This window comes from Pleuronectes platessa, chromosome 19 (genome assembly GCF_947347685.1).
Source record: "Pleuronectes platessa chromosome 19, fPlePla1.1, whole genome shotgun sequence".
NCBI lineage: Eukaryota > Metazoa > Chordata > Actinopteri > Pleuronectiformes > Pleuronectidae > Pleuronectes > Pleuronectes platessa.
Genome location: NC_070644.1, coordinates 19,069,771 through 19,140,346, shown reverse-complemented (window position 1 = coordinate 19,140,346; position 70,576 = coordinate 19,069,771). Strand labels below are relative to the sequence as shown.

Sequence of the window (70,576 nt, the reverse complement as noted above, 5' to 3'; positions counted from 1 at the left end):
AAAATGTTTTGTTTGATAGACAACGTGGGAGGTAAAAGTGCACACACCCAAAATATGTAGTACATTTTGGGTGGAGCATGTTAATTTGGTAAATTATGAAGCTGCAACGGGAGTTTTTTAATGATCGGTTTGGTTTACAGGTTCAATAATTACGAGCTTGAATTGTTCACGTTGAGGTTTGTCTGAAGTGCGTCTCGTGGTTCTTTACCTGATGTCACTGTGCTGCCAAATCCCAGGAATTAACCTGTGAGTGCCATGCTATTTTGGGAAATGATGAACGTCACCATAGCCACATTAAAAAAACCAGTTTAGTTTAAAGACCTGCTGATCATCGTCAACTTCTATATCAAACCCAGTTGAAACTCCGGGTCCGTATCTTTTTTTAAATAGTTTTTTAAAACATTATTACCGCCGAGGACGTCGTGTTTTTGACATTGTTTGTTTGTTTGTAAGCATAATCACGCAAAAACTACTGTACGGGTTTCCACGATATTTATTTGGGTCGTGGAAGAACTTTTCATGTTTGTCATTTGGTGCAGATCCAAATAAAAAACTGGTAAATTTAAATGTAGTTTGAGAATTGTTGGGCCCTGGGGGAGGTATGCAGACTAGTTTTTTGATCTAATCATTTATAAATAAAGGAAATAGTTTGTCTAGGATAATACAAAGTCTGCAGTTTGTATGAATATTGAAATAATACACTGTTCCCCACAGTTCAGTGAGAACTTCTGACAGAAAATGTATTTGTACATGCTATACGCATCTGTTGGAATACATCTCTATCTAACATGGTGATAAAGAGGCTGGTCAGCCATTTGCAAACAAATGCCCTTTCCCACGAGCCCTTAATCAGAAGAATAGAAACTGAAATATCAATAATTTGCTGTGGAAAACATTTAGTATTGAATGTAGGGCTGGAGAAATACACAATATAAACCTGTGGAAGATCATGAAAACAACATGTTTTAATTTGACAAAATGGAGTTTTTACATCTTATGAGCCAAATGCAAATTGTGGGTAGAAACTAACTTTTGTTTTTAAAGTTTTAAAGTAAGTTTAAGGGACTTTAGTTAAATATGTCTTTATTTCTGAAGGTATTTTAGAACTATTTGTTTACTTGACTGAATCTACACTTCATCATTTAACTCCACACACACACAACACAGACAACACAGACAAACCTTTAAATTGCAGTTAACACGTTAGATAACAAACAACGACACGACACTGAGGTAAAACTACAACAACCCACAACTTACAGACATCATGGTGGACTCGCTGGAGAACTCGAGCGGGGGTAACGTGTCTCTCTTCAGTTACCCATCTCAGGAGCTCTCTGCCCGGGCAGCAGCTGCAGGTTCACAGCCCCAATGGCTCCGGAGCAGCACCGACAAACCGCGGAGAGAACAGACCGTACAGACACACACACAGCGAGGGATGCCGGGTAATGGAGTTCTTCTTGGGGGCTGAACGCAAACAGCCGCTGAGGTTTGAACTCAAATGGAGTTCTGTTCAAATAAACCGTAAAAAAAAACGGGTGTGTCCGTCAACAGCGACACACGTTTACACAACTGGTGTTTAGTTTGTGTTAGTTACACAAAGAGAAGGGGGCGGCGGCGGCCATGTTTCACTGAGCTACTGCGCATGCGTGAAGCAGATCCACCTTCCGCTGGGTTTGTTTACGGAAGCGAGGGAGGTCACGTGATCGACGGAGGAAGACGAAAGTGTTCGGAGCTCTGCGGCGGAAAAGACCGGATATGAATATATTATTTACAAAATAAAATACTAATTCATAGTTATATGTATTCTATATATCAGCGCTGTATGTTATTTTTCTCTCTCGCTATTTTTTTCTCATTTCTGAATTGTTTTCCAATCGGGCACTGATTCTGCATTACTCCGTATGTGATTTATATTTATATTTGAATTAAAATATACTTTCTGTAATCTTAATATTCTATTGTTTCATTAAATGTGCTCTGTTGTATTATATATTGTTTATACTGTAATCTGTATATTACTGTTTATATTGTAATCTTTAATTATTCCATATGCACAGGACATGGATTGAAATGCTGTTTTGTTTTTCTATGATCCTTGGTGTAAACATGTAGACAGAATATATAAGTACGCAACATAGTAAGTACTCAAAACAGAGTACACACAGTACAACATAGTATGCATTCGTAAATCCTATTTCATCGAATATCATCTTATCTTATTTAGGATGAAATATGAAAATCTAGGATTGAAGAATTAGGTTGATATATTGAATGAAAGATTAAATACAATCTGAACACATAGACTTAATGTTTGAATATTTGGAATGAAGGTTGAATATTTTGGATGAAACGTGTGACTATAGGGAAATAAAACACACTGGCGCCATCCAGTGTTGTTGATGTGTAATACTCTGTGTTTCACTTCAAGTCCATTTAATTTCAGACAAAATGCAGTCGTTTCTCTACATCTATGTGAGAATTTCAGTTAAAGAAAAACAACATAAAGTTTATGAATTAATTGACATTGATTTTAGTTATTGCAGTATGTTGCAATTTTTCGGACAACACCTGTTTTCACATCTTTTCATTTTGGTTTAATCCCAACAATGCTTAACACTGTTTTTTTTTTTGTTTATTTGTTTTGTTTGTTCCAATCTGAATCACACACCCTCGTGCTGGTGACACAATTAACAGGAAAAACCACTCACGTGACTCGCATGAATGCAAACACACAAAGAGCACGGACACACAAGTGCGTGAACACAAAAGCACTCGTCCTGTATCCCTTCACACACACATACAACACACAGTAAAGCTGCTGATGTTTGTTAAATCACAGTGTGACGTCACTGCCAGTCACTGGGTGTGTGAGGTCTTCACTGGCTTGTTAAACATACCACAGATTGGGTGACCTCCTCTAATGAGACTCTGTCCCTCCCCCTCTTGCTCTATACTTTCCTCACTCACAGTATTTCCCTCAGTCTGCTCCTGCTTCAGCGTTCACAAGCTCGAGTCCCATTCAAGGTAGATGTGCTTTTTATTAATGTTTCCTTTTCTATGCATGTTGTTATTTCCTTTTCTCATACAGTCTGATTGGGTTTTACTCTTTTTGATGAACTCTTTCTCTGTGCTCTCACTTTGGATCTGGACTAAATCACTTTGTTGTCTGCCAGTTGGTCGGCAAAGCGTTTAAGCTCCGGTCTAATGTTTATCTGACATCTTTTCCTCTAGATCCCAGAGGTCTTCCCCTTGTGAGGAGCACACGCGAGGCCAGCAAGTACAAAGATGTCTGTGCCACTGTCTGTGCTGATATGTCTGTCGACTGTCCAGCTCTGCATGGGCGATCAGCTTGTGGAGGAAGTCATCACCACAAGTAAGAAGTGATGAGGAAAGAAGAAATGTGACTGTCACTGTGTGAACGTTACAATGAGAATTCAGAAAGAGAGCAGACTGAACTACTTTATCAGACTCTTTAAGAAACTGTCTCATAACTGAAGCTACACACATAGTGAAAATATGCAGTAAATATCTTGACCAGTCAGTGGCATTTATTTAGAGATCCCTAAATACAAGTATCAAGTACTTAAAGTACTTTGGATTTGACACAGATGAGTCTAATATGTCACTTTACTTGGATACAGTAAATGTTTTAAGGCATGGTTTCTACAAAGAGTGTGTAAAGATGTATTACTTGTATAAATATAGGTATGTAGTTAAATATTTGAAAAGAACACATGTAAGAATAATTTGGACTATGATGGGATTTGATGGGAGGTGCAGGTTTTATAGATGGGATGTACAATACAACGTTATACAACAATGACAGCAGCGTATCTGTGTGAGAATGATGACTCACAATCTAGAAAACACCCAAACAAAACAAGTGCAACTCTGCAAATTCAACACTTGTAATAGAACGAAATCAAACACATGAACAGCAAGTTTGTACAAAACGTTTCAGAGGAACCGCAAATGAGTGAAACTCAAATTATAAAAAACATAACAACAAGGACGAAAGCATCTATTTTTAGTTGATTTGTTGTGAACATTTGTTTTTTTCAGGGTGTTTCTCCATATGACTTATAGGAATAAGTTGTGCCTTTGTGTTTACACAGTGACTTGTAGTCTGGTCGGGCACAGTGAGTCAGAGAGTTGAGCTCATGCTGAGCGTCACACAAAGTTGTCAGTGACTGAGTGCAGTTTGGTTTGGAGAGGAAACACAGTTCCATTCGGTTCCCATTCAAAAAAAATGGCAGCAGGGAAAACCTTTGGTGGCTTGTGTGGATTTATAAATGCTCAGTAATTTAAAATGTTCCACAATTACAGAAGCAAATTGCAGCTTTAATTCAAACATTTAGTTTTAGCAGATATATCCGATAACTGCTGGTGGCACTATATGAAAAGTTAGTAGGCTTTTCATTAGCCTCGAGATATTTATCTGTGGGAAAAAAAGTTGTTCACTGACTCGCTTCCCATTTCCATAGAGCCACTAAACTGCAGTAAACACACTCAAAAAATAAAACCCACAGCAGTTTGAGTTGAGCTGGAACGATTATCGCTAACTGCTGCTTTTATTTCCTAATGAAAGTCTCTTTTATTCCTCGGCCTGGTGAAGGAGGTCGGGGGTTTGGCAGAGAGGGGGGGGGGGGGGGGGGGGGGGGGGCACCATGGTTTGGCAGCGTTTGAAATAATCTGCTGAATCCAGGGGCTTTGGAGTTCTTTCAGTTTCCAATCTTTTGACTGATGCTCTGGACAGAAGCAGCTCGTTTTCAGGATGAAGGAGCTTGAAGAGAAACTCGAAATACAACACACTTAAAAGCTGAGAGTACAAAATGTATGGATGTGCTTTTATTTGCACATTTTTGTTGCTATGCATGAATGTGTGCATTTCAGTGTCGTGTTAATCTGGAGAAAACACACCTCATTAGCCTCTCATGTGTGTGTGTTTTTCTTCACAGAGAAAGTGCCTCTCCTGGGCGGCTGGTTCGAGAGGAATCCAGAATCGGCCGAGGTTCAGAAGGCAACTGAACAGGCTGTGAATATGTTCAACGCCCGATCCAAGAGCAAGCGTGTGTTCAAGCTGGTTTCCATCACTGCTGCTCAGACTCAGGTTAGTTCCCAGTTCAGAAGGTTAAATCCCAGTTCAGAAGGAGAGGGACTCACTTTGAATAACTGCTCTGTCCTCTTGTGGTGTCGTCAGGTGACCAACACGATCAACTTCAGGATCGACGCCGTCTTGAGGAAAACCAAATGTCTCAAGTCCGAAAATCCCGACTTGGAGAGTTGCAATTTCGATAAAAAGGTATTTTCTCTTCTGTGGATATTAAACTCAAGCAAAATTAAAATGTCTATAATAAGCGGTTTTCAAGAATACACGCAAAGATGGAAGACATGACAGCTCCCCTAACGTGAAGCCAGCTCCTCACTGCCCCCTGGTGGTTTCTGTCATTTTAGGTAGTTCCTATCACACTGATGTATGATCACAGGATCAATTCCCAAGTAAGTTCAGTTATGATTTATGACCTCAACACCGTGGCTCCGATCCACGGCCACTACTGGGCAGACTTGGGCTTCTGATATTATATGTACAAGATGGCGGCACCTATATCCAGGATATTATGGCTTCATACTTGCACACTGGGAGGTGGTGGGGACGTGTCGTCCATCTTTATGTTTTCTGTCTCATGCCCGATTGTAAGTTGGAGTTCAGAGATTTTTCCCATTTGCTAAATCGCAGTTATTGCCGTTTCCTCCCCCGCAGCATGTGAAGTGCGTCTTCGATGTGACCTTCAACCCACGCGACAACAAACACGAGCTGCAGAATCACAAGTGCAAGAAAGTCATCCTGGACAAAGTGGAACTTTTGGATTGACGGAACACTTTCACACTGTAGTTTAGCTCCAGAGCTTTGACCTCTGAACTCAACATAGTGCTGATGAGTTAAGAGCTGGATGTGTGGGTTGGACCATTTTTAATAAAGTTTGTTTTGAAAAGGTGACAAAGAGCTTGTGTGTTGTCTTTTTTGTTACCATAAGCAGAGATTTGTGGTTTGAGGTTTGTTGTCATGTTGCATGTCGTCTATTTTGTGTTGTTTTATACTTGTTTCTAGCTAGTTGTTGAGAAAAGACGAGATCCAGATCAAGAACCCATGAATTTTCACGTCAATATATATTTAAACTGAAGGAATTTCATTTAGCCTTATTAACAGTCATACGAGAAAACAGCAGTGTTGTGAGAGTTCTCTTCGTTTTCTTTCAAACATCCATCCATTGCCAAGAATGTTTAAAACACATGAATCTGAAAATCAACATGTGTGTGGAATGTATGACATTTTAATACATATCAGTGACTTTATCTATATATATAAATAAAATCCGAGACTTAATACAGAAATGTATGTTGGAGCAAAGTGTTTCTTACCAGGGAGTCGTTTTGGACTGAAAGCCCGAGCAGCACGGCTAAGACGGCCGAGAAGAGGTTCGTCTTCATCTTCATCTTCCTCACCCCGTGGACTGAGGAACCGGTGACCACTGAGGTGTCAGTCTTGGTTTTATACAACCAAAGAGGGAGGAACCTGTCGTATAAACAGAGTTACTGCAAAGAAAATACGTAGACGCTTAGACAAAGGTTTAAATGGAAGGATCAACTCTGGAGGAAACACCCTGAACCTCTTTCAGGAAACTAATGAAGCAGGTTTGATTCAACATTAATAACTTTAATATGGTTTCATACACATATAAGGTAAAAATGTGTAATTCATATATGTTATTGTGCAGAAACAGGTTCAGATAATGCTTATTATTAACTGAAGTCATTAGACTGATAATTATGAACTAAAGCTCTGTGAAAACACACAAACCAAACATGTAAACATCACAAAAACCACTGGTCCACACCCAAAGGTTTCAAATGTCTGTTACTGGAACATACAGCTACTACAATACCCAAGTCAAGAAAAGTTTACATATATATTTCATATATAAACTCAATGTGCTTCAAGCAAAAAGTACGAAATATATCAAATATGAGGATATTAAAAGACAAATAAAAGAAATAAGTGAAAAGAAATAAGAACCAGAAAGGGAATAAAAACCAGAAAGATTCAAATAACTAAGACAAGAAGCCTTGTAGTGAAAATGGAGAATGATAAATAAAATGTAACCACACACGACTCAAAACCTGAAAAGTCTGATTTAAAATGAGTTGTTAGTTCTGGTGACAGAGAAGTGGGCCCAGAATAAATGAAGCTATTAAAGGAGTCTTCAACAGTGAGGCCCTGACAATGAAGAGCACGATGCACCAGTTTGTGTGGAAACCTCAGTCCTCGTAAAACAACGTGTTATTCTTCATCACTTTAATGGAAAATGAGGGGATGCAGGGAAACTTGAGGCCGTGCGGTGGCCGACCAGTGTTTACACAGTCGGAACATCTCACTCTGCACTACACCATTATTTAACTATTAGGACGACTGTGTTTTCCACTTAGGATCCTGTTTCACACACACACACACACACACACAGAGCTTTATTGATGCCACTTGAATCCCTTTACGAGTCTTTTCCCTCTTGTATTTCAGCTTCAAGGTTTGGAAGATCGTTTTATTCCACTTGTTTAATAGATGAACACAGTACACACCGGTTAGACTCAGCACTGGAGCCACTTTACACTTTATTGTCATGGGCGAAGGGTGTGTAACGACTGGATTCAGCAGGAAAACAGGAAATAACATGTGTGGGTGAATTATGAGGTAAATAATAAATGTGTCTCATAAAATGTCCAGTTTTTACTTATTATCTTATTCCCCAAAGGACTAAGTGGCCATTCAGCTGGTCGTTATTTTCAAAATCTAATTCTACTTGAGTCGTTATCGATATATATTTACTTTATTCAGCAATTTAAACTTAATTAATGTTGGTAAATTAATTAATTGACTGAGACTGTTCACTCTCCACAGACAGAAAAACACCAAACTGCTGGTCATGCTGGTCCCACAACTTATATTTATTCTTGAAATCACAAAGTTTATTTACAATTATTTACAAAAGATTCTTACAGCTTTTTAAAAAAAAAAATCATGTATTTTTTCTTTTAGTATCAGCATTTGTGTTCTTTCCCAAATTATTCAGAATCTCATCCAGATTCGAGACTTTGACCTCGTTCTGGTTTAAATATCGATTTTTAAAAAGTTCTCATTAATAAAACATCTCTGGGTTGATTGATGGGTCGTCTGTCAGTGTCTCCGATCGTCAGCTGTCAGACGCTCGTCTCAATATGAGGCGACATCTTGCTGTTCATCGTATGGGACAAGAGCCTCTGCTGCTTTTTGAACCTGACACACACACAAACAAGAAAACACACGCACACACACACACACACACACACACACACACACACACACAAGAACACGCACACATGCACACACTGTGAGTTAAACAGCAAAATGTTGGCTCCACCATCTGGCCTGGAAATGCAACTGCAATGACTTTCTCTTCCAACACTTATGAATATGCAAATCTGTTAGACGCCCTCTCAGCCACCGTAGGTATATGGAGAGGAATGAAGTCGTGCATAAACAAAGATGGTGAAGAGCACGTTGAGTTTTAACTTGTCTTCATGAGGGGATGTGGTCTCACTCACTTGTTGCGGACCCTCTGGATCTCCCTGTTCTCCTCCTCTCTGAGCTCCACCAGAACCTGCTGCAGGATCGGAAGCTCCAGGTTCAGATACTGGGCGACCTGACGCAGAGACACAAACACAAGCAGGGTGATTTAATTTGTTGATGTTAAGATTATGGAACAGTGACGCTTTTCTATGATGTTCTTAAAAGCTTCTAGATTCTCTAGAGGTGAGACGGAAATAAAGCAAGTCTCCTTTTTCAACGATGAAGAAGAAGAAACACATATTTATCATGTTTATCTGAATTCTAATCATTTTAATTGCTACTTAACACATTCATGTAATTGTGGTACATCGGGAATCGAACCCACATCGTTGCTGACTTCCTGTTCGTCCACATCCATCATGAAGATCTTCATGATGTCATCGGAGGGCCCCTGCAGTATGCGCTCCCACAGGGGCTGGTCCCTGTTACTGAGCTTCCTCTTCTCTGGACAAAAGACACACACAGACACACAAACACACACACACACACACACACACACACACACACACACACACACACACACACAGTGACGTCAGAGGAGGATTCTGGTTCCACTTCCTGTGTCGGTCAGGTGTAAGAGGCAGACTGTACCTCCACTCTGGTGAACGCAGTACAGAGCAAACTCCTGAGGGTCGTTCTCTATCTGTGGGACGAAGACACAGTGTCGCACGTTACACACAGCACACGGTTCGATTCCGAAAGTGGTCCTCAATCAGTTAGAACTGGATTCACTGCGAAAACAAAGCTGTGACCCACGTAGTTGCATCCATTTTACCGATTGGTAACCGATCAATTAACTTCACCTTGAACTTGTTTAGAAGCTGCTCGATGACCTGGTCTGTGGTCATCGCGCTGGAGATGCGAACTTTAGTTGGTGTCCCGAAGGATGGAGTGAAGATGGCGGTCTGGAGAAAAGAGAGAGCAGTGATTGGAGGGTTTATCAGGAGAAGGAGGGAGGATGAAGGAAGTAGAGAACACAAAGGGAGAACCTCCACCTTATAGTTGTAGAAGTGTCCGTTGATGGAGAAGCGGTGCTGTCTCTCCTTCTCTCTCTGGGCGTCCGACTTCCCCCTGCCCCGCCTCCTCTTGACCAGCGAGGCGTCGCTCATGCAGCGGAACAGGTTGGACTCGGCCTCCAGCTCCGGGTTCTTCTGCCTCACGGGACGCAGGGTGGTGGTCTCGAAAACCACGGGGGGGCCTTCAAGGGGGGGGGGGGGCCACAGAAACACACGGATGCAAACGTCTCACCTTTATCCAAATAAGATAATCTATGCAATGTGCTTTAATGTCACGCAAAAGTGGGAAGATGACATTAGGGCACATTTCCCAGGAGGAAAATCAGAGGAACCTGGTTTAGGGCTGCTACTGACTGTCTCCTGTCCCGTCTCTGACATCTCGTCGATCTGGTGCAGGTCCACATATTCCCCCCAGCGCGTCATCCCCCTGCAGACAGAGAACAGGCCCAGTGGAAACAAAGGGGAGGATTACTGTGCACGCAACTGCACATCTGCACGACCTGCAACCCAGAAACTATAATACAATTCATAAAGGACATATACTGTATACCGTCTGTAGTAGGGACTGAAGGAACATAGTACAAGTATAAAAGTATAGTTTGAGGGAAACAGGGTGTGACTGGAGGAACGGATTCACTCAAAACCAAACAGATTCAGACTCATGAAGTGTTTCTTGCTAAGTTCAGACTTGTCTCTCAGAAACTTTCCTCTCCAGAACTGAGCAACCCTCTCGTGGCCACACAGAAACGTGCGAGTGCAGATTCCAGATTTACGGATCGTCAAATTAGGATCCAAACTTCTTCACACATTGTGGAAACATATCAGGGACGATATTCAAAAAGCTGACCTCTTGTTCTCGAGCGGGCTGACGGGGCTGACGGGGCTGACGGGGTCCGGGGGCATCAGAGGCGCGAAGGGAAGCATCTGCTTGTCGTCCTGTATCTTCAGCCTGATGGGTCTGCGCACCCCCCAGGAGATGTTCAGGAAGCCCTCCACCACCACCTCTCCATCAGGCCCCTGTGACACCAACCAATGAATACACACCTGTATGCATCTGAGGTCATGCAACACTAACACATGCACAGCGGCGTCAACAGCTTTAGAGCCTCACCTGAGAGTAGCTGAGGTGCAGCTGAGTGTGGTCCTTCAGGAAACAGTTGTAGGTTCTCAGCAGGGAGAGGAACTCTGCTCTGAAATCCACACACAAGACAAAACAACCGCACAAAACTCAACACAAACCTGTGACCTTTAGATATTCATCGCCCAGTAGGAATCCTATATTTACGTCTGCAGGAGAACTCGGCTGCAAAAAGCCAGCGTGGGAAGAATTTCCACTGAACTTATTTATCCGACAAAATTACTATTCATCATTAATTTTCATTGACTTTTTATAAAGACGGGTTGACCCACCTGGACAGTGTCCGGCTTTCTCCTGCCTGGACCAATGGGAGCAGACTCATCTCCGCTTGTGTCAACTGGGCTACAGAGGGAACAACAACATTCAACCTTTAAATTAATTTAGTAGAGAAGATATGATCCTGATCTCGGAGCTAGGAAACAAACAATAAGGTATGTGTTGTTGTTGTACCTAAATTAATGCATTTCTATATCAAACTACACTGCAGCTGCACAACCAGCATGTTGTCTGTTCTCCTCATATTAAACAATAGAGAGTCTTACCTTCTGTCACATGGCAGATCAGAGCTCTCCTCCCTGATTCTCTCTCTTTGTCTGAGCCTCTTTCTTCCGTCTGGGTTTTAAATATCTCTTTCCAGTCTCCCTCTATCCCTCTCTCTCTCTCTCTCTCTCCCTCTCTCTGAAGTTTTGTGTGTTATATTTATCCCGCGCTCTCCCTCGCTCCAGCCATGCCTCTTCTCTCTCTCTCTCTCTCTCTCTCTTTCTTTTCTTGTGCTCGCCTCCCAGAGATTTAATAACAGCTCTCCACCCAGTAACCAGTGATGACAGGACCCAACCATTTGTTTATTCTCCAGTCAGAGACACTGAAGCTCGTAAAAAGAAAAGAGAGATTGGAGGAATTTCCACGTGGCTAGTCTCCCTTTCTTTCTTTCTTTCTTTCTATCTTTTTCCTCATTCTTCTTATTCTTCTTATACAGAGCCGTTCTGAGAGGAGAAGCCTGTCCTCCGCTCGTTTCTCTTTCTCATTCTTTCCATCTCTGTCTCAGCCTGTTTGCTGGTGAGAAGTATCTCAGGTATTCAGCAGCTGTCTCCTCTGCAGCCCCACCACTCCCTGCTCTGATGGACAGCTCACAAACCAACCTCCAGAAACAAGAACATTTAAAGGTGCAATGCAGAACGCTACATGTTTCTAAGAGAACAAAGGGAATCCCACATTATCTTTAAAAAAAAACTGCACTGATCACGTTCATAAAGCTGATGTTAAATCTGTATTTTCACTCATCCATCCAGCCATCATCTTTATCTATCATCCTTAAAGGTAGCAGGGGGCTGGAGCAAATCCCTGCTGACAGTGAGAGGAGGAGTTCAGCCTGGACCGGGGTTTGAACCAAGAACCTTCACCACAGTGTGCCACCCTTGTTTTTACACATGATATATAATATACTGCATGAGAAATGTCTAAAACCATAATATATATTTTAATTTATCTCACAGGAAATGCTGTTTCAAATTAACTAAGATAAATCTTACAACTGTATCACATGTGATGTTATTGACATAAATAATGTTAATAATATTGTGTAAAATACAGAGCTGCATACAAACATATATATGAAAATTGCCAATAATTGTTTTTGAATTATATCCTAAGAAGATAAATGTATGAACGCATCAAGAAAAATGAGGAACAAGCTAAACGTTTACCAACAATGTACGAGGAACAGTCTCATCATTTTAAATTCTATTTCCTCCTCAGCTGAAAATTAAAGGCCGGACTAATATTGCACTTCATCTCAAAGCCTGATGTTTGTACTCGTAAGTAAACTTATAATCTGTCGAAGAAACACTTTAATCTGCTCTTCTTCTTCTGCCTCTTATCCAGGATCAGTTGGTGCCGGACCAGGTGCAGGGTTCTACATCACAGCGCTTCGGACTGAACTGCAGCTTCCACCTGAATCCTGTGTGTCGTGCACGGTGACTCACGGCGTGCACGTGTGAGCCTGAACAGACACGACTTCTCTCGAGTGCAGATGTTCTGTTGCTGTCGTGAAATAAAGTTTAATAAAGGTTTGAAAAGCCTCGTTGTTGCAGAATAAATAGGGATTAAGTTTTGGTGCATGTTTTTCTCTTTTGTGTTTAACCTGACTTCCCTGTGACGGTCAGGCCTCAGCATGTAGGTTTCACGAACGGCTAAATCAAACACACCAGACCTGAGAGTGTGTCATCATGATTTATCAATCACAGGAGAAAAAGGAGAACTATTGAAAAATGGCCAATAACCTGTGAGCGTTTATAAACCTGACGTGCTTTCAGCAGGTTAAAGGAAGACAACTGCTCCTAACCAGAGATTGTAAATATAGATGAACGACGTGATGTCTGATTCAAAAGAAATCTGAAACCTGACACAACACCTTGTCTAGAAGGATTTCTATCATGTCTCTTGGGCATTTCCTCCTTTATTCAATGAGCCACATGAATTAAACCGGCCTCTCTGGTGTCAGAGGTGAATAAGAACTCAGGAACGTCCCTGAGGTTCAACCAGAAAACTGCTTTCTCTTTAGGATCGATTTTCATTGAACAAAACCTTTTGAAAGAAGAGTAAGAAGTGATGATAACACTGAAATTGATGTTAGTTATGAGACCATTTATCATAACGAGAATTACAATGATCCAATTCACAAGACCAGAGGGTGTAATGTACACACGCAGGGATATGGAGGCTTTATTGTCGCCAAAGTACACAATGACACACCCGGTTTCTTTCTCTGCTGCTGTCACTCCCCCTTCTCTCTCTCTCTCCCTCTCTCCCTCTCTCTCTCTCTCCCTCTCTCTCTCTCTCTCTCCCTTTACTTCCCTTCTTTCCTAACTGTCAAACAACATGTCACACTTGCTCCCCGTCACTCACATGCACAGATTTGACCTGATTATATAAAAATTGTCCCTCGGCTCCCCGGTTGTTTGTGAGCTCTGTTTTCATTTTTAATCAAACCACATTTGCGGATGTTTGTAAATGGCTTCAGCAAATTTAAGTTTTAATTTTAAAAGTTTTTAGACCAATCGTTGAAAAGTTATTTAAATGTTATTCAAGCCAACAAAGAAAGATTGCTTTATTACAACTGGTTGTATGAACGCTTGACAAGGTTGACAATAATACTTCAAAATTAAAGAATAATACAAAGAAAAGTAATCTGACAGTGAATCTAGTGAATCTATACAAAACAATTAGACATCTCTTGGTACAGTTTGTATTCCTGAAACCATGAATAATCATTTTATTGGTTTAAAACCTGCGTCTGTTCTGCTTCCAGTTTCATTTCAGTAAAACAACTTTCACACTGAAGGAATGAAAATCAAATGTTCGGTCCTACCTGTCCAGCCTGTCTTTCAATCTTCTGATGAACAAAGTTGCTTTACTCCATGGTCAAGTTCTAGTACCTCGTGTGTTCATGTGTGTGTGTGTGTGTTTGTTTGTATGTGTGTGTGTGTGTCTGGTCCAGAGTACAGTGTGTGTGTGTGTGTGTGTGTGTGTGTGTGAGGAGGTGAACTTGCAGCAGCTGGTTACTTATTCCAGGACACGTTGAGACATCGTGGAGAGGGAGGAGCTGAGTGACACCAGATATGACTCGGCTGCTTTGTCTGTGCATGTGTGTTGTATGTGTGTGTTTGTATGTGTGTGTTTGTATGTGTGTGTTTGTGTGTGCGTGTGTGTATTGACCCAAAAGAAAATATGACAACGAGGAAGGGAGAGAACATATGAAATTAAATCTCTCACCCTTTTGAAGCTCGTGTGAAGCCGGACACCTGGAGTGCAGATAGTGTTCATCATGGAGAACACACAACATGCAGCAGGTTTATATGATAGAATAAAGACAATGTAATAATCCAGGGAAGCCGCCTGAAGACAGAAGTCTACAAGTCACTGGCTTCAAGCTTCACACACACCTTGGTCTCATATTGTCACACACTTCATTGTGACTCATGTGGATTGCACACTGATATCTGACTCCCTCGTGCACGAGGATAAAATAACCACCTGGAAAGATCTCGATACCAAAGAGAGTCTGTGCTGTTTTAGATTATTCTCCTTCCTACTTCTGTGAAAGAAAGGAACGGTCAATCCTCCACAGCTGTTTCATGCATGGAGTCCCACAGGGCTCGTTACTCGGGCCTTTATTTCTTTCCTTGTTTGCATATTACTCTTTTCGTCAAACATTTCAGAAACCTTGCATCAGCTTTCATTTCTATGCAGATGACTCTCTGCACCTCTGTCGATCCAAGTCACATCCCAGATCCGAGCCAACTACAGGTCTGTGGCCCAGATGTAGAAAACTGAATCCTGCAGAATTTGACTCTCTGTGAAAACTCAGATGTTACTAATAAATCCGAACTTATCACCTTAGGATCAGATTCTGCAGTTTTTCAAATCCCTTCACTCTCAGGGTCTTGAGCCTCTTTGCAGAATTACCGTGTCACGTTTGATAACAGGTTTAAATCTGATGTGAACTTGGCTGTCACATTCTGCCTCCTGCGTTTTATTAAAAATCCATTGTTTATGTGCAAAGAACTTGTGATTTGGCATAAATTTGATCTGACTTCTTTATATCAGATTTATTCTAATATGATTTTAAGTGCAACCTGAAATCTGGTCTACATAAGAAATTCCCTGAAATAGTCGGGGCCCTTGACTCTGGAACAGTTTTCTTTTTCTTTTCTATTCATTTAAATTTAAGGATCATACAACCACCAGTGTTGTATAATTAAGTTGTTTTTACATTTTACATTCATAGGGAACAGAAATGTGCTGGTGTTTGTCACATGCCAGTGAATGTCTACTTTACTCTTTTGTCTTTATTTCCCTACAGGGACAATTCATCTGGCGTCAGTTTCATGAAAGAGGAACTTACGCATTGAGAGTTTATGATAACAGAAAGTTCCCAATATCTAAATTCAAAGTCAGCGGGTACGAACACCAGGCAGAAGTCTGACAACATGAGAACGCAACATTAAATCTCACCACAAAACAAACTGCAGGTTACAGAAGGAAGAGCACGACAGGTGACCGGACTGGGTGGACGAGGAAGCAGACTGGTTTATGTGGGTTTACTGCAGGGCAGGTGTGAGGTGACACAATCGATGAATAATGAAAACAAAAGAATAAGTGACAGACCTCTGTAGCTTTTAACATCAGAGCAAATATTGGACTTTTCAGAGGAACCGTGTGTGCAAACATTGTGGGTCGAATCCAGCTGCTGCTATTAAGCTGTAAACTCTGGACAAAACTCGTTAAAATGAATAAATACAACACATAAAATAATTTTGTTTTCTAGATTTAGTAAAGAGTCACAGTTCTTCATGAGGAGATGAGAAGCAGTTCATTTCTGAGCCAAAGGAGGGCGTCAGAGAGTCATTTTAAATATCATGCAGGGTCGAGCTGCTGAGTCAGTGATCATTGACCAACGAGAAGTTTGAAAATGTTTTTCTTTTGTTTGGTTCAAGTTTAATTTTGGTTCTGACATTTGTTATGGCCTTATTTTTCAAAATATCATGATAAATAAAGAAACTCTCTTACTTGTTCTTCTGTGCCATGCACGTGATCCTGCAAAGCAGCGCCACCTGGAGGGTAAAATAGCTAAAATCATAAACAGGAACCAGGTTCTGGGTTCTGCTCTATTTTACCGTTACATTAACAACAGATGGGACTCAGGGACAATGTGTGTTTTTCATTTTCTATTTGTATTTGTGATCTCCTGCAGTTTCTTTATTTCATGATGTGATCCAGGGAAACGCTGCCCTACTATTGTATGTCTGGTAAAATGACCATAAAGTCTGATTTGATTTGATATGTGTTAATATACACATGTTATTTTACAGGTTGTTAGAAATTAACACTGTGCAAAAGTATATCATCTGATATCCCTGTGACACAACATGATAAAACCCTATAACATCCTCTATGGCAACATCTCACATTATTGTTCATGAGCATAAACATTCAATCTAAACAGTTCTATCTAGAGCGATAGGTCAAACCATGTCAGTTTCTCCCTCACAAACAAGGAGGCAGGTTAACAAACTGTGGCGACTGAACAATCTGGTACATAAGTCCACTTCATCCGGAGCAGAATGGACGAGGGACGACTGGAGAGAGATGCCATTCCTTTCCCAAAATAAAACAGGACATACAGGCGAGCGGGCGACAGGTGGACACAAAGGCTCCTGGCCTCTCTCTCTCCCCCCTCTCTCTCTATCCGTGTGTGTGTGTACATGTGTGTGTATATGTGTCTAATACAGTAAATACTTGTTTATTAGAGGGTTGGGATCCACTGGTCAGTTACACTCGTACAAATGTACGTGCACAGATGTTTTGTACATTCACTTTCTAAAGGAAACGGGTGTAGTAGATGCAGTATATCGTGATTTTGTGTGTTTGTTTAACATTTGACTGATTATATATCCTGACAATTTTCTTTATGTAGAAATTCTCTGCAGCTTTTCTCCTCCTACACAGTGCAATACATTGAGTTGCAGCTTATAGACTCAAACGGAAAAGTCAAATTCATGAGTTCACACTGGAATATAAAGTAATATCAGCTATTCCAGTGTTTTAATGTGTTGTTTCCATAGCATCTATCTCAAGCTGGATCCTGAAGCCTCATGAATAAACAGTGTTGTTGATCAGTGTGAATGTGGATCTCTCTCCAGCACTGGAGCCTTCGGAGCTTAGAGCTGCAGCTACAAAACCTGAGTGAATGTTCATGGGGACAGATCCCAGCTGCCACTGTCCATCACCACACACATACACACACACACACACACACACACACACAGACACACACACACACACACACACACAGTGACCGAGCTGGTCCTTGTTGAGCACAGAGCTCATGGCCCGTCACACACAGACGAACACAGTGAAGAAACCCTCCAAGCGAGTCAACAACACAGTCTCCTTACCGGCCATGGGAATCTAACCAGCGGCTTTTAGGCTACTGTGTACCAGTGAGGGTCGGTTTGGTCCAGAGGATCATTTAGAGTCAGTATGAAGACTGTGGAACCTCTTGGAGTGATAAAGATCCTTGTTGTGCTGGTTCTGGTCACCTCAAGCTACAGTCTACAGAGAGGTAAGACAGGTTTCTGCCACTTAACGAGATTTTCAGCCTTTGGTTTTTCAGCATTTAAGTTGATATTCTAGAAAAGTAGCAGCTTTTGCACAAAAATAAATGTATTTTGAGGACACAGGTCTTTGACATGATATTTCCTTTGACTCCGTGCATGCAGGAGTTAATTTGCTGAGGTCAAGAGGCTATAGATCAACACACTCAAAGGGTAGATGGGGAAAAAGAAACATCATGTAGAACTTTTATTATTGCATCTGTGTTTTACCTTTTATTATTTCCTTGAAGAGCGCCCAGGGTGAGCCCCTCGAAATGTGAAGCACTGACATCTCCTGTATTCCACTGCGTCCTGGAGGGAAATGGAGAAAGTGTTTATAGGCCTTGCACAGTGTAAATGTGACTAAATCTATATCCTTCCTACACTCGGGCATATCCTCCCCGCAGGCTGCTGCAGAGGTGCTGAGGGACCAGCTAATCTTACCTCTGCTGCGCTCTCTGTTCCCACATGATCAAGAGCAGTCGGGCCCCAAGTGACATTTACTTTCCTGTATTTTAAAAAATCGATAGAACTTTAAAGGCTGAAATCAACCCAAAAGAAACCAGGTCCAGAGATGAGGAGGAATGTTAAAAAACATCATGAAAGACTTTTCAGTGGAGAAAGTTCAACCGTGGCCTCGGCAGCCGGACATGTGAGATGGGCACCGTATCAAATGCTGGCACATGCAGAGGCCGGGCCGGCAGAGCCCTGACATATAATACTTGTTTTATGAGTCCAGATTCATGATGCATGCTGCACATCGGCTTCAGGAGACAGGTGGTGAAGTGGTTTGTGTTAGAGTTGATGAACTGGGCGGATGACCTGTACTCTGCGTCAGTGATTACGAGGCTGAAGCAAATGTGGACAGTGTCTTTCTTCACAGTCATTATTACTGTAACTGTAACTGGAGACAAGGCTCAGTAAATATACAGCATGAGTCAACTTCCACTGACGTGCGATCAGGAGTTTCTACCAAACGTGACCACTGGGGGGTGTTGTGCAATGTATACGTTCATGTCAAGATATAGCCTGACCCATTGTGTTCATTGTGACGATTGTGAGTCCTTGATAAATGTTTATTAGCATATTCCGGCACCATATGTGGGCAGATGGTAGTTAGGAGGTATAGGGAGGGTCGTCCACTAAGTACCAGAGGGACGGTGGTTCGATCCCCGTTTCCTCCAATCTGCATTCCCAAGTGTCCTTGAGCAAGATGCAGACCCTCAAATAACCCCTGATGACTGTGTATGATAGAAAGAAAAAAAACATGTAGAATGTGAACGTGAATGCCACAACAAAATATACGTTAATTAGTCAGGAGTACTTTTAGCCTTAATACTCATATTTTATTAACTTTAAGTGTTAAGTTGTATTTCTGACTTGATTGAACACAATTGAAAGACATTAAGCAACTCTGCACCAACAAGTCAGACTAAAAGCTAATTATGATATTGTCATGTTTCTTGAAGGTATTTCTGAGTCACAGCAGCCTTTTGAATGAAACCGCTCAAACCTGCTTTGAAAAATAACATTTAGTCTTTGATAATGACACATTTAAGAAGCTAAATAGATTTTGGCCAAACAGTGTGGGTGTCATAGTGTAAAATATGCTCCACAAATATCCATTCATGGAAGATCAAAGTGTTTATGTTGCTCAGCATATCTGTGAAGCCGTACACAAACACACAAGGACGACTCCCCCGCAGTCATCCGATCCCCCGACATGCCACGAAAACAACACTATTTTTGAGTTTGTCCTTGTTTGACCACGCTGAAAGTCCAAAACTGTGTATTTGGTCTGAACGATAGCATCAGAGAGAGAGAGAGAGAGAGAAGGAGGATAAACTTCAAACCAAAGCAAATACCAGTGGATCCAGGGGTTGCAATAAGATAGATGATTTGAAGTAAGGCCACTGTTATGGGAAAAGAAACAGAGTGTGGAAAGATCGAGAGATACAAGGAATAAACAGAGGAGACATGTTATCAACAATGACGACATGCAGGAAGTTGTAAAAGACATTTGTACGAGTAAATCTGGTGAAACTGGGCGAGTACACAGGGTTAGTAATGACAACATGGCTGCATCAGTGGATTTCACAAGGAGGGAACCAACCAGCATGGAAAGATTCACCCTGCACATCGATCAGCCAGTTATATCTTTGCATTCTGGAGTTTATACATCAACATTTTAAATAAAGACAGGGAGTGTTAACTAGAGGCAGTTGCAGCATTTTTAAATGTGCGATAATTATGTATTTGTACAAAGGATTTGCCCCAAATGTCCAGAATGTACATTACATACATAAATATGGAACATTGGTAAATAACCTGACCGATATACTGCAAAATTCATATCTAAGTATTCAATAATTAGATGAAATTGGGAATAAACTACAAACAACTTTAAAAATTCATTACGGCTCCAGCAGGAGATATCCAGGTGATTTATATCATCATATATTATCATGAAATCTTAATTTCACATGAGACAAAACCGGCACAGTGTCTTGATCCTCTCCTTTATCTTCCTTCTGTTTTTGTCTTTCACTTTATTACCCCCCGTCCCCCCAGTCCCCTCCTCAGTACTTTGTATTCTTTTCTATTTTGCCTCTTCCTCTTCTAAGAGTTCGTGCAAAGTTTAAATCAACCCCGATGTCTCTGATGTGAATCCACACACAACAGTTTCTGACTCATCTCTATATCTCCTCTCATCCCCTGTTTCCTTTCAACAGATCTCTGTTTGAAGTCCCCCTTTCATTTCTCCTCCTTAATATATTCACCGTTAAAAAAAAACTGAATAAATATCAGACGACCTTATTTGGGCCGGTTGCTTTAATTTCACCTTTGTGTCACTGGCCCGAAAATAAATCCATTTTCTCGTTTATTTCTTTCGTGATGAAGCTCAATCGGGTTAAAATAAATATTTTTAACTCTGGATTCACCTGGTTTTATAATAACAGGTGGTTGTATATATAAGTTGGATAATCACTTTACACAGAGCTGGTAACTCTTTCCTGCTAACAAAGACCATCTGTTGAAATCAGATCGAGAACAAAGAGCGAGCACCGGGGACGGAGCCCGACCTCAAACCCTGAATTATCCAGGTTTCAGCTCCTCCTAGTTTCAGCTCCTGCTTGAGTAAAAAACTTAAAGATAAACTAAAGACTTCAGATTGAGTTCAACAATCCCCCGTCTGTCCTTCTCAGTCGAACTCTTTAAAAGATCCAGATGTGATCTAATCAGATTATCCTGTTTTATCCTGTCAGTCATTCTTCTACTGCTCCAGGTCAAAACTGAAACAAATGTCAAACCCTCTGATTCGCTGGACTGTAACAGATGAATCGGTCAAACTAGGAATGACAAGAAGGTTGTGTAATTTAGCTGAAATGATTCAGCTGTTTTCCACAAGTTAGACTGTCATGTATTATAAAGAAACAAAGCTGTTCCTTGTGCTACAAAAAACCATACTGCGATGACACTTTGCAGAAACACACATCTGCACAACAGAGCTTCAGCCCTTTTCAAACTGTGAGATATTGTTTTTGCTCTAACTGAAACTTCTACTGGATTTCTGGTTTCCTAGCCCCTCGTATCATCACCTTACTAGAGACAGTGGATGTGCTTCTGGATCACAATGCCACCTTCATCTGTGAGGTGCAGTCACGACCTCCTGCTGACATCATGTGGACCAAGAACAACCAGCCGATCATGTAAGTTACCACCAGGACACAACTCAGTGATTGTCCTCTTTCAGGCTAAATACAGAATAGTCCTTTAAATGGTTTGTATCTTTAAATTTAATTTTTGATATGTCAGATAATGCAAATAATGAGTTCGTAGCAAAATTATCAACTTCAAAACATCAGAGTCAAAACAAACACATATATAACTGGATTTTTCTATATAAGGTTCATATAGGACATTTATAGCCCTCCAAACACTAGCCTGATCATGTTCACATAATCCTAACCCCATATTGTTGGAGTTAGTTTCAAGTATGGTCCTGTTTACAACCCTCTGTCCCATTAGGTACGACCCCCGCTACATCACCAAGGAGCAGGGCCAGATGCTGATCGTCCCTCATGTGAGGGAATCAGATAACGGGGAATACTGCTGCCTTGCCAATAACGGCATCGGGGAGTCGGCCAAGAGCTGTGGAGCGCTGCAGCTTAAGATGAGTATGTCTGTTTTCATCCAAGATCCTAGAGCTGACGTCCCAAATCCAGATTTTTTTAAAGAATGTGCAGATGGTACAATTCAAAATGTAATTTCTCCAAAGCACCGAGACAAAGGGTTGAAAGTGCAGCGTCTTATTTTGTCCGTCTCTGCATTAGAACCTCAGATCAAGCGTCATCCCACCAACCTGACGCTTCTGCTGGAGTCCAAAGCCGTGCTGCCCTGCGTGACGCTCGGAAATCCCAAACCAGATGTCACCTGGATCAAAGATGACGAGCTCATTAAGGTTTGTCCCCCCCAACACATATAAAAGCAACAGGGATTGTAAATGTTTACGGGCATCAAGGTATCCAAGCTTAGCATAAAATTGCACAAACAGCCCACTCTTGGTTTAGTGTGCCGTTCATTCGGATAAGGAAATGATCCAAAGCCCAATGTCAAGATATTTAGTTCATTTTAACGAGTAATAAACATGTGGAATATGATTCTAGCACCTCGTCTCTTTTGTCCATCAGATCACTGACCGCGTGACCATCCTCGACTACGGTGCGTTGAAGATTCACAACATCCAGAAGGAGGACGCAGGGCAGTATCGCTGTGTGGCCAGGAACAGCTTCGGTTTGGCCTTTTCAAAGCCGGTCACTATCGAGGTTCAGGGTATGTATCTTAATGTGGTTTCAGCTTTTTACACTTGTTAGATAATGCTATTAAAACTTAACTATATGTTTTCCAGCTCCGGCTCGAATCCTGCGGGTTCCAAAGGAGAAGAGAGTGGCGTATGGCAGCCAGATCAGCCTGGACTGTAACGCCACGGGGAATCCGATACCCACCATCACCTGGCTGGAAAACGGGAACACCGTAAGATTCTTTAGCTGCAGTGTTTGAAGGTTTAGGCGGCTTGAAGCACGAACCTTCTGGGATCAGATCCAACGGGAGGCTCTGGTCTTTGTTTGAGGGGTTTGCATGTTCTCCCAATGTCACTGGGTACTCCGTGTTCTTCCAACTGTCCAACGTCATGAAGAATGGATTTAGATCTGTGGAAGCTCTTCTGAGAGTCAAATTTATTAATCTACACATCTTTAAACACCTCTGAAGAAGCTCTTAAAGCCATATTTCAGCAGATCCTCCTCCATCCGTCAATCCACATCTGCCCAGTCCCCTGTGGACTCTCATAAATGCCTGAGATCTTATCTCCTCTAGAGTGGATGAGTTTGGCCTCGAATGTCCGTCAGCACAGCCAAGCTTCAGAGGAGTTGAATCACGTAGCAGGCATTGTGACACCTTGTCATCCAAAGAGCTTCACATAATGGGAAAGCTGCGACAATAACGGAGTCCACGGCAGGGACAGCAAGCGGGTTCTGAAGTCTGATGAAAGTTCACACAAAGTTTGAGAAATGGAATCTCAATCTTCACTCGCTGCAGCGTAGATGTGAGATTAAAGTCTCCTGAAGTTCTCCAGAGGATACCAGCTAAGTGCTACAAGCCGAAGCACCACAGCTTTTTTAAAGTGGTTCATGGCGATTGACTCACGTCCAGTCCCAGACACATTAGCTAAGTCTCAATTCGGGGGCTGCATCTGAAGACCGAGAGAGTCACAGCGGCGCAAATAGACTGTCCCGATTGGAAAGCTCCTTTAAATGCAGAAGAACATGATGTCGGTCTGGAGGAGCTGGGAATGAAACCATAGATTTTCAGATTGGTGGATGAATGGTTGACCTCCCCGACCACATGATTGGTGATGTTAATATACTGTCTATCTGCTTCTACTCTCAACAGTCATGTCGTATAAACCAGGACACAAGAAACACAACTTCACACGTGCAGTACAATGTATTACAGTGTAATACACACATCAGATACATTACCTCACGTCTCTCTTTATCCTCAGCTCGGCCGTGGACTCAGTGATATAAACAGCTTAGGAATTCTCATTATGGCGACAGGGGATTTAAGGGCTTGATTTCCATTTAGCCAATAATACTCAGTATTATCAGCTTTTTAATTCGTGAACTCGTGCCATGATACCGATGTCACAGAGTGCTGACTTGTGATCGGAGGAGTCTGGGTTATAGGTCAAAACTCCTGCCTCCTCCATGTAAGCAGAGGGGACATGAACTAAAACTATCTTTTGGATAAGTTTGGATTTAATTACTTATTTGATGCTCTAAAAAGGGTTTTTACGAAATTCAGAAATTAAATTCAAAGAAACATTCAATGGATAAAAAACAATTTAGATTTGATTTAGGTAAAACCTTAACAAAGTTATATTGTGGTGACTCATATTGGGGCTAAATCCTGAAGATTACATACTGGACCACCTTAATGGGACGCAATTTCCAGTAAGGCAGCAAGACATTTTAACGTGTGCTCTTTTGCAGGCAGACATACCCCAAGTAATATCTGGATATTTAACAGCCTTTGGTGCTAACTACAACATGATTACAGGCCCATGATGCTTGTAAATACTGTATGTGTGTGTGTGTGTGTGTGTGTGTGTGTGTTGATTAAAATGACTGTGGGAGCTGCTTTTCTGGCAGCAAGTAGACGTCATTAAATTCAGCGGGGCAGCGAAGAGATCATCGTAAAAACAGATGCTATCAGACGCATGTTCAAATATAGACCTGCTGCACAACATCACGCTCACACACACATTACACACTCGTACACACATGATTTATTTTTATACAGTACATACAGTAAATATATGTCAGTGGGAAACTATAGGCAACAAATTAAATGTACCAGGCTAGATCGGTCAAGTGTGAATAACAGGGAATTTACATCTTTCACGTTATTGCCTCCTCCAAACACATTATGTTTTCTCCCTTGTTCATTTGTTTGTTTGTTTGTTTGTAAGCAATATTACATAAAGTTAGCTGAACGGATTTCCACGTAAAATTGGTGGAAGCATGTGATGTGGGTCACGGGAGAACCCGTTAAAGTTTGGTGCGGAACCAGGATTTTATTCTTCTTTTATTTTCACATTGCATTTCTTCTGCATTTTCCGAGGTTTTAATTTATCGATCTTGATGAAAAGCATCAGGCACATTTAGGACACTGATATCTATGAGTGTGGAAAATTTGGTGCAGTTTGATTGAATTTGAGGGGCCTTGGTGGAGGTATGCCTAGTGCCATGTAGTTACAAGTGTATTTCCATGCCAGACATTTATTACATGCATGCAATTTTAACAACTCAACACCCCCCGACTATAAACAGTGTAGGAACAATTTACACGTAGGGAGAATTTAAAACAAAATGGTACAATTTCGTTAAGTCCCGCAGGATTTCTGTGTCACTGCTCGTTTAATTGTTTTAATTATCTCGTCTCTGCCTCCAGGAAACACTTTTCTTTTTTATGTCTTATTTAAATGACTTTTTAATGTCATATATTCAGGCCTTTGTAAATCACCGTGAATTCCCTTGTGTCCGAACGCTGCTATAAATAAACTCCCTGCCTTGCCTCGCTCTCACAGACTTTCTTCCAGCTGCAGCCGCGAGCAGTTTTCAGTGGAAAGAAAAGCTTTGATGGCAGCGAGACAAATTTGTGGAGTTGAGCGTTTAGCCGCGACGGAGCCATGTTGTTTTTTCAGGTGTCGGTGCAGAGAATTTATGTAGAACGTAGAGATGAATGTCCCGAGAGCCACTAGATTGCAAACACTTTCCCTATATCAACTTGACAAGCAAATAATATGACAACCATGGGAGAAGTTTGGCTGCAGGAATGTGATGATGATTAACTCGACGACGTGTGTTTCTCTGTCCTCAGGTTTCAGGTGCTTCCGTGGAGGAGACGCTGGTGGGGGAGGTGGTTCTGTCCGTTCTGAAGGTGACGGTGAACAAGCCGGCGCTGTTCACCTGCCTGGCGTCCAACAGACACAACGCCGGAGCCAACACCGTCAAGGCCACCGCAAGAGTCACCGTGGAAGGTAGCGACCATAGACTGTGGATGGAGACGGGCAGCATGCAGTGCAGCTCCTAAATCCTGCCTCCTCCGTGTTGGTGGATGGGACACAGACTAAATTAAAAAGTCAAAGTACATGTTTAATATTTTTTTGGGTAATTTTACATTGTTGTTATCACACTAATTTGGGTTTTTAAGTTGTTATTATACTATTATTATAGTATTCTATAAAAGCTGAGATTCTCCAAATCAAATCTAATATACTTTATTGTCCCCATGGGGAAACTTTTATGCTTTTGTCTTCCATTACACACATGAAGTGCTTTGTATATAGTGTGACTTTGTGTGTTTGTTGTTGTTGTGTCTTGTGTTATTTTAGCTGCCGGTTATACTGGTGGCGTTTTGTGTGGCCTCAGCTGTTTGTCGTCTCCCCCATTTGGTTGATTCTTCTCAACCACACCCCGTGACCCCAGCCACCTAAAGACAAACAAACACACACACACACACTTGAATACCTCTCTGGCCACACACACAGACACACACACACACTGTCTGTCCACCTGGTCGTCCCTCAGTGTCCTCAGAGCCGGCTATGAAGCACCATGGTTGGATCTCTCTTCCAGCTCAGACTGATTTTTGTCTCTGTGTCTCCCTCTCGTCTCCTCCGTCCTCTCCTCCTGCTTCTTCTCCTTCAACCGACGTCTTCCGGACGCTGCCACTTCCCCATAGAGTGGAGGTAAGAGACCTGACAGTGTTATTTGCTTGGTCTTCTCCTCTTGTTTACTGTATTTCCATGCAGCAATCCGGTTTTCACGAGTTTTGTAGTAACACCTTTCAGCCTGAATAGTCAGAATAGCTACACAGCACATTGCCCTTCATTAAATTTTACACTGGCGCCAAAACCACTTGAGTCCTCGCTGCATTTGAAGACACTGAAGTGCTGTCACTTCCTCTGGGTCTGCAGAGGACAACCAGCATTTGAGCTGTGTCAATAAACCTGCTTTGCCAAGAGGGAGCCGTTCTCCCAGTCACCCATGTGGTGCGAGTTGAATTTGAACTCTGCTGAACCACGGCGCATCCACATCTGGACCAGGGGAGAGAGAGAGAGAGAGAGCGACAGAGGGAGGAAGAGAAAGACAGACAGGCAGATGGAGAGAGAGGGAGAGGAGAAGAGAAAAGGTGGGAGAAGAAGGGGAAAGGGAAAAGTTGGCCTGATGAGAATCTTTGAGGTGGAAACGAAGAAGGAGATACTGGTCGCAGGCTAAAAAGGTTTACTCACAAGATTTGCCAAGTCACGACCACATCTGGACCATGTGTTTGTATTGAAACGGAGAGATTGGAGAAGAAAGAGAGAAAGTGGAGGGAAGGATGACATGGTGGGATGATGGGTTTGAAAGATTTACAGGTTAGCTCGAGCTCTGATGGTTTGACTTGAACTCGAAGCACCAAACTCCCCGAGAGGCGACATCTGGAGACTGTAACTGTGCACACACACACACACACACACACACACAGACACACACACCGACACACGAAGGCAGGCAGAGACATCCGACCTTCGTTGAGAGGCAGACATGTGGACTGATTTCATACGAGCCTCCCGCAACTGGTTTCATGATCAACATCTGGATCGACTCAAAAGATGCACACCTCCGCAAACTAAAAGTCGGCCAAACCAGTCAACAAGCCATTACTCCAGGAAGCTGTGGTTCTGCAACAGATTTGCAAAAGAAGATAAAATATTGTCTTGTTTATTCAATCGAGTAAAATCAAAAGTGCGTGACTATAGTGAGTGGAAGGGTAATTTGGGATGTGAACATGAATAAACTGAAGACAAGTGATTTGGGGGTCGGTAGCCTTCTGGTTTCTAGTTTGACCAGTATCCTCTATGAGCAGGCTTTGTGGCCTTTTAATTCATTTCCATTCATAAGCAGATACCTGGTTATTGAGATTAACCAAAATGCCAACCTGGACCTGAAAGTATCGGTCATTGTCTGTTTGATAAAAGAAACTAGTTGGACTGTAAATGGTTTATGAAGAACGTAAAGAATCTTTTGTGTGCCTCTCTCCCTCTGTCAGACTCTATAAAGGTGTCACCGGCTACTGCAGCGCCTACCGCGGAGATGTCTGCCGCAACCTCCTGCGAGACGATTCGCTGGTTTTCTTTAACTCGTCCCTCTCGGACCCGGAGGACATGCAGGAGTACCTGGTCCAGAGCTGGTCGGGGGAGCTGGAAGGCCTCAGCTCGACGTGCGGCCCCGCCCTGCGCTCGCTGCTCTGCCACGCCTCCTTCCCCGACTGCAACCCCTCAGGGTTAGGCCCGGCACCGAAACCCATCTGCAGGCAAGTGTTCCTCTGAGTGAGGAATCAATTAACAACACAATAAATGAGTAGTTTAAAGAGGTTTATCATCTGTTTCCCTTTCAAAACACAGAGAGCACTGCATGGCGGTGAAGGAGCTGTACTGCCACAAGGAGTGGTCGGTGCTGGAGAGCAGCATTTTGTTCCAGCCGGGCCACTTCAGCTCCGGCATCGGGCCCCACACTCCCAGTTCACTGCTGCCCAAATGTCAGGCCCTACCCAGTCTACACTCCGACCCGGAGGCTTGCACATATGTGCCCTTTGTGGGTAAGAGACCCCTCACTGAGGCCCTCACTCCAAAGTGTTTGATACATCTCTGCTCTGTGGGGACAACAACGAGTTTCTTTTATTTTTATTTATTTTTATTAATAAAGAAAGTTGGCAAAATCTAAGACTCTGTAGTTACAGCCAGATTTGAGAAGGTGCAGTTATTCGTGTGTTAAAGGTTAAATAAACTGTTAAACATTCTGAATTTACTTTCAGCATTGTATTAATTACTCAATGAAAGGTTTTTATAAAGATCATTTGAAAGTCTTACTCTTAATATTCAAGGTTTCTGTGTATTTCTGTATTTCAGACATCAAGAGAGATCAAATCACAAGTAAGTATTCAAAAAATCAACAAATTGATCCTTTATTAAATATTTATTGTTAAAATATCAATACATTTATATTCTGTTTGGTCTCAACAGCAACATGTTACAATGACCGAGGCCGTTTCTACCAAGGCAGCGTGAACGTGACGAGGTCTGGGATCCCGTGTCAGCCATGGAGCCAACAGGTAAAGTGTGTGTGTGTGTCTGTGTGTGTGAGTTCCTGAAACCACAATGTCCACTTCACAGGTGTGTAACATATAGTCATGAAACCTGCAGCGTAGATATAAACCAACCACAGGTAGAGGGAGCACAGGGGAGAAACGTGAAAATCTAAAAAGACAGAAGTTTGAACGAGTTTCAGGGAAACAGAGGAACCTTTGAAAAGCTCTCGTCGTTGAAGGTGACGCTGCCAATACAAGCCTGTATTAAGTAAGTGTGACTGATGTGCTGTGTGTGGATGTGAGGATTTATAGGTTCTCGACCTCAGAAATAGAAAAACACACACAAAAGTGCTTACAAGTGAATACACAAGCACACACACAGACACACACACTCTCCGCGGCCCAAAAGCCCCTTTATGTTTTTATAGATTCGATGGAAAGGGGTCTGTTAGGGTGAGCTGTTTCTACTCTCCTGTGCAGTGTGTGTGTGTGTGTGTCTGTGTGTGTGTGTGTGTCTGTGTGTGTGTGTGTGTGTGTGTGTGTGTGTGTGTGTGTGTGTGTGTGTGTCTGCCAGGTCAGCAGAGAGGGAGGGGCTCATCGTGTCACATCCTGCCTCTGGAAGCAATTAGCTTTCACACGCATATGCTGCAAATGCTCCACCACACACACACACACACACACACACACACACACATACACACATTCACACATGCACTTTAACACTTCACAGTTGCTCAGACACACACATGTACTGTGTTTGAAGCTGACAGAACTTTCTCCGACGTGATTCTCAACATATTCGTGAATACATTAAATCACATAATGCTCGAGAAAAATAGGAATATTAGACCTTTATCTTTAACATTGTCTCTTATATATAATAACATACACTTACGTAAACAAACTGCTTCCCTCACAGGGAGAATTAATATCAGTTATTGAGTTTGTGTCTCCTTCAACAAACATCATCTTTAATCTGAAAACACGTGACATGATTAACTGTCTCCTACTGGTGGACGTTGGCAGAGAAGCTTGTGTGTGTCTGTGCGTGTGTGTGTGTGTGTGTGTGTGCTGCAGTGGACACAGGATTGTGGGTGCATTATGTCGGGATCAGGTGCATTTATGCAGGATGTTGACAATGTGCGGCTGCAGATTTCATATCCATTTTAAAATTAAAAAAGCAGCTTGAGCGACTCAAATAAAACACAAATTCAAGAACAAGGCAACAGACAGAAATGATTTACAAAAAAAAAGAGTGTTTCATATTAAACCTCAGGCCCCGAACATCTAAAACCATGAATAACAGACTTGTCAGGCTTTGATTTTCTCGACATAGAGCTGTCGTAATAAATATAAATATGAGTGCAAATGTGTAACAAATGAGCTTAAGCTGCAAATGCTAGCATGCAAGGCTTTTATCTTATTTGTGTGTACTTTAGAACTCTGATACTTAAACCTCAGCAAGATAATTGTTTGAAAAAGGAAACAAAAAAAGGATTGTAGAGGATAGAAAATGAGAAGTCCGTTTTTCGCAACGGGTGAGAAATCATTCTGGATTTTGATATCTATACAGTCATGGTGACGTGTAAATCTTACTGGATGCTCCATGTGAGGATGGAAAGTGTGACGAGCACGGCAGCGGTGAAAACGCATTGTCCTGCATTAAAGTCAGGATTTAAAGTTACTGAGAAAACACAGTGATATCAGGGAAGTGAGCGTGTAGCGTGTTCAGCTTCCAGGAAAAAGGGCCGGAGCTTTGTGATCCTGGTGCAGCCGGCCAAACACGAGTTCAAAAAGCTGGTTGTTAAACACGATCACGTTGATGATGATGATCCTTCAGTTCCTGGCCAGGACCTAAGCTGCCATTTCCTCTTGTAAGAATAATAACAGGTTGATTGGGATGAAGTTTCTCCCAGAAGGCAGCGTGCAGCTGATTGGAACATGAGGTTTACTCAGAAGGTTAGAAACAATCTGGTTTTATGTGGGAATGTGGATTGTTTCTGTCATTTGAGGTTTTTCTTATCCTACTGGTACGTTCAAGCATTTGTTTTTAGAGCAGGTTTGGATTGAATTAGATATGTTATGATATAAAGTGAGGTTGAAACATCATGATTGACACCTCAGCTGTGAAGGGAAGTGTCGTCCATTGTAATAAACAATAAGCGGTTTTCAATGATACATTTCTACAACTGTAAATTGAGAACAACCTTTGTTTTTCTGCCCCTTGTTGTCACAAATATAACAACAACTTCCCATGGTGACTAGGACATTGTTTTGGTGCTGTGAAACATCTGCAGGGATAAGTCTGGGACGGAGTGCTGGGTGTTGGACTTTGGAGACATATCCCATCTCCTTCTGGAAGCCAGAGACAAACGGTTGTTGTTCAGGTTTCGTGCAGTTGTTGTTCTTCACATTCCCGGCGACCTGAGGCTCGAGCTTCGTGCACGACACACAATCTGCACATGTGCTGAACGCAGCCTTTTCAGCTCATAACCTCACATCTCCTGGGAGAGGTTGGACCGAGGCTCTTTTGATGACTAAAGCTCGTGACACACGAAGACACCAGATGTTCCGTGTTTGAGTTGGCACTCCGGTTTGCAGAAACAACCATGTAACCCCATAATGTCCCTCATTATAGAACATTTTACAACTCCTGGGTATTAAAGGGGGAACCCTACGTATGGACCCTAAAGAAGTTGTGCTCAAGTCCATCTTAGTTTCATATTCTGACGTGGAAATCAAATTGGCTTTGAAAGCTCTGAAACATTCCAGAATAAGAAAAACCAGGCAAGACGTTTATTGATCAGATTCTGCTGATCCCTCAAGACAAGTCTGTTTCCTCTTTACCCCCCCACACCCCCCTCAGAGCACAGGGTCAGAACAGAACAGAGCAGATGATGTTTTACTCAGGAACACCTCTGGTCACAGGCTGGCTCCCAGATGTGCTCAGCAGGTTTGGAGGTAGAAAGAAGGAACAGCAAACTTCTGACAGGCCTTCAAGTCAAAGCCTCATTTCCAATCTCATTTTTCGATCTTCATGTTTTTGTCCTCCGCACCGTTTCGTCTCCGTCTCCTCCGGCAGGTTCCCCACCAGCACCGCCTGTCTGTGGACGTCATCCCCGAGCTGAGGAGCTCAGACAGCCACTGCAGGAACCCGGGAGGAATCAGCGACAAGCCCTGGTGCTACACCTCCAATCCCAACATACGCTGGGAGTACTGTGCCGTGCTGCATTGTGGGGAGGCAGACACAGCACCAGGTACACTTACACAGTGTTACACCATGCATCCATTACAGTCAAGGTATTTCAACAAGTTTTGACTGAGGAAATACACATTTTTGGTGCAAGTAGCCAAATTTCACCAGGAAGCCTTATTGGGGTTGATGCCTGATGCTTCATTTTGTGTATTTAATGTCTAAGTCCAGTTTATTTCAATGCAGATCTTATTTTTGTCCCACTTATGTAAAAGTATGTATAAAGTGAATAATATATAGTATCTAGAAATCACAGATTTATATCCTGAACTCACCAAAGTGACTCCAGATTGGTGAGCACACACACGTGAACATGCCACCCACAGACCCACTAACACACAAAGTGCTATTGTGTTGCCCAGCGCCTGGTTCTCACCTCTCGATCCAACCTCTGAGAGTCACTGTTCAGGGAAAACTGCTTTTAATGCCGGTACACTAAACATTTATGATGTTAATTAGTGGATATTATGCTGCAACAGGCAGTGATGGCACTGCTGTGTGTAGAGTCTGACTGAGGGATTTGGAGTTTAGGGATTTGGACTGGTTTTTATTGGCTGTTTGGCTGGTTTTTGTCACACAGACCTGGCAACCCTGACTTGCAGGCAGGGGCTCAGCTTCCTGAATAAAAAATCTGGCTTCCACAAATCAGATTTAAGGTTGATGGTGTGTCACCGGATTCTTTAAAAGTTGGTGTCTGCCTCCATGATTAGTAGAAACTTTGTTACCTTGGTCCAAATTGAAATCTGCAATTTTCTTTGTCTTTCAACCTAAGTTTTTATATTTGATTCTTCATTAAAGCGACGTTTAATTAATGCTGAAAAACTACACATACAGTGGCCAAACTTTTAATAACTCAGAATTGATAAAATAAGTGTCCCTGTTCCATTTATGCTGACTTGAACCTTCCTGGATTAAAGTCTATGACTCTGTGTTTGTCAGTGACGAAGCCGGAGTCGCAGGGCCCCCGTCAGCCGGCTCGTCCCCCCCCCACGAGCCCGGTATCGTCTCCAGCCTACTCCATGTCCGTCATCGTCATCATCCTCACCGGAGTGGCAGCTGCAGTCTTCCTCTTCATCAGCTTCCTGGCCTGCCGCAGACGGAGGAAGCAATGTAGGAACCGAAAGAGGTAAAGAAGAGAGAGGAGGCACAGCTTCTATCCATCCGTCTCTTCCTTGCTCATCTGGTTTTATTTTGTGGGTCCACAGAGCGATGGAGACGCCGACGCTGAGCGCTCTGCCGTCGGAGCTGCTGCTGGACCGACTCCACCCGAACCCCATGTACCAGAGGGTTCCTCTGCTGCTCAACTCAAAGCTGCTGGCACTCGAGTACCCACGCAACAACATCCAATACGTGAGGGACATCGGAGAGGGAGCCTTCGGACGGGTCTTCCAAGCCAGGTGAGAGAAATGGCGGCAAATCAAGGGGAGAGGGGAGAAGTGGATGATTGAGGTAGAAAAAGATGAGGGTGGAGAAGCAGATTGGGAGATTGAGAGGAAATAGAGCAGCCGAACAAGAGCCAGGTCTCACAGAGAAGTGCTGCGTCATTCACAAAGTCACAGGCAGAGCTGCTGCCGGTGTCACTTCCACTGAACACTGAGCCCGTTCACGACTCAGAGTCAGATCTCTGCGATAGGATGAAATACCACCCGGGTCATGAAGTGCATGGAAATTTAAAAATGTAATAAATCTCTTCACACATCAGGACATAGTTCTCTAACTTCCTACACACAGTGTTACACGGGAGTCGTGTAGAGCTGAAGCGAATACACAACTGATATAACAGGGTGCAGATCACACAGTGGCATTTTGACAGTAGCACCGTCGGTGAGCAGCTAAGACGTCCTTCTGCCCGGCTGCTAATCCCTCAGTGAAAGGTGGAATGCTGCAGTATATAGACACCCCTGGGAACGCGACACACACACACACACACACGAGTGCACATATTCCTTTACACAAACACACACACACATTTATATAACCTTGATTCTGAAACGTAGTCTTGGTCGCTGCTCCTGTTGGAAGATCTGGGACACAATAAAATGTCCTTCTGTTATATTTTCACATAAGTGTCTGAAACTCAAATTTGGCTTCACAACGATAGAGCACTGACACACACACACACACACACACACACACACACAGACTGACACACAACATTCACAGGGACTGAAATAGAACCAGGCAGTAAATAACTTCATCCCTCACAAGTGGGCAGCAATCTATAGTTTCCCATTGTGTGTGTGTGTGTGTGTGTGTGTGTGTGTGTGTGTGTGTGTGTGTGTGTGTGTGTGTGTGTGTGTGTGTGTGTGTGATGCATGTGTCCGTCTATATATAAAAATCTACATTGAGAAACAACATGTTGACTTTAGTTTGCCGTGTAGTGAGCAACACAGGAAGCTCATATGAATGCATGTATGTGTGTGTTTCCCTTCCACTGACCAACATCTACAGTTCTCTGTAGTAAGACAGTTTCACAGTTGTTGACTTAAAACACATGTTTAAAAACATCTGGTCGATGCATCGCGTAAAAACAAATCCCACAATGCTCAAATACAGAAAAATACATATTTACAATCCTGACACTTTGCTGGAGGACAGACTGAGCTGCATGTGTGCGTCTCACCTCACGCATGTGTGTGTCTGTGTGTTGCAGGGCCCCGGCTCTGCGGCCCATGGAGACGTTCACCATGGTGGCTGTGAAGATGCTGAAGGAGGAGGCGTCGGCCGACATGCAGAACGACTTCCAGAGGGAGGCGGCGCTCATGGCCCAGTTTGACCATCCCAACATCGTGCGACTCCTCGGTCAGTGTGTTGTGTTGTTGTTGTTGTTGTGTGTGGGAGATGCAGTGAGTGAGGAGTTTGGGTTTTTACACTATTCAACTTCTAGAGTAGTTTTCTAAGGTAGAATAATGTAGAATAATGTTTAAAAAAGCTAAATATGGCAGAAGAGAAGACAAGATTCAAACACCACATCAAATCTAACTTTCTTCAAGTCCATGTGTTTTAGTCTTTTTCCTTTTTTATCCGGAAAGCAGCAGCAGACATTTAAGTCAGAGTGTGTTTTTCTTTCTGAATTCTTCCTTTATACTGACGTAGATCATAAGTCATGGGTCATTTCAGGATCAAGATCTTTCTCCTATTTCCAGAAATCTCTATTTTTTAAGAGAATGAGCAAATCACATGGAAAACAAGCTTTTCTCCTGTAAATCCAGATTCCTGTTCCCGCTCACACACACTCACCCCGAGTGAAGTCATCCTCCTCAGATCTTTTCCACCGTAAAAACCCCTAGAGAAGCGTTTGCCAGTAAATAAGAGTTCCCTGACACACATGGGCCTTTTGTTGGCCTTGATTAGAACCAACGTCCTCTATTAAATTCTGTATCTACACTAACGCATCAAATCTAATCTAATAACAACAAACAAGCTCGCATCCGTATATATATTTCTCCAGGAAGACGTTCAGAGACACAACACGCAGCTCAGTAAACAAACCCATCGCTCACCGGCTGCGCTGAAAACACTTTGTTTACTTTGGTCCGATGTGCAGCTCCGGTAACTGAGAGTTCAAACTCAACACCGATCGGAGAATAAAAAAGTAAAAAAAGTTTTTTAGTTTAGAACGTTTTGAGTGACACTTGCTTTGGGATGAGTCGTCTGCAGAGTGAATCTCTAAAGTCTCCGGTGCCGATGGAAGCCAGAGTCACTTAACCTCTAATTACCCTCGGGGCTAATAATACTCACGTGTAAAAATATATGCATCATCAATAGAATGTGTTAAAATTAGAGGAACCATATGTCTGCGTGTTATGACTTTGCTGCTTGTGCAGGACGGGGCCTCCGGGGTGAGACATTGCTACTGTTGAATTACAGCCCCCCCACACACTCACACACACAGACACACACACCAGGCAGAAGTAATCAGAGCTTGTCTCTCCGACAGGCTCCTTCACTCAGTGACACACAGGACATGAACCGACTGAGCTCGACCTCCAGGCTTCCTCCCTTCCTCTTGTTGTCATGTTGTTGTCGCAGCTCTCTGGACATCACAGTTAGAACACAGTCAAATAAACATTAGAGTCGAGGCCAGAAAGGAACTTGGAGAGCGTTGACCTCCGGCGAGGCCCGTCCCCCCGATGGAACCGCATTTAAATTCACCAGATCTGGATTTTTGTATTTGGTTCTGCACCAAATTGCACAAACTCATAGATAGAGTTGTGTTACAGTGATTTGTGTGACCATGTAAAGGAGGAGACGGACGGATCAAGAGGAGGCTGCTCATCCAAACTCCTCAAACACAAAACTATTTCATCCCCTGGTTTGATTTACGAGTGTCGCCCTCACTTCCTGTTTCCCCTGGTTTCAAATTAAAAGCTCTGTAGCTTGTCTCAGAGTCTCAAGGACAAACCAGAGGAAAACAACCTCCCTGTGCATTTTTGTTTTACAGTTTCTTGGACGACAACAAGGGGCTGAAACCTTTCATCTGTGTGTTCCAGCTGTTTGTTTGAATCCCAATGAGGTTTCACAAAGTCAATAATTCAAACCAAACATCATCTTCTATTTCCCTAATGCAGTCGGACAGATTTTATATTTTTGGGGGGACTCTGGGATTTCCACGAGAAATTGAAAATAATTTGAGGCAGTTTGACTTTGAGAGTTTTTTCGGGGCCACCGACGGGTCACTGAGGTTCCAATTCACGGTTCACACATAAAAAACGAAAATGCAATCAATCAAAATGATGACTGCGGCCGGTGTGACTCAGAACAGACTCAGAAGATCGGCCGAGCCGCGCACGCTTGGCTGTGGGATGAGAAACTGAAACTACCGTCTGGCTCCTGCGGCGTGTTTCTGTCCTCGTTGGCCACTCGGCTGATTTGTTTTAATATTTTCCACAGAGCTGTGTTTTTCGAATGCCAGGTTACATGAATATGGAACATGCACGGCCTGTGCAGGGCGGCTGGGGCTCTGCACACTGTGGGCTCTGATTCCTCTGAGCTGTGCACATCGCAAAGAAGCATTCACAGGAATCCAACGATAAACAAGCTGAGAACTCTTTTATAGAGGCAGAGTAAATACAAAGTGAATAAAGTAGAATATGTTCGGTGAGTTTAAATATCAACAGAGTTAGAAACAGATTAATAAACGGATAACTTTTACGATAAGAGATAAAATAATCCTTTATCAGTCACTTTATCAGAAATGTGTCGTGTTGCAGCAGAAAACTAAATAAAGGTAATAAATGAACTGTAAACACAAGGAAATATGTTTGAATTTCCTTTATTCTAGAAGAATTGCGACTTTATTCTCGTAATATTGACACTTTTTTCTTGTTATATTACACAACATTGCTCTAATACTCGTAATATACAGTGTGACAGAAAAATACTTTCTCCACATCAAGAGTTGTGGAAGACGTCTCACTGGAAAATACCCCTCAGCATCTCTAATGTTTCCAGAAACCTAAAAATAACTTTATGTGTATGTTATTCACAACTGAAATTCAGAGAAACTCCGGCCATGTTTATTAAACTTGGAATCTGTGCAGACAGGCCGAGGAAACACACAAGCTTCCTTTAGAAACACACTTAGTTACACACTTATGTCAGACGTCCACGCCACTTTAGAGTTTATTTATGAGCATGTACACATCACAGATAGCTGCGTCTGTGTTTATGTCTGGACTGAATGTATTTAATCCTTTACAGTGAATGACCTCATTATATAATCTGCTGCAGCACAAGAAACACACTTGATTCATGATGTTATGACGTCACTAATGTGTTTGTTCTCTCAAAACTTCTGTGGTCTACTCTATTCTTTCTGTTCTGTCACAGACAATAACTCAAATCCTCTGTCTCCTCTCTCACCAGGCGTGTGTGCGGTGGGCAAACCGATGTGCCTGATGTTCGAGTACATGGCGCACGGCGACCTCAACGAGTTCCTGCGCCGCCGCTCCCCGACCCAGTCGGTTCACACCCTGAGCTGCGCCAGCCTCTCGGGCCGCAGCTTCTCCACCGAGTCGGACGCGGGGCCGCTGGCCGGCGGCGAGCTGCTCTCCATCTCCAAGCAGATCGCCGCGGGCATGGCCTACCTGTCGGAGCGCAAGTTCGTGCACCGCGACCTGGCCACCCGCAACTGCCTGGTGCGCGAGGAGATGGTGGTGAAGATCGCAGACTTCGGCCTCTCCCGGAACATCTACTCGGCCGATTACTACAAAGCCAACGAGAATGACGCCATCCCGATTCGCTGGATGCCCCCGGAGTCCATCTTCTACAACCGCTACACCACCGAGTCGGACGTGTGGGCCTACGGCGTGGTGCTGTGGGAGATCTTCTCCCACGGCATGCAGCCGTACTACGGGATGGGCCACGAAGAGGTGATTTACTACGTGAGGGACGGACACATCCTGTCCTGTCCCGAGAACTGTCCCCTGGAGCTGTACAACCTGATGAGGCTCTGCTGGAGCACTCAGTCGGCGGACAGGCCCAGTTTCTGCAGCATACATCGGATAATGGAGCGAATGCATCAGAACATGATGAGCGTGAATGCTGAGGCCGAGGCCGACTGCTAACCCGGGAGAGTTCTTCTGAACCCGGGCGGGAAAACGTCATGTCGTGATTTAGTGCCTGAACCTCGACTTTAAATGAGCTGTACACTGAAATACTGTGACTGTGCAGTTTGTAATCTTCAGGAGACGACACCAATCAGGAGACTTGTTATTAACCATCATATCATCATGTTATACCATCGTCATTTAGTAATTCTTTAATCCAGATCCTTCTATTAGACATATATTGAATGCATGTATGAACAGAGTCAGACCCTGAGCACATTGCTTTAATGTGTAAAGACCTGAAACCACTAACGATGCAGATAAACCACTAACCGTTCATCTGTACTTCATCTATTTCATGTTCAGTTTATTGGGATATTTATTCACTTTCATATCCGTCCCTCTTCCTGATGAAGGTGTCACAAACAGCCCGACAGCTGAGCGAGTCGAGTTGGACTTGTTCAAGTCGCCTCGAGCGAATTCCACAGCAGCACACAATCACTTTAAAACACTGATGCTGGTTGTTTAGTAGAACAAGTTGCTATTCCAGTTTTGGGCATTATTGATATATATTTGTCATCATGTTGTTGTTGATCATGTCTTTTTTTTTATTTCAGAAAAATCGATACAACCCTGACTGAAACAGACATTTCATTGTTTTATAACTTCCGGGTTCCTTTCTTTATAATAAACTCTTCAGTATCTAAAAAGATTCTGCTGAACTTTTTTAATTGGTTCTCACAGAGACTTTATTGGTCGGATTATTTCATTGTCGTATTCTGAGACAATTTGTTTCAGCAGTTTTTGATTTGTTTTTTAAATGAATTTAATTAATATAAAAATGTTTCTGATTAATAACACGTTTTATCTTTGTTTTTAAATGTGGTGTAATATTATGTTTTTGTTATTTGTTATGTTACATAAATGATACAATCTTCACCACACTTCTCATTTACTTTGATATTTCTTGGTGCACATCACAGAGAATTAACTTCACATGATATATTTCTACACTTCAGAACATTTAGGATTTGTTGTCATTAGAGAGGCAGAGCTGAGTCTTTCTCTTTAATTAAGTTAATTAGGACCTTCCCCCTCAAACACATGTTCCATGACAGCTCCTCTGTAGCACCCACCCCCATGTTTCAACGTGTGGATGCTGCAGTGCTGCTCCTCACCACAAGAGGGATCAGAGGCTGACCTGCAGCAGAGGAGGAGATACTATACAGAGCTAATTTGAATAGTTTATGGTGAATTATCAAAGAAAAACACTGCATCCTCTCATGCACGTATGTTTATATAACTTTGAGAATATGTCTGTGTTAAGAGAAGGAAGCACAGGTCATTTAAAATCAACAATACGTTCTTTTATTAATTTATTTGTGACGTAACGCATCGTTATCTGGAGCTCATTCCTCCGCAGAGGCCAAACTGTCCCTTCATTAAACAACGTTCAAATTCCCCTTCATACTGATTTTCATAAGTAGCCGACACACTCATAAATATCAGTTCACTACATGAGCCTGATTGATTCTGTCAAGATCCATGAGTTAGTCTCTGACGCATCAAGTAAAATGTGTGAAAACGCTGTGTCATGCTGTGTTAAAGAAATATCAACAACTAAAATCAAACATGGGTAAAAAACATAACCTCATTTGCAGAAGTAATAACCAGTTCAATGATTTCCTGTTTACACTGGAACACATCACTTTCTCTCCTCGCTCTGTCCATCACTTCCTTCCCGTTTCCTCTCTTATCTCTACTTGGTGTCAGTTCCTTCTCCGTCTGTCCCCGTCTTCAAAATATTGTATCGCTCAACCAGCTGCAGAGGCCTGGTGTGAAGACAGCTCACATTCACACTGAACTCAGACAGTTTTTTGTAATGCTGCAGGGGAAGTGGCTGCGATTCCTTGACAGCTCGACCGACATGTCCACAGCTCGGCTTCTAATGTCTCGTTGACTTTTCCAATGTATAAGAACATTTTTGCTGATTCTGCACGTTTAGATCATTGGGTTCCCCCCCCCCATGTGCCAAACGAAAGTGGGACATTTGACCGCGGGGACACATTTGTCAGTCATCAAACCAAAGATGAGGCGTCCCCCTCACTCAGCGACGGCAAAAGAGGAAACTTCCTGTGTGGCTGCACCGGCTCTGATTGGCCCATTTAGGGAGTAACAGGAAATAGGGAGACATACATCAGTCAACTGGAGGCGAGCACTCAGAAGCTGTGGAACAACAAACATGATGGAGTCCACACACACACACAGAAACACACACAGACAGACACACACACACGCGCAGAGCATTCTTTCCGAGAAAAACATTTTGCATTTGTTGCGAGAGTTTAATTTGTGTCGCACACGAAACACACTGGCCCTGACGACTCCTACAGCAAACGCACATTCTTGCCGTGCACTGGTTAACGCAGGGTCTGCATCATGTCAAAGGACTCATGCACTAATGTAAAGTGATTACTTTCTTTGGTTTGTCTGCACACAAGCGTTTTCCCATCAGCGCACAAACTAATCTAAATCACCAACAGTCATAGACGTGTCGAGGGCCTCAAGGTCGGTAGATCTTTATGATGTCTAGTGAGGAAACTTGCCCGTTGTGAGGAATACACATTATCAGTGTGTGTGTCTGTCTGTGTGCGACCCCGTTTGCCTTTCGCTGACTTGTTAGATGTCATGGAAATGAAAACACAGCAGGATAACGAACCAAAGCAAGGCTTCACATATCAGAAAGACACTTCAAGTTTCCGATAATACAAATAAAAAAAAACACTCAACAATTCAGACTTTTGTGTACGTCATGTTTTTATTGTTGCTGGAATATCGGGGCAATGACTCAGGCTGGACATTCGTTGATATCACAATTACTCTCGACAAACAACTGGCACATGGTTTATTAAATCTGAGTTCAAGTACTTTTCTGATCAGCAATTTTCGAGCAACGTAATGCAGGTATTACCGTATCATCTTTGGGATCAACACGTTCGGTTTGACGTGACCAGAATTCAATACCAGTTGTGTCCTGTAACGTTGTGTTTATTGAGTGAGAATAAACTTTTGTGCAGATGATCCCAAATTGGTGAAGACTTCTCTGTCGGATTGTGTTTTTTTTAACGTTTGAAACTTTTGGTGTTTTGATTTGTGTCATATCTGGCCCATGATATATATATCCTGTGGTTATTGGACATTTTTGAGGCTATGTTGTGTACCTTTATTATCTAAAACAAAATCATGCGTTTCCGGTGAACACTTTGTACAAAAGCTGACTGATTACTTTGTTCTACTTCAAGGCAAATGTAAGACAACGGTGTTAGCGACACAAAAACTTAAAGAGTAGCTCAAGACTGCCTGAAAACTTCGGTATCTGCTGCCCTCTGGTGGTGTAACTCCCCACCTCCGTGACATCACAGCTGGGTGTGGTCAGAGGTGGAGCGTTCAACCAGAGGGGGCAGCAAAACACAAACTGTTCAGCCTGCTGTTTATAAGTTACTCTTCTGAAGGCACTGCACACACACACATGTATATATAAAGTTCTGGGTCACAAACAAGTTAATAACAAGAAATTCATTAATTAGGTTTCATAATACAAAGAGCTCATGACATAAAAAAAAAAAAACACACAAAATCCTACAGTACATTTGGACAGAGTACGACAGTTAAATTTACACACACGCAGTAACACTTTCCCTTTGGTGATTAACTTTGAATACGATATTTTATATACACACACACATACTGTACACATACTTACAACGGTATACAAAGAGTGATTCACTGGTAAACAAAGACATACAGAGACGGAACGTTTAGTTGGTTTTGCTATAGAACCTGAATCAATACTTGGTTAGAACAACGGTGACAGTTAATGTCAAATACTGAGACTCGAGTCGTCCACCGACAAAGTTTGGGCGATGAAACTCGAACGAGGCGGACAAACGCAAAGATTACAACAAAACAAAAAAACACACTTTTTTTAATTGACGATTGTTGCCTTGGAATTTCTGTTTACACAACCGTGGCAGTTTAGGAGCGGCAGATGACTTCATGTTAAATCCCTGACAAACATCTTGCTTCCTGGAAAAACATTGGACTGTACTTTTGGCCGTCAGCTGCCGCGAGCATCGTCCGTGTATTCTGGGGCCAAAAGAAGTGTTTTCATTCAAGTCACGACAAAACATTCAGCTGGCGATCTCCTAACGACGCACGCCATGGACTCACACCTCGACTACACAACTTGCAGCTGGCACAGGGTTCACACGTTAATGGCAGGAGGCGGGGGGGAAATTAAAGATAATGCCTGTTTAGCACAGAACTGGTTCAACTCTGGAGCTGTTGGGATGCGACACACAATCGTATTAGACTGTGCTTCTGTAGCTCACCTGCGCCTGTAAGACAAAGAATTGGGCATAGTCTACCTTAAAAGATGATAACGGATTTCGAATGATACAAATTGTATTTAATTAATTAATTAGACAGTTCCTCGTCATTTGGCGTACTTTTCACTATCACTGTTTCTCATTCTTAGAAGATCTACTTCCTGTTTACTCCGCCACGCCCATGCCAGTGTGAATGGAAGGTCACGTGATGTGTGAGTCTTTATGTGCGTTAGTGTGTAAAGGAGACTACTTTTGAGACAGAGTTAAAACACTCATCTGGACGGAGATTGTTTTGGTTTTGAAAAGGCGTTAAACTAAAACATGTTTGTGTGGATGAAGCGCGAGCAGATCGGCGATTGAAAAGTGTTTAAATCAGCTGAGAAGTGGAGTTTTTAATGTTTCAGGCAGGAAATGAATTCATCGGCTCTATTTTTTCAGACCTCTGAAAGAAATTAGTTGAATCATTTAAGACTAACTTTCTTCTTCAGATTGTCCTCAGGGGAAATTTCCCTCTGACCAGTTTAATTGTTGGACTCTGTCAGCCTCATGGACTCGGAGACACTTGATAGAACCAGCTCAGCACATTTCCTGTCACACTCTGGAGTCTGTTAACACTCAGCAGATATGACCTTCACCTCCTCTCCACATAATACTGTGGCACGCAGCCTGATCCGAAACACTGCAAACATCCTCCTCCTCCTCCTCCTCCTCCTCCTCTTTCTGGTAACATCCCTGGAACAGCTCGTCTTCCATTCCTCACAGAGAATAAACATCTCAGGGCTTCTCTCAGCTCTTGGACCCCCTCAGAGATTTTTGCTTTCGGAACTGATGCGACGGATTCACAAAAGATGTTTAGTGGATATGGACGGCCAAAAGAATAATGAGTCCCTTTAGTATTAAGTCACTAGTCATTTAAAAAATGAGAGATTAATCCATCGTGGAAAAGAAGAGTGGCTCTTGATACTTCAGTCCTGGGCAGTGCTGCAGTATTCCTGTCATCAAACTGTCAATATTTAGAATGGTAGAACACTTGGTTTCTTTAATTTGCCACTTTGGTGTTTTTAAATAAAAACCTTGAAATTGAAAACTGCTGGACAGTCTCCAGAAGGTCGTTGGGAAGTGAACGCTGTTGGAGATTTGAAGTTCTTTCTCCTGAAAATAGACGATAAAGAAATGATAGTGTCCTAAATATTGTTTCTATCTGTAAACTTTATATAAAGATGGACGAAGCAACAGATTCCCAAATCATCTTGATGCCTGGTGGCTAGTTCGTTAACCACACCTCCTCCATGTTAGCGGGTGGGACAAGTTTGGTTTTAATTAGTTATTTGACAGTGAGGGTGAAGCCTTGTGATTGGCAGCCCAGACTGCCTTGTGATTGGCCAAGTGCTTGTATGGGCAGGACCTCAATACTGTGGCTCAACGCTACGATCACTAGTGCAAAGACTCCGGCTCCACATGACGTCCAAAACGCAATCCGGGGGATTTAAGCTTCAATATTATACGATGGGAGGTTGAAATGGAGGCCTGTCGTCCATCTTTCTTTACAATCTGTGGTTCTGACCCATAACGTTGCAGCTACCATGAATCTGTCCTGAAAATGATGTGACCCAAGCCCATGAGCAGGGGGAGTGGAGTTAGAGAAGACCGGAGAAAGAGGATTGGGTTCTACTGGCAAATACCTTCATTTCACAGATTACTTTTAAATAGTTCATATCAGCCGAGACACTTGACACTGACAGAAAATAATAAACAGCTAAACAAAACAAATGCTAACAGTCTATCAGAGTCTGTGGAGATCAGACCAGTCCTGTGTCGGTCCCCCACACAGAGAGTCTCTTTCTTCATAGTTGCCGTTCTTCTTCATTAAGATCTCTTTCAGCTTATCATCATCAAATCCACTCCTTCATCCTCACATGTCTTACGTTACAGTCTTTCTTTAATATGATCCCAGTCCCTCTTGACCTTTGCATTCCTCCATTTCCCAGTTTCCACGAGAGATTAACCCTTCAATCAGTGGGATTAACCTCCAGGATGTCCAGCCCTCCTTTACACTACTGAGTGTTCGTTGTGGTGATGGTGGGGGTGCTGGGGGTGCTTGGGGTGCTGGTGGTGCGCACCGCTGCCGCTGAGCACCGTGTGGTTCACGGACGAGGCCGAGCGGTCCGACCCTTCCGCCACCGTGCCGTTGACGTTCTCCTGCCGCTGGCAGCACAGGATCTGCCTGAAGGTGGCGCTCATCTCCTTGTCGCGGTAGGAGTAGATGATGGGGTTCATGGCGGAGTTGAACTCGGCGAGGAGGAGGAAGAACTTCTCGTAGGTGAGGACGTTGCAGTTGGCGCAGAAGACGTCGAGGAGGAGGATGACGAGGCCGGGGGTCCAGCAGATGATGAAGGCACCTGAGGAGACAACGCAGAGAAGAAACAGAAATTAGGAAAATATGAAGATTGGAGGAGGAGTTGGTTATTATCTCCAACAAGGAGATCAAGGTCAAGTATGAGAGATATGAAGTAATATCTGAATCCCACATTTACAGACACTTCCCCAATGCTGAAGATAAGGTGAAGGAGCCGAGTAGAGAATAGATGTGGACACAGCCCGCTCTCTCTCAAGCTACAGACATTTAGTGAGTGAGTTTCTACAATTACAACTATCAGACAACTTCTTTTTCTCTTTCATCTCCTATCATAAGAGCCCCTCAGACATGTGGTCTGACCTTGTCGGAGGCATTTGCTCCGCCGACTGCACGACCGATGTTTTTTTCCTGTTTCGACCCCAAACAAAAATCACTCTACAGCCACATCACCATCCACTTAACAACCACACCAGCAACCGTCTATGGAGGGAGCCACCACCCTGCCCAATCTATAACCACATGTAAAGACCTTCTTCTGTGTTTCAACTTAGTTTATTGTTGCGGGTGCATTTCGGCGTCAGTTAGGGAGCCGCCGAAGTGAAAAACCACGAAAATGGGAAATTGGTTGTTAAAGGAGGCAATAGCCAATTACTTAATTAGCCCCTTTCCTAGGATCTGCAAAACAACTTTAATAGATTCTTTGTTGACCCGTGTCCCATCTTTCCACTAAGTTTCGTGGAAATCTTTTCTCCAGCTTTTGCGTTATGCTGCTCACAAACATCCATCTTCGATGGTTCATAAAGTTTGCTCCATAAATCAAGAAAAGGCCAAAACTTTCAAAATAAAAGGCCAGTTTCAAAGAATCCAACATGGGCGTAGGATTCCTGATGTCACCGGAAAATCTAAAAACGAGGAACAGAAATGTCCTCGTCTCTTTCTGCAGCTCCGGCCTCCACTATTCCATCATCATATTCATAACCCTCTGACCTCGTGTGAATGCATCATTGTTTCTCTGATTGGACGGAGTGCGTTAACACAGCGGAGGTCAGCTGGTCACCGACGCCATTACTCATGTTGATGAAGCGTTAAAGCGAAATCCTGTCCACAGATACCATTTGTCCTCACTATAAGACAACTGGGGGACATTGCACTCTTGAGTCAGTCAAACCAAAAGTCTCAATGAGACGAGAGAGAGAGAGAGAGAGAGAGAGAGAGAGAGAGAGAGAGAGAGAGAGAGAGAGAGAGAGAGAGAGAGGAGAGAGAGAGAGAGAGAGAGAGAGAGAGAGAGAGAGAGAGAGAGAGAGAATGCTGACGGGCAGGCCTGTTATCTGTTAGTGTTCTGCAGGCGGCAGCTGCAGCGAAGGCTTGACCTCACTTCCCAGCTATGCACGCAGACTCTCCAGAGTTAGATAAATGTCTCAAAGCGCTCGCAACCCAGCGGAGAAACTATCCCAACTATTTGTGTGTCGGTGAAACATCGCACGGTTCCCAGGAAGAGAGTCAGCACCAAGATATGCACAACTGTAACACAAAGAATACTCCTAATTGTCTCATGTTATGTATCAAGTGTCCAGACTCGCACAAAATTCAATCCACCTGTCAAGTGTGAAGACGATAAGATGAATGGTTCTCAAGATAAGAGAGGGAGGTTTTGGGAATTATAAGTAAGCACAAAGTTTATTCTGATATTCAATAAGGCAGGAGCCACATCAGATTAACAACTAAAACACACACAATCTATTTTCTATTCAGCATCTGGACCTGATGCGTCTTCATGATTCATCCAGTTTCTCTTTGAAATGTGTATAAAAGCCTGTTTGTGTGGATTTTCCCACAGAATGAGGAATAAAACAGGTCTTTGTGTGAAGCGTTGACCTGAACGGTTTCACCCTCGGATTCTTTCATTTCCTCTCTCAATCCCGGGATATACAGTTCGCTTGCGTTACACCCTTCATCTCAAAATGTCCTCTTTTACACACACACACACACACACACACACACACACACACACACGAAAAAGAAAGTGAAGCTGGTTTACTGTGATAACATGGAGCCACAGCAGGGTCACAGAGGTTGGATGTGTGTTCTTCGTTTGTGGAGGAAACAAATACGTTATTTGGCGGATTTAAGTGAATCCCTCTGAAATGCCACTTGGAACGAGGAGACACAGGGAAACAGGGAACTTCAGAGCCGGTCTGGAAAATGTGCAAATGTATGGAAAAGCTTCTGTGAAGTTTTCCAGATCTCGATGGAGTTGGGAGCTACAGAGGAGCAGGAGATGTTGTTGTGTCCTTGTCATCATAGCAGCAGTTTCCTTTATGACACATTGTGGTAGGCTAGGAGACACTTTGTTGGTTTGTTGGTTTGTTTGTGTGTTTGTGGGCAAGATTACGCAGAAACTACAAAGCGGATTAACATGAAACTTGGTGGAAAGATGCTCAAGGAGTTGGAGAAGAACTCATTAAATTGCAGATCTGTTTATTTATTTATTTTTAAATCGCTGTAGGTAACATTTCCACGAATATCTCCAAATATTGACCTCCACAATTTTGAGTTTGTATGGTCAGACTTTCGTTCCTCTTTTCTTTTTATGTTCCTGGTTGAAGCAGATTTCTATATGAGTGGGACCAGAGGCTGCACTGCCTGGGAATAAACACAAGGGAAATAATGGAGACCAGACTATGGCAGTGAACCCCAAACTCCCACAAACACACAAATGCCAAGCTGAGGGTGGACAAGAATAAACACTCACATGTGCAGACACAAACACACGCAAACACTCGTTTACATAATTACACATGGTGCAAAAAGACAGATGGAGGAATGCTCAAAACAAAGACTGTCCATTCCACCCCAGTGAGCTTCTAGCTGTACGATCAACATGTCCACACACTGTCCTCTCCTCCGGGTTAGGAAACATGGGATTTCTGTCTCTGTCGGGAAAGGGCTTCGCTCTAATGGCTGACGGGTCGTGTTTCTTCCACTTGTCATCACTTAGACGTTTACGATATTGTTTTTCAGTGTTAGTGACGCATGTTTGTATTTCTCTCCAGCGACGGCAGCTTGTTCTGTTGTCCTCAGTCACATGAGTTTCATAAACATGAGGTCAAATGGCTGCAAGGATCGTGGTGGTGGTCGTGCGTGTTCGTGTGATCCTTGCCATCCAGATACTTGGCTCCGCTTTGAAAAACAACTGGCAGGGATTTGAAACATGCTCAGGAAAGGATAAGACATCACAGTGAACACTATGGCGTCCATGTTTTTTATGTTAAAGATAGGGAGGCACGAGGAGTTGTCTGTTAGCCATCGTGTTTTCCCTGTTACACCTTAAAGCCTCTAAGCCTGGAGCCATTTCTGAGACCATCCAGACTGATATGTATTTGTTAGAGAGAAATGTGTAATTTTAAAACCTCTGTGATCCTTATCAAGCTGAGTCTCACACCTCAGAGTCTCAGATGTTTCCCACATGTAGAAACACACTTAACTCAACACAGAGCCTCTTTACATGTTCACGTCTTACTATCATTTCTCACATGTCGGCTCCGGTTTCCACTAATGTGCGACTCTCTCAGGCCTTTAACAGTGAATAAACACACAATATTAAATTACTCCTCTGGTGTTTCTCTCTGCCTTTCGTCCCATTAATCTCTTTCTAGCGGCATCTCTGGCTCTTTCTTCTTCTACTGGTTCCCAGTCCTCCTTCCTCATTCCTTTCCAATTCCTTTCATTTTTCTAACGTCCTCCTTCAGATCTTTCTTTATTTTTACCCCCCCCATGTCTCTCTCGCAGTTTTTCAATCTTCTCCTTTATCTGTGGTTGGGACCATGTTTCCCACAGAAAATCACTTAGCGGACAGAAACCATTAAGCCTATCTGATATGGGCCAATTGCTTAGTTGTCCAGTAAGAGATTTCGTCTTTTTTCCTCTATTCTCGTTTCCACATCTGTAAATCAAACAAACGCTCACTCACACACACACACACACAGGGGGAGATTGGACAAGTTCACATTCAGTAGTGTTCACAGTTCTTAATGAAGAGGCCAGTGTTACACGGTGATGGAGTCTGGCGGCACAGTCAGCTCTTTGAAGACGGCTGTGATCTCAGTGACCGACTCACTGAGAGTCAAACTTTTTAGAACCTACTCGTTTCGTTTCTCTCTCACCGAGTTGGAATTAAACAGAAAAAGAAGTCGACAGTCAAAACAAAGCACAATGGAGCCGTAACCTTCTGTTATGGTTTCCATCGAATCCACAGCCGCCACCAAAGTCTAAAAAAACTCCTTCTGACTCAAAGGGGCACTTTAGTCCCTCGGTCTGATTCCATTCAGCTCCTGGCCAAAACTCATCTGCTCGAGTTTTGCTGACAACGTTTTGGTTTGTTCTGTTTGGTGCCGACAGGATTTCTGTTACTTCAGGCCAGAAAAACGTCCGTCACATTCGCCCGTAGAGTCGACCGATATAGATCATGGATATCAAAGAGATGGTATCAATTTAAAACATAACTAGAAACCATAAAGAGAACAAAAATGTTGATTTAAGGATCCAACAAACTTTAATTTAAAAACTGTGACTAAACTATCTCTAAATTGTATTATTTAATTGTACATATATATACATACATCCCCAAGAAACCCATAAATTATACCTCTATTCAATATAAATAAGACACGTACCCATGCAAGACTTAACTTCTTTTCCAGAGCCGTTTTAGATTGACATCCAATGTCAACAAAAGAGTTTTATGTGGAAAAATACTTCATCATTCATAAAATACTCTGGAATGTGCTCTTACTCAGAGATAAAAGCTCAGAGTGTTTCCGAGGCTGAGACAGTGACATGTGCTGAGGAAGCTTCCACTGACTCGTGTTTGAGGAATTTGAAGAGTTTGGTGGAAAGTGAACAACTGATGCTGCGGAGACGGGATCCATCAGGACAGATGCTGCGTCGGGAGCGATTAAGTGATTACACACATACACATACATATACACACACACACACACTTAGACAAAGAAAACAGGTGACATTACAAGCTGCATACCGGGCGTGTTTCCGCACTGATTGGAGGGTTTGGCTCGTACATGCTTTGATTGGTTCTGCTGCCAGAAAACACACATGCACTGAAGCAGCGGAGGGGCGGGAATGTGTGTGTCTGTGTGTGTGTGTGTGAGGGTGTGTAACCATCATTTGCTGGTTGGGAAATCTATATATGAGGCAGCAGTGACTGGTTTTACATAGCAATGCATAAGAAGTCAGAGTGGGAACCATCTGTTCACATGTGTTTGGCCGGTGGTATGTGTGTTGGCGCTCCGCGGTGTCTGATGATGTGACCGCAAACAGCACAAGATAATCAGATCATTCACAGGAGCCCCCCCACATTCACACACTCACACGCACACGCACACACACACACTAGAGTCATGGTTAATTGGACAGAGCCGTTGTCTCACTGATGAGTGACCAGGAGGATCCCTGTCGGTGTCATTCAAACTTTTCTTTCAGCAGAGAGGAACAAGTGGCCGGACGCTGCCGAGGCTTTTCCATGAGCTCACGTCACGGACAAAGAGATTCTGTTGCAACAGAGCAGCATCGTCCCCCTTGAATTTACAGGTTTTGTCAGATGTCCAATAATAAAAAAAAAAAACATGTTGATGCAACGGTTATCACTTGAAGTCATAGTCAGTGCTCAGCAACAGTCCAACAAGGCGTGGCCTGATGTGAGTCCATCTCATCCACTATGTCTGCTGCAGGGGAGACAGCTCTGAATGCATTGGAAAGTTCAGGAAATGTAAGATGCATTTTACAGGTCTGATAACACTGGGTTGCACAATAAAAATAATTTAAAAAAAAAGTTCCTGGCATCCCAATTACGTCTAATCTACTGTAATGTCTATCTACTCACTAGTCAGGGTTAAAAAAAACTTCTAAATTTCTACATCTGACATTATGAATATTTTAAAACCAACCTCACTGCCTCTGCTGGCGTCTCGATATGATTTTAATGACTCAAATCTGTGTTTGTCATCTGCAGCCATGTGTCTCTCAGTGCATCCTCTTACTGCACAATAACTCTCAATGGGAACCTGATCGTTAAAGCCTTTATATCCCTACCAGGGGTCCCAAACCCCTCAGGGTACTCAGAGGGATGTTTTATGTATCTATATGTACATGTTTGTCCAAATAGTATTTCCACATGTGCGAGTGTGTGTCTATTTCTGTTATCGTTGGCATAACAAGTAAGTTACGAGACAGATTGTGGTTTCATTCGTCCCGTCAGACTTTATGTGAATGGAGCCGAACACTGTCTCCCACTGTGTCGTTATCAAGCCTGGGGATTCCTGTGAACGTGAGACAATCTGTGTAAGTGTCTCCTCATCCTGTCCTTCCGAGAAGAAATCAGCCGTGGCAGGTTTTACCGCATCCTGAGAGGGACAAGTGGAGAGGACGCCGGGCGGCGGGGGAGCAGTTATTATCATCTGGCCGGCAGATGGGAGAAGCTGGAAGGGGCTTCGCTGTGGGATTCACTTCACGGTCAAACAGCAACGGGCTGAACTCGTCCTAACCTTCTTCCCTCAAGAAGACCAAGATAATCAAAGCCCAGGATTCTCAATGGCACCGTTAACCCCACTGGAAAGTGAATTCCTCTTTGTTTTACATTGGACAGAGTTAAACACGGGGAACAGATAACGGGAGGTTTTTCCAAAAAGGAAATGGGAAATAATCGTGAGCGAGATGTGAGTAAGTGATTGTACTGTAAAGCAAGAACCGCCCTTCAATCAGTGTGGTGTCCAGTGTCCTCCTCCGGGCTTTAGAGTGACCTCATCCACAAACAGCAGTGGATTCCCGACTGAGCCCAGCACCCTCGATGAGCCGGATGCAAAAAGGAAATGTGATTTCTTGAATTATACACATTCAAACAAAGCTGGTGTAAAGTAGTAAATACACAAGATATGAATCCTTCAGTTCCCCGACATAACAAACATTTGTAAATAGTTTATAAGCTTTTTCTATACTGGTAGAAGCTGATTTTGTGAAACTCTCAATATCTGGGGAATCCTCAAGATAAGGTTTTTCTCTGCGGGGGGGGGCAAGAGCAGCTGCACAATTGGTTTTTCAAATTTTGAATCAACTCGACCACAGAGGAGACTAGAGGGGCACTGAACTGATAACCGAAATGATTTCCTCCTGATCGTCCTTAACGGTGGAAAGACTACAGATGTGTGAATTATTACTGAATGTTGAAAAATGCCCGTAAGGCAACGATAAAGAAAAGAAACTGTTAATCTCCAACTTGCTTTCACGGCACAATTTGATCCCAACCGGCACAACGTGAACTTTTCTAGTTGCTGAATCAATAGAAAGTGAAAATGTGGAAACACCATGAGAGAAAGGGGAGAGTGTTTCATAGGGAAAGGTCTGTGACTTGGGTATTGTATCTGTTACAGTGTTACCAAGAACATCCCCCACCCTGTTAATTCGATCAAGCTGCAGCAAATTTCACACGTTCCCTAAATGTGCCTCAAGACTTTTTCAAAATGTCACAAAAATGCTCTCTCGCAATATTAAAGAAAGAGAAAAAACATTTGTGGATCCTTTTACAAGTTCCTTCCTGACTCATTCTTCATCCTTCCACCGAGACCTTTTGTGAAATACTGCAAACTAACCGTCAAACAAACGCTGATGAAGACACAATGTCCTCTGCGTTAGTCTGCGTCTCTGCACCTTCCTGCCAGTAAATGGTTTGGAACGTTTAAATAGGTTAAAACAAACAGAGCATCTCCCAGCTGCACGCACGCTTCACTTTCATACATTCTGTCCACTACAGAGGACATTCTGCTGTCCACTGCTATGAATTAAGTGCAGAGCAAAGACAACAGAAGCAACAGGATGAGATAACACAGCACATAAGGAGACAAATCACCCACAATCCTTTGGTATGTTTTGTCTAGGACTAACACATCCTGCTTCCAGGCACTGAGAATTCCCTTTTCCCACAGTTCACACTCTGCGACTTACTTCACGCGCAGCTGAGTGGTTCGGCTACTGTGCTTCAAGAAAAAAAAAAGAAGAAGAAGACAGCAATGCTTCTGTTCATCACATACCGCTGAGGAGGCCTGGAGACCCGTGAAGAGGGGAGCATACCTCCACTGACGGCTCAGACATTAAACTGCCAGACTGCACACACACGGCAGAACAGGCGCCGCTTCATCGGAGCAGAGCCTCGTTACTGCATCGATCAATTAACGTAGACAGAAAACACCTCGACACGACACTGGGGGATTATTCTGAAGTTTAGAAGCTTGTGAATTCTTCAAAATTCTCAACAGACGCAAGAAAAAGAGGCAAAACTCGCAGGAAGCTAGAGGGGCGTTAAAAATAAGTTTTTCCAGCTTGTGTTAAACTTAAGGCTGCTGATAATATTTATTTAGTGCAGTGGAGTGTAAAGGCTGATTTAAGGCTTCGCTCTCAACTTTCTCCGAACCTTTCATAGTTGCTCTTTAAGTGATTTTCCACCAAATTAGACTGGAAGCCTGCAGAAGTGGACAACTTCACCTTAAACTCCACCGCTTAACATCCACCACACTCTAGAATGTTATCTATCAAAGTCCTGTGACAGCAAAAGGAATCACAACCTTCCCTTCATTCACAAACATCAACATATAAACTAGCAGAATCCCTGCAGAATGGTGCAGTGGGTCGAGAGCAGGGTTTCGATGAGTCGCTGTGCATGAGGCCTGAAGTCGTGCTAGGCAGACGCAGGGCTGGGACTCAACAGACGCATTGTTCTGCTGCTGAAGTCATCAGGGTCACACAGATAGACGAGTTAGCCATGTGCAGACAATGAGAGACGAGTGGGTGCACGGGGAGAAAACTCCACCACAAGGTCACTATAACCTCTGTACAGCTCTGACCTTTATACTTTTATAATAACCCTGGATCTTTTGAAGTTTAAGACAGAAAAACATTTAACTTGATAGTAATAAACCGCTTTGGGTAAGTAGGAGGCATACAGGTAGTTAGGTAGGAAGGAAGATAGGTAGTTAGGCAAGTAGGTAGGCAGGTAGATAGGCATGTGAGTAGTTAGCTCAGTAGTTAGGTAGGTAGGAAGTTAGACAGGTAGGTTGGTAAGTAGGAAGCTAGGTAGGTAGGCAGTTAGACAGGTAGGTAGGTTAGTAGGTAGGTGGATAAATAGGTAGTTCGGCAAGTAGGTGGGTAGGTTAGGCAGCTAGATAGGCATGTTAGTAGCTAGCTTAGTCATTAGTTAGACAGACAGGTAGGTTGGTAGGGTGGGAGTTAGGTAGGTAGGAAGTTAGACAGGTAGGTATGTTGGTATGCAGTTAGACAGGTAGGGAGGCTACTACACAGGCATCTGAGTAGCTAGCTTAACAGTTAGGTAGACAGACAGACAGGTAGGTTGGTAGGTAGGTTAGTAGGTAGGTGGATAAGTAGGTAGTTAGGTAAGTAGGTGGGTAGGTAGATAGGCATGTGAGTAGCTAACTTAGTAGTTAGGTAGACAGACAGGTAGGTTGGTAGGTAGGAAGTTAGGTAGGTAGGCGGTTAGACAGGTAGGTAGGTTAGTAGGAAGGTGGATAAGTAGGTAGTTAGGTAGCTTGGTATCTTCCTTACCCAACACAATGGCCACGGTCTTCAACAGCGACATCATGGTGTCCCGGTTGCGTCGGGGTCCCGAGCTGTGCCGCGACATCCTCATGGTCCTCTGCCGCACGTACACAAAGATGTGTGCGTACAGCGTCACCATCACAACAAAGGTCACCAGGTTAAACACCGCCCAGAAGATCAGGTAGGAGTTGCTGTACAGCGGCGCCATGTTGGAGCAAGTGGTCAGACTACAGATACAGTTCCAGCCGACACTCGGGATGGCGCCCATGACTATGGACATGGTCCAGATTATAACAATCACCACCACAACACGCCGGTTGCTCATGCGCGTGTGCAGCTGCATGCGGAACACGGTGATGTGGCGCTCGATGGCGATGGCGAGCAGGTTGGCCACGGACGCCGTCAGGCTGGTGTCGATCAGGCCCTGGCGAAGCAGCCACGTGGAGACGGTCAGCCGCCTGGTGTTCGGCCCCGTGTTGAACATCAAGTAGAAGTAGGCCAGTCCGGCGAAGAAGTCAGCAGCTGCCAGGTTGGCCATCAGGTAGTAGATGGGGAAGTGGAACCTCCTGTTGACGTAGATGGCGACCATCACCAGGAGGTTGGCGAGCATGATGAAGATGCACACGGTGATGCCCAGGCCCATCACCAGCCGGCTGACCGTGTTCCATTCGGTCGTCAGGTTCTTCCCACTGCGGTTGTAGAAGAAGGCGATGGTCTCGTTGTAGTAGCACTGTTCCTCCTCCATGGCGGCGGGGAGACTTTCTGAAAGCAGAAGATAAACATGTGACTTCAGAAAAGAGATTTTCATGTCTGGTGTTTTTCTACAGTTTCTTGATGCTCTCATGGGAGCTAGGATTTCTGGATTTCATTATTCAATTTTCTTGTTTTCCCTCAACTGAACCATGTTGTCGTCTTAGGGTGACACTCCAGAAAGACGATCTTTACTCAGAGCACGTTTGTTTGTGTGTCTCTAACAAAACGTGGAATTAAAGTAGCATTTAAAAGTCTCACTTGAACTTTGTATTTACGTGGATTGAGGTAAGTCAAACATTTAGAAACAGTACGGCCTCTGTGTTCCCTTCTGCGACCACATGTTCTGTTTTTAACCTTTAGTCAAAGACTGAGTTAATCTCCTTTCTGGGGAAAATGCATATATTCATCTTTCATAATGTTTAACACAAAGCACTGCTTCAGGACATGTGCACTTGAACCGGTTTCTGAGACGGGGGGGAAACACAAAAGAAATCCGTTTGGATCTGTAGTTGTGTGTTTGTGCGTGTGTGCGGGGCGCGCTGTGTATATCACAAACACAAAACAGCCGTCGTTGGGACAGTAGATTTAAAAGAGCAAGTGTACAAAAGAGTCGACCCTCACACACACACACACACACACACACAAGCTCACAGGGAAAATGTGTGTCTGTGTGTAATAAGCTCCAGTCCCACACAGATGCTTACTAGTCTCTCTCATTCACCCCAGACCGGAAACCGCTCCTCAGGGCTAGAGTGTGTGTGTGTGTGTGTGATCCATACACAAAGAAAGAGAGAGAGGAGGCAGGGGGGAAGCAACTGAAGAAACAAGAGCAATGAAAGAGCGAGTATTAGAAGTTCTGGGTCAAAGGCCAGTGTTTTCGTGGAAATCCTCCTCTTTTGATTTACCTTCTAATACGACGGCTCAGATCCTTTAAACCGTGTTTTAGCTCCGCAGTGACACAACCCCAAATCCCCCCCCCCCCCATCCGCTCGGCCACAGACGAACCACAGACAAGACATTCTTACTATCGGATGTATTTTACAACTTTTGACCCTGAAGAGATTCTCATGCCAATCAAAGGACTGGTGGGAGATGAGGTTGAGGCTGAGAGTTAGAAGCTTCTGTCTTAGATCAGAGACATTTATAAAAATGTAAAAAGTTTATAGCTATAATAATTTAACTCCTTCAAAATTCTAAATTCTGAATCCAAGCCAAAAGCAGCACAGCTCATCAACTAGATGCCTGGATCATAATATTGGCAGTGCAACACATAAATAAACACCGGCCGCTAATCTTTATAATAGGGTCACATCTTCTCATTGTTTTACTGTCAGTCAATCATTTTATTAATTAACCTATATATTTTGCCTCATTTAAAGAACAGGTTAATATTTATTGAAGCTAATATGTAATAAAATGTGAGGTTCTACTTTCATTGGCGTATGTTTATCTGTCTTTCTGTCCATCAGCGCGATCAGAAAGAAATACAGAACGAATTTCTTTGAAGCTTTGTCGAGGAGTGGATCACGATCAAAAGAAGAACCCATTCAATTCTGGGGTGAATCCAGGATTATCTTTCCACTTTCCTTTATATGGAAAGACAGGTTGTCCACCTAGGCGGAGGTATGTCCTCTCCAAATGCCTTTCCAGATGCCCCCCCTGAGGAGGTCACATCTTGATGGAAGGATGACGTAAGGTTCAGGAGAGAACTCAGTACAATTTGGTGCAGATCCAGATCAGGGATCACTTTCGTTAACGTTGACGTTTTTCAATAATTTCCCAGGGAACAGTTCAAGGCTCTTGATGATTCAAAGCAGGTATATTGAGGACTGCTTTGAATCATCTGGACTGACATCTAGAAGTCTGAGATTTAATTTAGTGCAGCTTGATTGAATTTGAGGGGCCTGCTGGGCCTGGACGGAGACATTCTGGTTCTGATGCATGCAAATAATCCTACTTCTGAATTTGATGTTCATTAAAAGCTTGTCTTCCTCTTCCCCCTGATGTCTGGGTTGTGTTTTCATTACATTAGAAAGCACATTATCCAACCTGCATGCAACTCTGAGGTTTTTAAGTGTTACACACATCCAGAGAAAACAGTAACTCGGCCATTAGGAGCAATGAAGGGAGCAGCTGAGCGACAGCAGCATCACTAATGCAGGATCGATCCCCGGGGGCCTCGGGCGACACTAATCATCACAGATGAAAGCTCCTCAGCTCGTCATGAGGTTTGAGGCCATTAAGCGTCTGCAGGGAGCCGTCACCGGGCATTAGAAGCCTGAGGCGAGTCATCAGCACGAGAAAGTGGCAGGAAGTGTCAGTGGCCTCCCAGAACACATTCACAACTCTTTCATCAGACGCTGGGAGCCTGCAGAGGGAGATCCTGTCGTTGTGTGAGTGAGTATGTGTGTGTGTGTGTGTGTGTGTGTCTGTGTGTATGTTTGCTTGCGACAGCCAGTGGGTGGGTCTTGTAAAGTGGAAAGACTGCGTAAGAGAGAGGAGACAGACTGAGGGGATTTTAGATTTCTGTGCTGCTGCACCTGGGTGTGTGTCCACCCAGTAAAAGACAAACTTTGAATTACTATGTTGTTAAAGCATTTTGTGTGAGTCTCTGTGTGTGTGTGTGAGAGGAAAGTTTGGGAGTGTGTGTACAATGTCTTGAACTCAGTGTGTTAAAGATTGAGAACAAAACGCTCGCTGTGCCAGAGTGTGTCGACACGCTATCTTAATAAAGTGTGACGAAGTCTGGCTGTGCGGAGAGAGAGAGGGAAGTGTGTTTGCTGTGTGTGTGTGTGTGTGTCTGTGTGTGTGTGTGTGTGTGTGTGTGTGTGTGTGACAGGCTATGAATGGACCACCCTGGAGTCCATACAAATGAGGTCATAACTCAAGCATCAGCACCAGAGCTGCATCCGAATATTCAAGTTCTACTTAATTAACAGACACACACACACACAAATAACTGTTGTGTCTCTTTCACCGTTACAAACACACTTCACGAGTTGTTTCCAAATGAGCAAACACACACAAGACTCAACCGTCTACACTATGAGTTAAACATCGAGGGACACACACCCTAAGAGGATGAGACATCTCCACAAACAGCTGCTGAGATTTGAATCTGACACCTGGCGTGAAGCGGCGCCAAGCAAGTGTCTGGTGGCGTCGGACCGATGCAGTTGTCATTTCTCGAAGTCCGGCTGAATAGCAAACGCACTTTAGCCGATCTGAGGCCCCGGCAGGCGAGTGGGTCCGAAGGTGCGGTCGGGCACAGCTGGCGCATCGTTATCTTCAAGGCTGCAGAAAGCGATTGCCAACAAAACCCTGGTCTGACGTCAGCGGCGCCAGCTTCACCTTAAAGTCTCATTATCAACACAATGATGCTCCGACACAACCGACAACAGGCGTCCGCTCTGTTTCTCTACACACACACACACAGATGGTCGTCTCATGCACTAAGTGGAACCTCTTCCTCTGCAGTGAAGTGGTCTCTCCGGCTACCTGGCAAATCCGCCCTTTTATTAGCCAGGTCGAGGAGCACATGGCTTTTAAAAGGGAACGGGAGCCGCCACTCTGATTGGTTTATTGCCTCTTACGACCTCAACACTAATGATTCCTACTATATAACAAGCATTACAGCTATTAGCCCGTTGAACCATGCACCTGGCACAGCGACCTTCTCTCGACGATGTGGAGCAGCCGGGGATCATGGGAGTTCTTCATCACGAGTGCTGATCTGACCAGCTCTATACCCTCGCCCTAACCCAGCCATGTGATATTGTCAAATGTGTGATGGATCTAAAAGGCACGACTTCAGCAGGGGAGACCAACTTTATTATTACACGGTTTTCTGTTATCATTGCAACCAGGCCTTTATTTGATAGCGCCAGTGGAGGTGGAGAGCGAACGCCAGTAAGTTACCCGACCGGCCCGGAGTCGAACCGGGGACCCGCTGCTGCGAGGGGCATGTGGTCAGAACATGTTTTTAAAGAGTCACTGTGCTGTAGGTCTGAATCTCCTCGTGTGTTTTTCTTATCTTTTGGGCCAAACACCTACCGAGATAAAACCCCCGACCTGGTCCAGTCCAGTCGATGTTAGAACAGGAGTTAGATAAACCTCCACGGAGCCAAGTCTGTTCTCAGTCTCCAAACAATTCATCATCCAACCTTCTGCTCGCTAGTTTTAATACGATCCTGAGAGAAACAAAGCTTTATGGGAAAACTATTGAACTTCCAATTTGACATTCCTAGAAAGGAGAGGAGAGTTAGTCTGTGTATTAGAGAACAGAATTAGATTTATTCCACTAGGATTTACTCAAAGTGATGGATAATTAAAAGATGAGTTGGACCACATCCTACGTTATTTTCAAATAATAGCAGACAAGCAGTCAGTTGGGTATAAAAAGACTTAATAGCGGGTTTCTTTGAGTTCAGGGGTTTTTCTATTTCCAGTTGGACAAACATTTTATTATGCAAGAGAATTGAGTTCAGCCGCAGTTCAACTCCATGATATCTCAGACTTCACTGTTCACTCTGTGTTTTCACAGCTTTGAAAAAGAATTATTCATTCCTATAAAACTCACAAAGCATCTCAAGACTAGTTTTTTTTTAATTTTTACGATCACACCTGCGTGAATTATCACAGTGAATAAAAACTCTGCTGCTCACATCTGGGTCACGATCAGGATTATTTTCAAGATGATAAAACTATTTTTATAAACGCATGAAATAAATCACCCAGAATAGCAGAGACGAGCCGTGCAGCATTTTGTGAAATGCGGACTTTGATGTATGAGGTGTGAGCGATAGAGGAAACATCTGAAAGGGGAAGAACGTCTCATCACTGGATGCTTTTAGAATGAGTGTGGACTGGATAACTCAGATGAGTCAGCACATATTGAGTGTCTGTGCTAATTGCATGAGGGAAACACCAGAGGGGATCCAGAAGTTATTGCACATGAAGGAGTTTATGTTGACTTTTAAGGAAGAGACACTTCTTCTGAGCAAATATTATGTATTTCTGACTTTACACCCACAGGATTTTTTCCCATCTGAGACTTTTGGAATCGCTCATGGCCTCGTTTTCATTTGTTTTATGGAATAAAGAATAAGAAATTAAAACATACCTAACACTCTATAGAACTGACTGAACCGTAGAAAATCGAGAAATCACAGTAAATACGTTTTCAGGTGTGTTATAGATATGGAGCTGAACATCTGGATGGAGATTGTTTTTTAAGGGCTTAGAATAAACTGTGCTGAACCGTGACTCATGCTCTGATGATCCTCTGTGGAGGTTTGCTGTTTGTTTGCAGGTGTCAGGGCTCTGCTGTCATATTGCGTGTGTTCTGTTGCAGGCAGAGTATTATGAGATTTAACTTTTGAACATGAGCCTGATCCACAAATTCCCACTTGGCCCTGATGTGGCCAAAGAGAAGTTTTTTTTTTTTTTTGGGCTTTCCAGATTTCATTCCATTCCATCACATAGCTTTCTGCTGTCTTTCCCAGTTTGCCTGATTTCTTTCTGTTCCCTTCTTACTCAACGTTTTCCTCCATTCCCTCCTCCATTTTCATACCCTCACCTTCCTCTCCTTTTCCCTTCCCCTCACTCCAACTCCAAGTCCCACTTTCTCTCCCTTTACCTCGTCTTCTGTCATCTCCCCTTTCCACGACTTTTCCTCCCCTGTCTCCTCCTCTCCTTCCCACCTCACTCCTCCTCCTCCTCCTCCACCTCCCCGTTCCTCCACTCTGCCAACTCTCCACACAATGTGCCCATTGTTTCTGTAAACCCACCACAGAAGGCAGAGAAACAGGACTGCTGCAACCCAGGATATACACAATCTCTCTCTCTGACACACACCCACACACAGGCCGCCATTCTCTAACCTTCTCTTTAACATCACGGACGATTGGACACGAACCACACACTCACACAGACACACACACACTCGCACACACTCTCAAACAGTTGCAGCTCAGGACAAGGGCTGGATTGAGAGGTGGTGTTGAGTCATGTGTGGCTGCAGCCATGACGGGCTGATTCACGGCTCGTCGGTGGATGATTCCCCCCCTCCTCCTTCGGACACTTAAGCGCTTCCATCACCGCCCGTGAATCCCCGAGCGGAGTTAACTTGTTGCTGCTAAATTACACACGGCTCTGAAGAGACGGGCTGAGCGGCTTTCACGTCGGCTTCTGGTTGGTCCACAGCCACTAGAAGCAATGTTTCATTTCCACACAACAGCCGGAGACATAAATAACTTAAAATAACGATAAAATAATTCCAGGGATCACGAATGGGGGGAGGGGGGGGGGGGGGGGGGAGCCTCTGGACAAGCGAAATCCAACTCAGGGGTTATTACCTGCGGAGGAGTGCACAACGCTCTCTTTCATTTTGCTAAATGTCCGTCCAATAAGCTTCTTTGCTTGAAGGTATTTCTGCTGTGATCTGTTCCACATGTTTTGCTTCAGCGGGTTTTCGGGCTAAACGGCAGGAACAAGGAAAAAGTGCGACCGTGAAGTTAATCCATGAAAAGCCCTCAGAAATGTTTAGTCGAGCGTAAGCTGCGTGACACAAACACGTACGAGTTCATCGATTCCCACGTAGACTCAGAGGCAACTGGTCGAGGCAGCGGTGCCAGATGGGAAATGTTGGAAGTTGGAAGGGACCCTCAACCAATTTGAAATCTTCTTCTGGTTTACACTGGTACACATATGCACTTGTGTTGATATCGACTGGGATTAGCTTAATACTGAAATGGAGCTAAAACGCTGACTTGGACCAGGATCCTTTCAGTTCTCCAAATTCAAATGTGGATGTTGTTTAGTTGCCTTTGAGAGATGGGGGTATTTACTTTAGCGCACTGAGGGTTTTGTAACAATGACTAACTTCTTCTTCACAACAAGGCCTGGACCCAGAAGAACAGCCTGTGCCCTACGTGTCAGCTCTCTCTGCACTTTATTGTTGGGTGTGTTCACTCGTCCTCTCATGAAATCACACCATTGGAGAGCGACTCCACCGATTACATCACCGCGGCTCAGATGCAACACAGAGTTGCGTCAGCGCGGCCCACGGAGGATTCAGGGTCCGACTCCAAAGGCCTCGTTCAGTTTATCGCTGATTGCTCCGCGCGGTCACTTGTGATAATCGCAGAGTTCTGAATGGAAATAAAAAGGCTTGAATCTGATGTGAGAGGCTATGTGCTTTCAAAAGGGAATGACTCAAACAAAAAGAAAGCATGACACAGATCATTGGATCACTGCACGTGAGCTCAAACCCTGAATCTGCAAATATTAAACTCATTCAGCAACTCATCGTTTTCCCAAGTTCCGCGGCGTCTTCTACGTGGCTCCTGTCTTCACTGAGATATCTGAATTCTTTTTCCAGTTCTGCCTCCCTCCCCTGTTGGAAACTTCATCGTTACACTTCTACTTCTATGAGCTTACACTAAGGTGCTGACAGGAAAACACATCCGGAGTTAAGTGCACGTCTCAAAGCAGCTTAAACGTTTGGAATGTAGCTTATATTCTAATGTTCTGACTATTTCCACATTTGGAATTGACCAGTGACTATAACGTTTGAGTGATGAGTGGTGATTGATTTTAAGGTTGATGATCTTTATTACCTTAATTGATCCGTGTGCATATGGTTCTTCAACACACACACACACACACACACAGAGAGAACAGAGGCACTTCTACAGTCGAGTCCAACAGAGAATGTTTCACTTGCTGGAAACCAGACTGAAGAGAAATCAATCAAGCTTTATTTGTACGGCACTTTGGAAAACACAAGTTACAAATAATTAATTTAAATTGATTAAATTCACTTAAAAAGGAAAATAACCCATAATAACAGACTAATGGTATTTAAGAAACTTAATCAACAATTAAAAATTCAAAGCTCGGACTACTTGTGTGTTCAGGACATTGTGTTTGTTGTGTTGAGATCTTTGTTGGCAGCAAATTGCTGCTTCAAGCGTCTTTGGAAAGTCTTTAGTCTCTGTGCTTGTGGACAATCCGCTCCTGCTCTTCCTGGAAGATCCTTTCAAACTCTGTCGGGCTGAACTCCCCTCTCAGGGTTTCTGGAGTTCAAGTTCGGGGCCATTCAAGGACATTCAGCGACTCGCTCCCCAAACCATTCAAGCCCCGTCCTGGCTCTAGGGTTTGTTTTGTTGTTGTGAAGAAAGGTGAAGTGTCGTCACCATCTGTGGTTGTGAGCTCTTAGCTGCAGTTTGAGTCCCCGGGGATTAAAAAACAGGTTCTTATCTAGAGATTTAAATTTATAATCCATATTTACCAGAAGGCTTGACAGAAGTGCAGCTGTGGTTCAATGAGCCGAGGGCGATGTTCTGTTTTTTTGTTCCTCTTTCTGTTTTTCTCACGACTAATTTAAAACACCAACACATTCATATAAACACGAAAAGCAGAATCGAAACTCGAGGAACAAAGAGTTTGAGACGATTGCGGGACATTAATGGGAGGAACACGCGGAAGCAGGAGGTGAATGGAGCTTTTCTCACCAGCTGCTATTGTCAATATGTGATGTTGCATCATGGAGGTTGTGCGTTGCTTGTGACCTTGAAGTTTGAAACATTGCGGCTGCGCTGCTCCAAGATGCCTCGCTGACAATCAGCTGATTAGAAAACTTGGTCACTCTGACCAAAAACTTTTTGTCTAACTTGCACAATGTTTATATCTGACTTCTCAATAGATGACTGGACATATATGATCATCTCTGTGACATTACACATAATCATCAGTAAACTGACAACACATACAGTAACACAACGTTTTATGTCACCGGTGCCACAGGACTGCACATGAAAGATAATGATGTTAAAACAAGTGCGGCTTCCTGTCACAACCACAGTTTCCATAAAGTTGCAGAAATTAAAAAAGTCTTGTCATCTCACTGTGCACAAGCAAAACATTACTGCTGCTCGATATACTGACAGTTGAAAGGTGTCATGACATTCTGCTGGCAAAAATAACACATTTAATTTGTGTTTTTGTTGTGTATATATATATATATATATATATATATATATAAACGCCGGACACAAAGGCCTCTGTCGGCCATCAGCTTCAACCCCAGAGCCTTGATGCTGCGAGGCGACAGTGTTACTACAAGTAAAAGGCAAAGATGGAAGCCAGAACAGATAGATGTGACGTGTGTCTGCCAAAGCCATCAATCAAAACCAGTCAACCAACAAGTCGCTGGCGGCCGTGACAGGCTGCAGAACTTCATCGTGAGTTATGTCAGAGTCATCCAGCAGGAAACCTCAAACAGTTGGATGGCGAGTGGCCGTGACATGAAGCATCACTCCGTCCTGATAGAAATTATACTTTATCTCATTGTGACATGATGTTCTTTGCATTGTACTTATTTTTGTATATCAGGGCTTTTCTAGATTTCTACTTGAACGGCTGCATCCTCAGCGCCAACAAGACATTGGAATGCAGACCGGAGGAGCCGGGGATCGAACCACCGACCTGCTGGTCAGTGCACGACCTTCTCTGACTCCTGAACCACAGCCAACCTATGTCCGCTCTGCTCTGGTCACATAGCAGCCCCCTTTACCAGGAGAGACCTGCACTTTGAATTGGTTCAAGTTGGTTTGAAGCTTTGGTGAAATGCTAATGAACTGACACAATGACAAACCTCAGTCACTTTCTGTTCAGTCAGTTACTGCGGCTGATCCACTGACCACAGAATGTGACATGGCAACACTCACCAGGACCACGGGTGTGACGGGCTGCTGAGGAGGCATTAGGACACCGCACTGTTGTTCATCACATCGTTCAGCTGTTGACCACAGACTCACACATGAGCCGGCACAACAACCCAAGAGGAAACATCACAGAAAGAGAAGTTTCACTGAGGCTGCGTCTGTACAACTACGCCTGGCGTCCACACTGCTCCGGACTTTAATTGTCGCTACAAGTTTGGAAATGCTGCTGGTCCCGTTTCAGTTTAAACTTTTCCATCTCGATATAGCCATGGCTGATTCGTTGGGCTCCCATCAAACAACCCCCTCCCAGAGGAACACAACTGGGATTAGCCTCGGCTACCAGTGGAGAACGCAGCATGCATAATCCATTACAAGCGTCACTGACCCTGGTGTGTTTGCTATCAGCTGTTGTACAGTTAAATTCTATAGTTTTCAAATGATGCAACTCTTTGCATGAGTAGGAGACAAACTGTTATTCGAGCGATGGCCGGTGGACGAGAGCTGGAGCTTTGAAAAAACCCTGTTCAAAACCGAAACAGTTTTGTGGATTCTGGCCTGAGAAGCTCCATAAACAAGCATCTGTATAAGAATGATTTCAGAGATAAAGTCTGTGATTTATAGTAGTTGTCGTGTCTTTAATATTCTCATGGCTGTTGGAACTTTTGCTTTAATAGCTCAGAAAGTGCGTCTCTGGTACCTGCGTGAATGTGGAAGCAATCTGGACGCTGGGAGGAGGAATGGGTGGAATGCGGGTGCTTAGACGGGGGGGGGGGGGGGGGGGGGGGGGGGGGGGAGTCGTGCCTTCACTAATCACAACACAGATGTTTCGTGGACCCTCTCGTTTGACGGATGTCAGAGCTCATGGAGGGAAACATAAAACAATCATCTCCGCGGGAGACTTCAAGTCTTTGCTGTGAGAAGTCGGACGCACCAACTTGTCCCATCGTGTTTAACCTTTTCGGCCGGTGGTGGTGGTGCTGGTGCTGGTGGTGGCACGTTAAACAAACAGAACTGGCTGCACCAGTTATCTGGTTACTGAGGAAACCACCGAGGTTCCTGAGAACTATCCCAGTTCCCGTAATGTTGGCGCTGTTGTGACATATCCATGGTGACTCAGCTGGATTATCCACTAAATCTCAACTTTACAGGAGAGTTGGGAGGATTCAGAGATTAAGACGGTTGAGAAAGACGTGGGTCGAGCTGCACGTGAAGTAAAATACAGCTCATTACATCTAAGTGCAGTGCAATCTGTGTCATTTCAAACCGATCGCTGGCAGATTTGTTTGTGTGCAAAAGGGCTAAAGAAGAAACAACTTTGTTTCTGTTATGCTTTGCCAAATGTTTGGTTCTCTCCAGTTGTTACTTATCTCCTCGTGTCCTAACACTCCCCTTCACAACTGTCTGTCTTGTGCAGGTTCACACTGCAGAAGGGGCTTTCACAAATTAGCAAGTATAACTAAATAAAGATATATATCTATTAAAATAAAACAAACCTGGTCTTGTGGCTGCAACCATATATCTGAGAAATATATCAGTCAAGCGCAGCAACATTTCTTCATGTGCAAAGTGGAAAGGTTAAATGTCTTATTTTCAGGCCCCAGGCTGAAAGACCATATGCTCTAGTTTCCCTGTCCCACCTCCAGCTGTAGCTGTTGTGCCTGCAAATGTCTTTAACTTTGATATTCTCTATTACATAAGTTATTCCATACACAGGTGAAAATTGGCTCTAAAAGTCAAACGCACGATAGCAGAGTCAACAATCAACAAACGTTCAGTCTCATTAAATCCCGTTAATTAAAAAGTCTTTTGAGCCATCGATCCTGTCGGTCTACAGAAGTGTAAACGCTGCTCGCACTCGCACTCCGGCATCAAAGACCCCCTGGGGTCTGTGGCGGTGGGGGGTGGGTAAACGCTGTCCTAAATCTCTCTAGCGAATACACAAATAAACACACTCAGACACACACAAACACACACATGCAGTTGAGTCACCATAACCTTAGAGGACATCATTGACTCGTTTTTTTATCGTTAACCATAACTACTACTTGCCTAATTTTTAAGGTTTGCTAAAAGAAGACTGGTCCCTATGATGTGAGTGTGTAAACAGAGTGAGGTCCCCACAACATGAGTAAGACAGACCACACACACACACAAGCTTACCTTTCGACCCTCAGATTAATTGGGTGAAAAGGTTAAAGATAGAGTAGATGGTTCTTCTTACACTTCAGCTGTGGCTAACAGGAAAAGGTCAATCAGGAAGATTATCTCTAATGAAGGTAGAAATAAAAGAAATGGACCAAAATCATCCTTTTCATTATTCTACTGGTAATTGCTCCAGGTTTTTCCTCACACTTCATATAGATCTGATCCTGAAAACCACCAAACCCACTCAACAAACCTCACAGCAATCAGAACTATTAGTTTTTATTCCACCACACTATGAAAATCTGGAGCTGAGCTGCTTTGAATGAAAAGTTTAAGAGTCTCCAGAGAAGTTAGCAAATTTCCTCATGTGGACACAAATACTACGTTTCACAACAGCCTGGTCAGTTTTTTTTTTTTCGGACTTCAGCCAAAAGCGCTGGACGGCTCCGACCAGCATCACAACTCGGGCCAGAAAAAAAAACACACTCTGAACTTTTAAGATGTGGTTCCTTGGTGAGACTCGTAATGTGAACCCACGAGCGCCGACAGAGCTTTTGTGGCCTGTCCACTTCCTGAACTGCACAAGACTTTTTTTTTCTCCTGATCCACAATGCAGAGCTCCAGTTTCCTTCACACTTTGGGTCCTGCACTTTTTCCATATTGGCTCAGCTTCAGTGGAGATAATATTTCTTCATATGCACATGTTGGCTGACGGAGGAAAGACGATTATAAAAAGGTATAATAACTCTAATCATGCATAATGGATAGGAAGCACCTGGCCTGAACTTTGTGAGATGAAGGTCTGATGTTGAAATACTCTGTCAAAACCACCTCTGCTCAGATTTGACTCTGAGGACAGTTAGCTATGAGCTCAGTGGAGGTAAGGAATCACACAGTGGCCCACATGGAGAATAAATGATCTTGTTTGAGTGGAGGAACCAAACCCCATCCCCACAGTGTCACACCTTCATCGCACTCCACTGAGAAGTGAAGTTGCTGATGAACTCAGTGCAGGACAGTGCAATGGATCCTGTTGGTGGCATGCAGCATTAAGGCGTTTACTTTGGGAGGTGGCCAACAATCCAACGAACCAGGATGAGCTGCTCTATCTTTAGTGTGGTCCTATAAGTTTCCTTATGAGCCGACAGATGCTGGATTGGCTTCTTCTTGCTGAATGCAAAAGACGAAATCCACATTCCCCCGAGTTGCAGATCAGCGTGGAAAAATCAAGACAGATGTCAAACTCTCTCGCAGACCCAACGCCCCGCTTGTGTTTTTTTTTTCCGCTCACTCCCTTCCACAAATATTGTTCCAGCCCCAGAGTTTGATAACGAGCCCAGCTCTGGCGCAACACGTCCTCGGGCTCAACCTCTGCAGGCGCACGACACAGCGTCTCCAGTCCGAATAACGGTGCGTCCAGGCATCTGCTTCTGCCATCAGAGCCTTTATCTGAACCTGAGGCTTCCTCACTGCGTCTACGTGGCACACAGGTACACACAGATGCCCACACCGTGCGTGCGTAATAGTTACGCGTAAAAGCGAGCCAAAGCAAAAATAACCTTTTTCCCAAATGGATCAAATTGTGAAAGTTTTACAATCAATGAGAAGTAATGTGAATAAATCCTACTTACATGGTGTATTCCAGTGAGAGCAGTAGGGGGGTGCTTTGTTTTCTCAAGTTTTGATCCGTGGAGCCTGAGGTTCGCTCCAACAGAGACGGTGCCTGCGCGGCTCTCGTGTCAAAGACGCAGCGGTTTACTACAAGACTCCAAATCCAGAAAGCAGCCAGGTAACCCTTTCATTGTATGTCCGTGCAGCGAAGCGCTATCCTCCTCCGACTGTTTCCCACCAGTTTGCGAGAGCTGCTGGTTTTTTTGGTTAGGGTGTTTTTTGCAAAGTTGCTCTATTTGATTTTTTCCCCCCGGATGAAGACGCCCTGATGCTGCGATGAGTCTCCGTGGCTCTGTGCGCTGGCGCGACTGCTCCACCAGCCTCTCTCTCCCACTCTCTCCCTCCTTCCCTCCCCCTCTCTCTCTCTCTCTCTCACACACACACACAAACACATGCACACACACACCTTTGTCTGCACTTGACGTCACACACACTCTCTCTCCCTCTCTCTTACACACAAACACACCAAAAATGACCAAATCTTTTAAAAGTGGCACATTGTGGCAAAAGTTGAATCCCACTGCTCAGAGATATAAGGCAACAATCTCACCTCAAAGCAGGTGAAACTTTAAAAAAACTTCTTCTCCCACTTTGGTTTATGAACAAAAAATATATACGTATGAAGCTGTAAATGTTGTGTCACTGAAGTCCTTTCTTTTGTGTGTGTGTTCTCAGTTGAGTTGTTCTTTCCCACTCGGCGCCTAATTGAAAACACATTTTCTTTCAGCAACTTGTTAAGAGAGAGAGAGAGAGAGACAGGAAGGGAGAGCAGGGTGGAGTGGAGCTGGGAGAGCAAAGTGACACCCAGGGACTCAAAGACATATTGTATTCCTTCTCAATTAACCTCCCCCCCCCCCCTATGCTGTATCATTAGAGATATTTCCTCCCGTCCGCCGAGAGGAGTTCGGACCGTCTCACGTGACGTCCTCAGGTTGTGAGAAAGT

General features: G+C 43.6%; 5 protein-coding genes across 7 annotated transcripts in view; 2 read left to right on the top strand and 3 right to left on the bottom strand.

Annotated features, from left to right (window-relative positions):
* slc31a2 (solute carrier family 31 member 2) overlaps positions 1 to 1,659 on the bottom strand; it is a 5,017-nt gene extending 3,358 nt beyond the window's left edge. The window contains exon 1 of the mRNA XM_053410769.1: positions 1,261 to 1,659. Coding sequence (XP_053266744.1) covers positions 1,261 to 1,269 — 9 coding nt within the window. The 5' untranslated portion in view covers positions 1,270 to 1,659. The remainder of the gene's footprint in view (positions 1 to 1,260) is intronic.
* Positions 1,660 to 2,883: 1,224 nt separating this feature from the next.
* Positions 2,884 to 6,005, top strand: si:busm1-57f23.1 (uncharacterized protein LOC368621 homolog). Of its 2 annotated transcripts, XM_053411292.1 has the most exons (6): positions 2,884 to 3,027; positions 3,235 to 3,376; positions 4,962 to 5,113; positions 5,204 to 5,305; positions 5,458 to 5,502; positions 5,765 to 6,005. In XM_053411292.1, exons 2-6 carry the CDS (start codon positions 3,289 to 3,291, stop codon positions 5,873 to 5,875), a joined length of 498 nt encoding a protein of 165 aa, XP_053267267.1. In that variant the 5' UTR covers positions 2,884 to 3,027; positions 3,235 to 3,288; the 3' UTR covers positions 5,876 to 6,005. The 2 variants fall into 2 exon arrangements, with proteins under 2 accessions (XP_053267267.1, XP_053267268.1); XM_053411293.1 differs by lacking the exon at positions 5,458 to 5,502.
* Positions 6,006 to 7,985: 1,980 nt separating this feature from the next.
* Positions 7,986 to 14,403, bottom strand: rassf6 (Ras association domain family member 6). Of its 2 annotated transcripts, none has more exons than XM_053411940.1 (11): positions 14,187 to 14,403; positions 11,092 to 11,161; positions 10,793 to 10,871; positions 10,529 to 10,698; positions 10,014 to 10,108; positions 9,661 to 9,863; positions 9,469 to 9,570; positions 9,257 to 9,308; positions 8,991 to 9,109; positions 8,641 to 8,738; positions 7,986 to 8,332 (listed from the first exon to the last, which is right to left on the bottom strand). In XM_053411940.1, exons 2-11 carry the CDS (start codon positions 11,139 to 11,141, stop codon positions 8,257 to 8,259), a joined length of 1,044 nt encoding a protein of 347 aa, XP_053267915.1. In that variant the 5' UTR covers positions 11,142 to 11,161; positions 14,187 to 14,403; the 3' UTR covers positions 7,986 to 8,256. The 2 variants fall into 2 exon arrangements, with proteins under 2 accessions (XP_053267915.1, XP_053267916.1); XM_053411941.1 differs by lacking the exon at positions 14,187 to 14,403 and adding an exon at positions 11,362 to 12,328.
* Positions 14,404 to 17,528: 3,125 nt separating this feature from the next.
* musk (muscle, skeletal, receptor tyrosine kinase) lies at positions 17,529 to 39,912 on the top strand. The gene is made up of 17 exons (XM_053411678.1): positions 17,529 to 17,942; positions 21,557 to 21,683; positions 22,003 to 22,151; positions 22,308 to 22,435; positions 22,665 to 22,806; positions 22,883 to 23,007; positions 25,918 to 26,077; positions 26,782 to 26,788; positions 28,132 to 28,395; positions 28,487 to 28,680; positions 28,991 to 29,014; positions 29,105 to 29,193; positions 32,252 to 32,426; positions 33,362 to 33,548; positions 33,628 to 33,819; positions 35,076 to 35,224; positions 38,291 to 39,912. The coding sequence occupies exons 1-17, from the start codon at positions 17,861 to 17,863 to the stop codon at positions 38,989 to 38,991; spliced, it is 2,895 nt and encodes a 964-aa protein (XP_053267653.1). The 5' UTR covers positions 17,529 to 17,860; the 3' UTR covers positions 38,992 to 39,912.
* A 2,080-nt stretch (positions 39,913 to 41,992) lies between these two features.
* lpar1 (lysophosphatidic acid receptor 1) lies at positions 41,993 to 70,349 on the bottom strand. Its single transcript, XM_053411034.1, has 3 exons — positions 69,593 to 70,349; positions 55,342 to 56,097; positions 41,993 to 45,760 (listed from the first exon to the last, which is right to left on the bottom strand). The coding sequence occupies exons 2-3, from the start codon at positions 56,078 to 56,080 to the stop codon at positions 45,411 to 45,413; spliced, it is 1,089 nt and encodes a 362-aa protein (XP_053267009.1). The 5' UTR covers positions 56,081 to 56,097; positions 69,593 to 70,349; the 3' UTR covers positions 41,993 to 45,410.
* Between the last annotated feature and the right edge of the window lie 227 nt (positions 70,350 to 70,576).

What these genes read in the sequence shown, in the direction of transcription:
- musk (XM_053411678.1), top strand. Translation starts at nt 17,861, where the DNA reads ATGAAGACTGTGGAACCTCTTGGAGTGATAAAGATCCTTGTTGTGCTG. An exon ending in AGCGCTGCAGCTTAAGATGA is followed by an intron (nt 22,152 to 22,307) that starts GTATGTCTGTTT and finishes TCTCTGCATTAG; the next exon opens with AACCTCAGATCAAGCGTCAT. An exon ending in AAGATGACGAGCTCATTAAG is followed by an intron (nt 22,436 to 22,664) that starts GTTTGTCCCCCC and finishes TTTGTCCATCAG; the next exon opens with ATCACTGACCGCGTGACCAT.
- si:busm1-57f23.1 (XM_053411292.1), top strand. Translation starts at nt 3,289, where the DNA reads ATGTCTGTGCCACTGTCTGTGCTGATATGTCTGTCGACTGTCCAGCTC. An exon ending in TCACTGCTGCTCAGACTCAG is followed by an intron (nt 5,114 to 5,203) that starts GTTAGTTCCCAG and finishes TGGTGTCGTCAG; the next exon opens with GTGACCAACACGATCAACTT. An exon ending in GTTGCAATTTCGATAAAAAG is followed by an intron (nt 5,306 to 5,457) that starts GTATTTTCTCTT and finishes CTGTCATTTTAG; the next exon opens with GTAGTTCCTATCACACTGAT.
- lpar1 (XM_053411034.1), bottom strand. Translation starts at nt 56,080, where the DNA reads ATGGAGGAGGAACAGTGCTACTACAACGAGACCATCGCCTTCTTCTAC. An exon ending in GACCGTGGCCATTGTGTTGG is followed by an intron (nt 45,761 to 55,341) that starts GTAAGGAAGATA and finishes TTGTCTCCTCAG; the next exon opens with GTGCCTTCATCATCTGCTGG.
- rassf6 (XM_053411940.1), bottom strand. Translation starts at nt 11,141, where the DNA reads ATGAGTCTGCTCCCATTGGTCCAGGCAGGAGAAAGCCGGACACTGTCC. An exon ending in AACAGGAAGTCAGCAACGAT is followed by an intron (nt 8,739 to 8,990) that starts GTGGGTTCGATT and finishes TCTCTGCGTCAG; the next exon opens with GTCGCCCAGTATCTGAACCT. An exon ending in ATCCAGAGGGTCCGCAACAA is followed by an intron (nt 8,333 to 8,640) that starts GTGAGTGAGACC and finishes TGTGTGTGTCAG; the next exon opens with GTTCAAAAAGCAGCAGAGGC.